General features: G+C 45.4%; 3 protein-coding genes across 3 annotated transcripts; 1 reads left to right on the top strand and 2 right to left on the bottom strand.

The window, feature by feature from the left end:
• Window positions 1–50183: 50183 nt before the first annotated feature.
• Window positions 50184–52147, bottom strand: LOC121838324. The gene has a single exon (XM_042294513.1). The coding sequence runs from the start codon at window positions 51764–51766 to the stop codon at window positions 50264–50266; it is 1503 nt and encodes a 500-aa protein (XP_042150447.1). The 5' UTR covers window positions 51767–52147; the 3' UTR covers window positions 50184–50263.
• Window positions 52148–52165: 18 nt separating this feature from the next.
• Window positions 52166–54187, bottom strand: LOC121838483. The gene is made up of 2 exons (XM_042294761.1): window positions 53687–54187; window positions 52166–52396 (listed from the first exon to the last, which is right to left on the bottom strand). The coding sequence occupies exons 1-2, from the start codon at window positions 54044–54046 to the stop codon at window positions 52166–52168; spliced, it is 591 nt and encodes a 196-aa protein (XP_042150695.1). The 5' UTR covers window positions 54047–54187.
• A 277-nt stretch (window positions 54188–54464) lies between these two features.
• LOC115324422 lies at window positions 54465–67792 on the top strand. The gene is made up of 6 exons (XM_042294615.1): window positions 54465–54720; window positions 59221–59297; window positions 59960–60089; window positions 62885–62994; window positions 64321–64540; window positions 67698–67792. Exons 1-6 carry the CDS (start codon window positions 54528–54530, stop codon window positions 67775–67777), a joined length of 810 nt encoding a protein of 269 aa, XP_042150549.1. The 5' UTR covers window positions 54465–54527; the 3' UTR covers window positions 67778–67792.
• Window positions 67793–71839: the final 4047 nt, after the last annotated feature.

The following is a 71839-nucleotide window of genomic DNA, read 5'->3' as shown; positions in this document are numbered from 1 at the left end:
AGAGGCGTCTCCGAACAGTAGTGTCGCTGATATCCCTGGCAGCGCGGAAAGGGTCGCCGAACGCTGCCTCGAGGATGTGACTGTCCTCTGTTGCTCTAGTTGCGCGGGGACGGCGACGGTGGGAGGCATCGTCCAAGCGTTCATCGTCATCCCGAGATGCTGCAATAATCCTTAGGACGGTTTTGACGGGCCTTCTAACTGCGCGACATTTCCCGCTGTGAAAGTCCTTCCTGAGCAAGGATAGCAATCTCGACGCGCTCATCCCTTGGAACTCGAGGCGGCGTTTCTGCTGAAGCGCTCGTAGACGAACAGTGAACTGAAAAATAAAGGTTTAACAGGCGAACTTTTGCCAAACAAAATAACTAAAGAAAGATCGTCGAGGCAGCAGAAAAGCAGGCGGCGATTCGGTGGTGTAATGGAGAGCGAGAGCGAGACTGACTCGACAAGGTCGCAGGCAGCTGCTTATCTGCAGTGCGTCACTTTCTCGAAAGTTTGGCAAAGAAAGTTCGAGCTTTTTGCGCTCGGAGTGAGGATGACCTCGCACTTTCAAGAACAAAAGAGCAGGGGGAAAGTTGCGTCTCGTGCGAGAATTAACGCGAATCTTCTAAAACCCCGTGACTGAGCGTTGCTTGCTCGGCCCAGCGAGCAGCAATATTTATCGCTCAATCACAGCCCATTTCACATTTGTTGCAGTTATTAGCGATCACTCATGAATGAAGAAAGCGGTTGAGTCACGTATAAACCATGCCAAACAGCGTCCGCTCTAGTTCACGTCCAATGTGCAGAATCATTTGCCGGCAATGACGTGGGCCTGGCGACCACAAAAAGCGATGCCGAAATTGATACCCACATCCACGCTTTCAGCAGGAAGTATAGCAGCAGAGCTGAGGACAGCGCTCGATCCAGGCACTTAATCTCGGTGAAGCGCGCGATAAGAAAGCGAGCCGCCGCGGCAGCCGCGTCATGGCGCTGATAGCACGGACCGGTCGACCGGTCCGGCGTTCATATTCATATCGCCTGCGAGTGTACCATGACCTGCTTTCTAGGGTAAATGCTGAGGCAATTACAGTAGCCAAAAGAAGAAGTTTAGGCGACAAGTGACTTTTCATGTGATATTTTGAATCCATTCAAGAGCGTCATGACATCCAAAATGAGCCACGCATTAAGTCTGGAGCAAAGCGGCACTAAAGTTACACATGCGCAAACAAAATTACCGTACTTGTGAAACTATTTTTTTCTGGTCTTAAAAAATAGTGATCGTTTTTAGAAGACATGTTTTTAAACCAGTCAATGCAACACATGCAAAAAAAACGTCGCAAATTACGAGTATAAGGTCCCAATAGTTTGCGTTTGAAAACTTGTTCGTTCGATTATGAATTGGTTTCTATGCAGACTTGTACTTATTACAATGAATCAAATCACATGTAATCGATTCCTTTTGGGGTAACTTTGTAATGATTTAAGTATATTTCATAAAGTGATTGTCCGGCGAAAACCGGAAGTTCTTAAGTTTTTGTGCTGGTTATGTTGAGGGGGCCTAGATATAGACGTTCATAATTTTTTTAATGATAGCCTACCCCAGAATTAGTAAAATCTTTTGTAAGGGTTAATATAATACTACGCATCGAATTTCGCTGATATCAATGGCGGACATCCGTAGCTGATGAGTGACGTCACATAACGCACAGGATCCTCGAATGGTCGAGATAACAATATCTGGTCGATTGGTGTCCTGAATATTGTTTCGAATTGTATAGTCTGCTAGGATGGTACTCTACTTAAATACGTTTCTTGTGATGTAGTTCCCAAGCATGTGCAAAAACGTGTCGCCTTTTAGCGGGATATTGCTCAAAAACAGGCATTAGCTTCAAGCTAACGCATGCCGTTCCGCGCATACACAACTCTGACGGCCACCGATCGGACAATGAGCGCTTATAAAGAGAAGGATGCATGTAAAAATGCCTTTCGTAGCTATGAACAAGCAATCAACCGTATTTTGAAGTCCTCGTTTGTGAGTTTTTAACGTGAGTGAGCCTAAAGGCACCGTGAGCCAGAAGAAGCACTTTACAGGAAGTAGCGCCCCCTTGAAGGAGCTCTTCTGCTAAGGGAGCACACTCAAACTAAACTGATACGTTCGATAAGTAGTGGGGAAAGCAGAGCATTCGACCTCGAGTGCGTGAATTCGAGACTTGCGAGCCTTTTTTAGTGGAGAGCAAAACCAGAAGCGGGCGAAACGTGCATACCTGCCGAGCTTCCCGTGTTACCCTGGAGACTTGAAATTTCATCATTTCCTACGGTTGTACAGTTGACAGAAAAATCTCCCGAAAAATGCAAATTAACCCCCACTCGCCGCACTTAAACAATGAGTGTTTGCCGTCGCAGTAGACGGCCGCGATGATATAGCGAGGCCCAGCTGTGTCTCGCTAGCATGAACAGTGCAGTACAAATGTAATGAAGTTGTCGTCATGGGAATTCATTGTCAAATTCATTGGCCAGGCTCAATATCCTATGCTCTGATGAGTCATTTGCTAGTATAGAACGTTCAAATTGACGGTGAGACTTGCCCTAGGCCAATTTGTTTACAAACTTGTTTTGGTTTCGGTTACACCACAAACATTTTCTTTTTTGCAAACGTAATAAATAGGCTGAATTTCTCAGTATCTCGCGAGGCATGTTATTTTAAAACATAGAAATTGACCGTACAGCAGTCCCCTAGTCGTATGTGTTTCCCGAAGTAGCTATTCGAACCGATTGAACTGATTTGGGTGAGGAGTGGGTGGGGATAGTTGAATACCGTTGGCACAGCCTCACGGCTCATTTTACAGGCCTTCTGTTCGCTCAGAGCTCAGCCCGTAGCTCTTCTGTGAAATGATTGCTGCATTAGCGGGATCTCGGACTTGACGGGAACCCAGTGCTCTCTGCGGACAGCAACGATCCAATTTGCTCGTTGCTGCACGTCTCGTGGGAAAGTGTAGAATATCACGCCTTGGTCCGCAGCTGCTGCCAGGTGGTTGTGGCACCCAACCGCGCAACAAAATTCTCATACCATCTACGGAAGATGTCGAGCACGACAGCAAATATAGAGCACGTTGCGGCATTCACTCGCGGGCAAACGACGAGATGAAAATGCTCGCTTTGCGGTATTGTTACGTCAAACATTTAGTGTTGCCAGCGAAAGCTCCGTTTACGTTAGCATGCGATTGGAGCAGTTTAAAATTCAATTACTTATCCGGAGAGGCATACGAAATTCAGATATTGCTCGAGCGAAGCGTTTCGAGGCTACAGCAATGATATACAATTGTTTTTTCGAACACAAAATTTGACCGGACAATCGTTTTAAGAAGTAATCAAAAGGGCAGTATGATTACCCCTGTAGCTACTAAAATAATTACTTGGTACCCTGACTATTTTTCGCCCGCCTTTTGAATGGCACCTCTTGTTTCCACGAGTTTTGTGTCCAGGGATCATCAAACCAAGTCGTCGACGCAAGGATGATTTACAAAAATTGGTGAATTAGGAAGATAAGTCGTTTATAATTAGGTGATACTAATTCGTTATTGGACAGTAGGAAAAACCGCTTTTTCGAACCGGCGGAAAAATATGTCCTTCGAAAATCCGAAGTAATTGGAAAAAGTAATGGCCAAGTAACCGCCAGTTACTACTCTTCTCAGGTAATCAACGTATCGCATTGAATACTTTTTTAAGCAAGAGCCACTGTGATCGATTAATCTTTTCCAGTAACGTGTACTAGACTGGATAATTTCCCATATTTCGTAACTACCAGTAGTCCCCGATAATAAACCCCCTAGACAGTTGCTCTATGAAAATAGATCAAAACCTAAAAATCCCAAATTTAAGCTGCCCCTGGCAGACAAAAAAAAAGAAATCAAGTTTTATCTCTTATCTCATTTCGCTGTCTTTTCGGTACCAAAGCGTTTTCCAAATATTCCGGTCACTTGTGGACATGAAGTTGGGAAATCCCATTCTGTGTCACATTTTCTTCAACATAACCTTCAACAAATGCCGATTTTTGTATACATCACCAAAATTAAACACCCAAATACATCCAATCTTTTACGGAAGAAAAAATAAAGACGTTTCTGAGTTTGGAGAAAAATATACCCCGAGTACACAGAACCCTAATTGTGAGTTCGCAAAATGCCTCTCTCTAGGTCACGGTGCATTTAATTTCTATCAACTCTTTTCCGATAACCCTTATTGCCTTGTCATTCGATACCCTTCTTCTGTAGATGGCAATAGAAGGGCCTCAGATTTGGGCAGCACCTTTGGCGAGCAAAATCGACTATTTCTCGGTTGTGTTTCGGCTGTGAGTCGTTGCTCTTAGCGTTGCTCGCGAACGCTCAGCTGGCGGAATTTTGTTATTGGATATAACTATCTGAAAATAAAATATCAGAAAAAACGAAGCTACAACAAACATTTATATCCTCTTGATGGGACACTGAAGGCGTGAACTGCACTCTATTTTTTGTTTATTAAGGCGAAAGCCTTATATGTGTCATCGTTCAGTCGACCTTCAAAGTCACTGAGCGAAAAGATATCGGCGACACGTAAGGAGTCAAAACGTTTACGTGACCACTGACTGGATGACTGAGCGAATTCAGATGATGACTCAGCAGATAGAAAAGGATGACCCAGCACATTGAGAAGGGTTACCCAGGGCATTAAGAAGGATGACTCAGCGAAGAGGAATGACTCAGTGAGTAAATCCTGTCTGTCTTTAATGCATCGGTGCTTGGACTTAGCCTTCAAGTCTTCTTAGGGATAACATAAGGGACCCTGTGAATTTTTAAACTCTGTCTTAGTTCTTCAACTCACTGTTATAACTCATAGACAGATGCTGACACACACTAGTAAACGACTGTGGCACGAGCATGATCGAAAGCTGGAGCGTCACTTCATGCTTGAGGCCAGCATTACATGGTCGCGTCTTACTGGCGGACTTACGCCCTCTGTCCGAGAGAAAAAATTATATTGGCTATCTGCTAGAATTTAAGAAGATATCGCAGCTCCCTAGGTCTGCTGGAATTTAAGAGGATATCACAGCTCCCTATCTGTTTCCAGTGGCAACTTTTTGGCCCGACTGCTAAGCAACCACCGGCCGGATAGACTTCGGGATGGTCTTATTAAAAAGAGAATAGAACAATAATGTGTTCAGCGGTCGCGCTTCTCCCAGTTTCGGGGCTACATATTTACTACAGGAGCTGGAATTCGTTCAAACTGACTTCTTTTTCAACCTGCCATTCATGAGCAGCTCTGGAGAAGACAAAGACACTCAGATTTTCTGACAACGCGTGGCGAAAGGTAATTTATTTCTTAACATATCTCGAGCAATATATTCGTTCACATTATTTCAATAGGGAAATAGGAGGATTAAGTTTCCACTCTCCGGTGAAAGCCTGAAAATTGCTCTTCTCGATGGATTTCACTATCTGTCCCTTAGCGCCATCTGTGGACGACCTTTCATAGGGTGGGGGCAGAGCTGCGAGTAAATCACGCAGTCGTCGTTTATGCAAGCGTCGCGTGGAGGGAATGTGAAATTGGCGACTCTTTTCTTCTCTTACAACGAAGCTGTAACAACTCGGTCGGACAATTTTGTGTCAACGTCCCCACAAAAAAAAAAAAAAAAAATTCTGCTATTTAAAGGGGTAGGGAAACAAAATTTCAGCGCTCATTTTCTGGCTTTAATGTGTTGCATGTTGCACCCTAACCTCAAAAACACCAGTCTTCCGTTGAAAAGCAGAAGAAAACTAATTTTAAAGCTAAATAAACGATCTTCAATGTGCACCTGGTGGATGCATGCGGAGCCTATTTGGGAGGTAGTCTAGCAACGTTGTGGAAACTGCTACGTAGTCGTGACGTAGCAGTTTCCTTCGGAGCAGCGCCATCTTTGGTATTTCAACATTTTCCTTCTTAGCTTTCCTCCTCAACTCACAAGTCGCGCATTGTACCAAACGGTTCAAGAAGACGGAAAGGAAGGACTCCCCTCTTTCTCGGACCCTCGTTCGTGCAACCGGAAACAGCCATTCTCCCCCTAGAAGATTAGCACGTCGCTCAAAACTCGAACAAAAGTTGCTTTCCCCACCTCGTTCAGCCCTAAGCTGACAGTGTTGTGGAAGCTACGTGCTCCTTGTGCCAGCCACACGCTCGTCACCCCACGGGCACTTCGAGCGGCTCGGTTGTAACGCGCTGACGCTATTAACACCATCACAACGCTGACAACGCCACCAAGGGCAAAGCTCATAACCACGCCTGCCTTGCTACTCCACGAACGCGGGAAATCTTTTCTTTCTGTTTTTGTTTGCGCCGGATTTCCCATGACGCATCGCGCTCTTCATTCGCTTCTGTTCGAGCGCTTGCTCGAGTGCACCGTTTGGAACGAAAAATATGGCCAATCGTTCAAAATACAAACGCTCGATTATCATTTACGGTTATTATACGTCATGCTTGACTCATTTCCGAACGAAATTTGAATATTTCAATTTTTGTTTCCGTACCCCTTTAAGCGAGAAGTGCATATCACACATACAACATACAGCATAACCTTCGGTTCAATAAAGAACAAGCACAAAACTAGCATCCGAACCAGATAATTCATAATAAGGCATTCCTAATTACAATGCGAAGCCCGTAGCGCTCACCGCATACATTTCTTGGTAAAGATTACTGTTGCGCAAGCTGCCGCGGTGACGGCAGCTTGCGACGTGGGGAGTAACGTCACTAGCTTCTCATACAGGGTGTTTCGCGTAAGTCTGACGAAAATTCCTAAAATGACTGCATTTGAGGTAAAGAAGTAGTTTTCTCGGGACCGTATTACTCGTGGTGGAGGACGTCAGCAAATGCGTGATACTTAGTCATTTGTTCTCTAATTAACTAAATTTAATAATAAGCTTTTAGTTAGTGAAAATAGACATTGTTTCAATTAGAGACTCGCTGAGCGTCATCGAAAACCCCTCACTCAGTCATTTTCCCAAAGACGTGAGAAGCGTACTAATGCGCTAAAGTTACCACTCCAGGAGCTGGTACAAAGCTTGGGCTCGCATAAGAGACGGAAAAATCGCAGGGGCGTTCTACCGCAGCCGTCAACTTTGTACCTGCTCCACGAGTGGTAACTTTAGGGCACTAATACGTTTCCCATGACCTCAAAGTATTTGTCAAAATGACTGATCTGGAGCTTTTGATGACACTCAACAAGTTTCTGATTGAAACCATATGTCTATTTTCACTAATGAAAAGTTAATTATCCATTTTTAGACTAGTTAATCAGCGAACTAACTAGTAAGTATCACAAATTTTCTGACGTCCACCACCACGGATGACGCGGTTCCGAGAGAATTATTCCTTTACCTCTAATACACCCATTTTAAAAATGTTTGTTACTTTTACGTGAAAGACCTTGTACATAAAAAAACGTTATGGTACAGTGCACTTACTTTTTTTTCCTCAATCATTCGGTAGAGTGCAGTGGGCAATCGTTGCAGGTGATACCAAAGCTTCGCTGGTCAACCACCTACACAGCGTGGATTGGAGCCTCGACTTTCTTTTTTTAGCCGTTTTCTTTTTTCTTGTGTAAAGCTGCGTAATGTCTGCTGGAGTCAGTGGCGTAGCCACCTATTGTTTCGAGCGAGCTGAGGCTGATAGAGTGTTTATGAATTAGGGTGCCGAGCAAGGGGAGCTGAAGTCCCAAACAGTGATATTTATTGTAGTAGGTTAAATCGCGGATCGGAGGCTTACCTTGCTGGGACCACCAGGTAATGCATGGAGCTCTAAGGGAAGAACAAGGAAAACTGCAATTTTTTATCTTAGTAGGTTGTTATCGGCAATGGAACGTTTATGAACAAAAAGTTAAGGCGCAAACAAGCTGGTGATGGTTTAACATTTTAGACAAAACCCCGAGACGGGGGGAAAAAGAAGGAGAAGACAACACAGTCTCAAAAAAACTTTGTGTTGCGTTGTCCTTCTTTCTCCCCCAGTCTGGGGGTTTTGACTAAAATGGAATGCTTATTGTGTTTTTCGGGAATGCCAGTTAATATTCTGAGCGTAAATATTGTAAGCGGTAGAATAACAATCTTTTTAAATAAATGTTTTGCTGTTGAGGGTCGAAGGTTGCGACTTTCTTGGGCGTAAACTGTGATGCGGTTCAATAAGACAAGGGTTGCCGAGAGTCATGCTGAGTTGTTGGTGACCTCAAAGTAATAGAAGCCGGACGATACGTTAGAATGCATTTACCGGGAGCGTTAGTATCGTTTAGAGCGCATGCAAAAAGTACTTCCGGTGCAAGCTTTATTTTTGAACTGCAGTGACTGCTGCTGTGACGAACTAAAAATCGGAGCGTCCCTCTCGTTCATTGGTTGAACGTGTCATTTATTTGGCGAATTGAAGCAAGCAACGCCGGCACAGCCGGTGGTGCTCCACCATGTTTGATTTCTTTAAATAGGCGTTCAAGCGCTTGACAAATACCGATTCGATCTCGAAACAACCGATACAATGATAGCAGTACATAATAAAAGACTCACCTTCAAGTACCGCATAGAAGCTTCAATATTCCTACTTTTGTGTTTCTCCCATCGACGCGTGTATTGCCTGGTGTCAAGCAATGGCCCCCGGTGGTGCCACCAAACGTCTCCCGATCCGCGATCCAGCCTACTACAATAGACATAAGCTCTTTCCCTGGCTGCGCCACTAACTTCAGTATTTTTTTTTTTTTTTTGCGTTGTTTGCGCCGCCGTCGTTTCGTTTGCTCAGGGCTCGTGCTATTTGTTCCGAGTAGTCCCGCGATGGCGCCGCAGTGGCGGTCAGCAATGCTTTTAGCAGGGTGTCGGAACAAAACGAAAACAAAATCGAAAAAACTAAAAGTAACGATATTTTTAGGCGGAACAGAAACGTACTCGAAACGTTATTTAATACCTAAGGGGGGCTGAGGACCAGTCAAGCTGCTTGGACAGCTTTTTTCTTCAGCCCCCACCATGCTTATACATGGTAAATAAAGCTATTACTACTACTTACTACTACTATATTATGTTCGGGAGCGAAACCGTTCTTAGCAGTTTTCGGCTCAAGAGGAACATTCAGGTATTGAAAGAGAGGGTGCCCTTGAACTGTTCCTCAAGACAAAATAAAAACCTTTACAATTATCTGTGCCGCTGAATTAATGCGCGGCTCTTGACGAAAAGGAGGGCGCGGTACGGAGGGGGAGGGGGGGGGGGGAGGATGTGCCGCTCTTCCTTTCCCGCTAAATTTAGCAGCAAATGTTTGCCCTCATGACGTCACACGTAAGTCACGTGTAACGCCAGAAGTGACGTCACGACGGTAAATTTAACGGAAATATTGGCAATGTTCGATGCATGTAACGTCACGTGACGTCATACGTAGCGTGTTTCCTTTAATGACATCACACGCGACGTCACGTGTGGCGTCACAAAGGTAACCCTCGTGCCTTTCGTGAGTGTAACCCTCGTAACCCTCGTGAGGGTAACCCTCATAACCCTCACGAGGGTAACCCTCGAGAGGTCAGATGTGGCGTCATAATGAGAAACGTCCTATAATGCAACGCGCGGTTACGGCGACAGCCACGGCGAAGGCGACAGCGTTGCTGCTCAAGCCGGAAACGAGCGCAGCTGCGCTCTAAAAAGAAGTTGAGGCTGGCGCGCACCCTCATTAAAGTGTACTCTCATTTGACAAGTGAGTTTGCCAACTGCACGTAGCTCAAGCTCCTGGATAAGGAGCCACACCTCGGACAAGCCATGAATGTATAAAAATGTTGGGAAGAGCGAAAGGAACACCGATCAGAATACAATTTAGATAGAATACAATACATATTGAAAGAGATTTTTTACCGGAATCTAATTTCCAGTAAAAATTTATTTTAGTGGATTATGGAACTGTTTTCACTTCCGATATAGCCGGAATTTACCGTAAGTCCTCAGAAGTTTTACTTAATATTATTCCAAAAAAAACTATTTTACTGGATTATGGGTCTCTTTTCAGTTTCCGCAAAGCCGGAACTTACCGGAAGTCTCTGGATTTTCCTGAATTCACCAGAAAATACCGAAACACCGCCTTCGCCGTAATTCACCGAGTTACCGCGTTTTTTTTTTTTTTCTTTTTCGGACGTCAATGGAAGGATTTTATGAACAAGCTTGTAAATCGTGGGTGGTGTATATTCACCAAATGCTGGACGATTCAGTAACAATTAAAACGGTTAGTTCATATAGACCAGAAATTTCCATGTCTTTATTTCATAGGTTCGGTACAAATGGAACGATCTGCTCAACTGTAGACAAGAACAATCAGACCAAACAGAAATGACCGAGTCCTTCGTCGCAAAAAATATCTTTCAAGGTGCTCACAATTCTGCTGGGCAAATTCCTAGATGTACAGTAGTTCAACTAATAAAACCGAGCAGGTGCACCACACCGACACGCACGCACACTGTCAGCACGTTGAACGAGAACCACGAACGCGCAACAACATCTGCCGCCGTTGAGAATAAATAATGGGCACAGTCACGGTGTCGTCCCTGATGCCGTCACACAGGCGTTTCCGGCGTCTTTTTTGCTCGCTGTATGCTTCTGAAGCCGGGCGGACAAAGAGGCGTAAGAAACAGGTCACTGAAAGATATTTATTTTTATACGCACACCCAGCTGCTCTGGAAGGTACAGGTCGCACAGATGGAGCGGGAAGCCGACACTGAGCGTACGTTCGTGGCCGTTGCTGGTTAACGGACAAACAAAAAAAAAACAGTATTCTCCAAAAGACGAAAAGGGGACACGTGGCTCAGCCGCGCCTCGTAAGGGCTCCTGCTTCTAAGTCTGCTTTTGGATGACCAGGACCATCTACATTCCCCAGACCGTCACCAATGGCTTCCTAACGTCACGAGCTGTACGCTGATACCACCCAAGCGGACTTCGGAGTGACTGTCTGGACAAAATTGCCACCCATAGTTCGACCACGTCGCCAGCCATCGCTAGGCTTCGTCCCGTTAGGCATAGCCACCGAATTTCCGCCGGGGCTCCCGGCTCGCAAAGCCCAAGCCCCCACCATGCCCAACTACACTGACAACGCCATGGAGTTCGACGCCCAGAGCGGCCGGACCCTAGCACCACCCGGCCCCTGGCAGCGAATTCTACGCGAAAGTCGCTACCTCAAGAGCCCACCAGCAAACCCGCCCCGGTCCTCAGGGCCACGTCAGTCTACGAACCATCCACCTGGCACGTCAACACCCCGACTACCCGACTCCGACTACAAGGTCGTCTTTCGGCCACGAATTGGACTACGAGTAGCTGCCTGGAATGACCGCCAACTCTCACAGAGCTTACAACAGGCAAGCAAAATACCCGAACACAATTGCTACGCTCGGGTCACCGTGCAAATTCAAGCCTTGCAAAATTTAATCGTTGCGGGCCCGCCCGAAGAGAACTGCGCGCTCGTGTTGAGCGAAATTTCCACGATCCAACTGGGGGCAGCGAGCCCTGTAGTTCTACCTTACCTCAAACCGCTCCCAGGGACAACGCGTGGAGTGATCCACGGTCTGGACCCGGGAACCACGACTGACCAACTCCCTTACATCCTGGCCTAAAACGGCGCGCGTATACTACATGCCCGCATGCTTGGCAACTCCACATCTGCAGTGCTCACGTTTAAGGGAATCCGTGTACCATTCTACTTCAAAGCGTACGGACGTTTCACTCGCTGGCGACTATACCGGCAAAGAGTGCATGCTGCTCCCTCTGTGGGGAGCTCGGACACAGGCAGGACGTCTGCCCAAATCCCGACACGACAATGTGCGCTCAGTGCCACACAAGGAATCCCACACTAGACCACGACTGCGCCCCTAAGTGCCAACTCTGCGGCCTGGCCCACCCCACGGCTAGCAGGGAGTGCCGCAAAAATCTGCGACCACCGCCTCCACCACTGCGAGTCCGGGAACGAGCTTTCATCTCACAGCGGTGGCAACAGCAACCCTCCTCGAATTCCCAGCCTCCTGAGCAACGGCAATTCCTATCGAACCAGCCGAACCAACTACAGGTGAGCTGGTCAACCATCGTTGCTCCCCCGCCTACTGCTCATGACCAATTCCCCCTACTCCCCACCCGTCCCGCCCAGACTCCCGACCCCCGCATCCAAACCGTCCAACAAGAAAACACGCTCCTCAAACAGCAGCTAGAAGCTACGAATAAACGTACAACTACCCTCGAACAACGCATCGAGCAACTTTTCATGCAAGTGGAGTTCAACGTCCTCAGGACCCGACCCCGGAGAGGGACCCCGATGCCACACCATCCTCACGCAAATGGAACTGTCAGCCCAGCACCAAATTCAACGTCTTCAAGACCCGACCCTTGATAGGGTCCTCGAGGCCACACCACTTACCTCTCGCGCCCCTACGTCTGTTCCGACAAGTATTATAGCCGCCTTGAGAGCATCATCTATATACGAGATGGACGAACGCCTCAACAACCGCTTGAACGACCTCGATCAGCGCACCTACGCCATCAAAGAAGCAAAGCGTCAGGCGCGCAAAAGGCCCAAACAGTGCACCTTACCCCGAACCTCCGGCGACAGGTCCCCTGTCCTCCGAATTGACGATGACTAACCCCCCATCGCCCAAGATCTCATCCGCGCCCCACCCCCCCTGACCGTATCGCAGTAGAACTGTCGCTCGTTTCGCAACATTCAACCATCGCTCACTCTTCTCGCCCTTCAACACTCGCCAGACCTCATCGCCCTTCAAGAAACGAATACGGACAACGTGACACTCCGGGGTTACACGACATATGCCACTGATCCAACATCCCGAACAACCATCCTTGTTCAAGCCACCCAAACGGCCCAAATGCACACTCTGCCTACCACGATAGATTATACATTCGTCGAGCTCCTACCCCGTAAAAAGACAGAAGCCAGCCTGTACGCCCTTGACATCTACAGTCCTCCAACACAGTCTCTCCCGGCGATCGACCGGGTTTTACGAATCGTCCGCCAACGTACCAGCGGTCACAAACTCGTGGTCCTCGGGGATTTCAATGCCCAGCATACGGCCTGGGGTTACCCCAGAAACAACAAAAAGCGTACAACCTTACGCAAAGCTACTTTACAATATCAACTCTACCTATGTAACTCCCTCCCCGTTCCCAGTAGAACTGGCAACAACGTCTCGCAGGATACGACCCCCGACCTGACGTTTACGTACAACATCAAACAGGCTATGCATGATGGTGAAAACAGCTCAGAAAACACGGACTACGAAGAGGGACAAACACGACAGGACAATGCTGTCCTGGCGTGATGCCAGAGATTGCCCTGCCGTGTTCGTTCCTCTTCGTAGTTCGTATTTTCTGAGTTGTTTTCCCCATCACGTACAACGTCAACCAACTGGCCCAGTTCGCCACCTTATCGAACAGGCTACATGGTCGCGCCTGGACGAAACTTTGAACAGTGACCTTTACATAATACAGCTCTAAATCCGAAACCAAAGGGCCAGCAGCCAAAAAATTGGCACAGCACGCATCACCAATTGGAAAGATTTCCGAGAAGCAACTCCCACTGGTCCCATCATAAGCCTTGAGGATTGGACTACTCAGCTCCTTGAGAAGGCACGGGAAAACACCAAAGAACTTTCCCTCACGCAGGACAATCCCGCCATCGACGCCATTCTCCTTCACCTTTTGGACGCCTGCAAGGGGCTACTCAGACAGCGGAGGAAAAACAAGACAAACCGCAAGCTGAAGACCCGCATTGCAAAACTAACGGCAAAAGCAGAAGTATACGCCCGCCAACTTAGCCAGTTAAACTGGAGCTAACTTTGAAACAAACTCCAAGGAACGCTGGGAACCCGCCGGACTTGTCACCTGCTACGCTTCCTGTTGGGGACCGGCGAGTCCAAAACTGTCACGACCCACCCAACTCTGCCGATTAATTCACAGCCACCCGGGTACTGAAACCGATTTGTTAGAAGAACTCAAACAACGTTCGGCGGCCCCATCTCACGTTCAACCCAAGCCGGCACCAGACTACTCCGGTGACCCCAACCCTGAAATGGACGAACCGTTCTCACTAGCTGAAATCGAGGCGGCGGTGTACACTCTCACCCGCAAAACCACCCCGGGTCGGGAAAAAATACCCAACAAGCTGCTCCGAAACCTCGACCCCGTTGCCAATTGGAAAATCTGCTAGACTATATCAACGACTGCCGGCTGGCGGGCTCCCTGCCTCCGCAGTGGAAACACGCGGACGTCACTCTCGTTCCAAAACCCAGCAAACCCCTGAGCCCCAAGGATCTCAGGCCCATCTCCCTCACTTCCTGAGTTGGCAAGCTGTTCGAACACATGGTCCACAACCGGCTCTCGCCTCACATTGAGGACAAAGGCTACTTTCCCGACAAAATTTACGGCTTTCGCTCGCATCTGTCCACCCAAGACATACTACTTAAGCTCATGAAGGAAGTGCTGGACAGCTTGAATAACCACAGCAAGCGGCTGATCTTGTCCCTAGACATTAATGGGGCATTTAACAACATTTCACACCAGGCCATCCTTCAAGGCGTCGCATCCACTACCTGTGGCCAGCGCACATACAAATACTTCGCCTCATTCGTTACCAACCGCACGGCAACAATGGGTATCGGACACGTCCAATCCGACACGTTCACAGCGATACCAAAAAGCACGCCACAAGGGTCGGTAGTGTCCCCCTACTGTTTAACATCGCTCTGAAGGACTTTCCACACCTACTACAAGCCATCCCGAACCTACATCACGCCATCTACGCAGACGCTCTAACATTCCGGGCCTCCACCGGATCCCCGGGGGACCAGCAAGAAGGACTTCAAGCAGCCATCCAAGAGACCCAACAATACCTGCAGCACAGGTGACTCGAGTGCGCCCCAGAAAAATCTTCCCTTCTAACGCCGTGCAAGAGAACATACGAGAAAAACACAGACCCCACACCAGACCCAGAGCTCACCATTGACAACCAAACCGTCCCCAACGTCCCACACCTACACATCCTGGGCCTCAATATACCAAAAAATGGCTCAGGCACCCAGACCATCCTCTTCCTGCAGTGCACTCTCACCCAACTCATGCACCTCATCCGTAGAGTCTCCCATCGCCACTTTGGACTGCTGGAAACGGACACTCTATGGATCATTCAAGCTATCCTCATAAGCCAATTCACGTACGGGACACCGTACTTGGCCCTGAAATCCACGGAGAAGGAGACATTCCCCCTTGCCATACACGAAGCCTACAAGGCCACCCTGGCACTACCCCCAAAGAAGGCCACACGAAAGCCCCTACAGCTCGGCGTCTGTAATACATGGGAGGAAATACAAGAAGCCAATCGAGTCTCACAATTCCCCCAACTTGAACTCACACCGGCAGGCAGAGCTAGACTCAGCCGGCTCGGCTAAACGCCTCCTGCGGAATGCGAGCAGAAGAAACGCATCCTTCTCATCATCCGACATTCCATCAATGTCGCACCTATTCCAAGAAACATGCACCCCATCTACAACAAGGCACGCCGAGAAGCCCGAATACAAGCCCTCAAAATCCAATACGAACACTCCCCGGACTCTTCTTTTACTCGCTTCACGGATGCTTCCCCGTAACCCCAACAACCAGCCCATGCCGTGAGCGTCACCGACGCCTATTGCAAAAAAACTGACGGCAGCTACAATCTCCATTACGTCTATCAAGACAGCAGAAGAGCTCGCCATTGCTTTGGCGGCCACAACTGGCGACGAGTACATCACTGTACTGACCAACTCTTAAGCCGCTTGCCGCAACTTCCTACTAGGCCGCATATGTCCAGCGGCCCCCAAAGTTCTACAAAACGTGCGCCAGCTCCCGAAATTCCATATCGTCTGGACCCCGGACACGAGTCCTTCGAGGGAAACGAAGCGGCACACGCCGCCGCCCCCGCTCATACACACCGGGCCGTTTCTCAAGAGGGCAACGACACTCAAACCCCATGCACTTTCAAACCCACTCCTCTTCAAAAATACGCGGACATTGTCGGCCATTACCGCCACGAACGACGACAGTTCCCGCCACCGCACCTATCCAGAGCCGAAGCGACCGCTTTTCGTCGGCTACAAACTAACTCGTATTCCTACGGCACTCTACTGCACGCCGTGTACCCCGCCCTCTATCTTGCTACCTGCAACTTCTGCTCCCAACCTGGCACCCTGTACCACAAGGTCTGGGAGTGTCATCAAACCCCATCCCTTGCCCCCAACCCTCACGCAACCTACGAGCAGTGGGCGGGCCAGTTGACCAGTTCCGACCTCTTAGCCTAGCGTAGCCTGGTGAAGAGGGCCCGGGCAGCCAACGCGGACCAGGGCTTCCTGGACTACAGGAAGCCCCCCACCGGGCGGGCAACCAACCATCAGCGCTTTAAGTTCCATTTATTAAAAGTTTATTCCTCCTCCTTCTCCTCCAAAAGAGAAGGAGAAAGACCCCCTCACATTTTCCCCACAAGCCCAATGCGAGGGAGAGGGGGTGCGTGGGGACTCGTCCTTGGTGCGTTCTAGGCACCACAACTACACACCCAGTCCCCGGCTCCTCTCGGCTACCGCCTTTCCTCGCGTTGGCTTCCTGTGAAGTTCGGTAAACGGGAAAACGAGTCACTCTTTTCCGGTACGATTTATAGCAAAATCGGGTCGTCCGGTAAACGAAAGTAGCTGCCGCTAAAATTCCAGCGAAATCTGTTAACCCGCTGCCGGTAGAATTCCAGCGAAATTTGGTTGCCGCTTAATATTGCAGCAAAGACTGGAAAACTACGCTGGTTTCGGATGAAAACAGGTGAAACGGTTTTTGTCAGATTTTTCAGTAGGGCGGTGCTTCTACAGAACCGGCTGCCAGGATCGCTCCGGCCCACACCATGACTCACAATGTTTGGTGACATACTTTGTTGCCACTTCGGCGATGCCTCAATGCATGTATGGTACCGGACGCCAAGCAGAGTGGACGAATACAAGATTCGGGCACCATTGATCCGTATACGCCAACACCGCCAGGGCAAATCTTGCCGCACGCTGTGGCGTATAAAAGCTAGAGCCAGAAAGCTATCCGGGACAAACCATCCGAAAATTGCATGACACTCTGAACATTTAGGAAAACATTCTACGAAAATAAATGAAAAGAGAGAATATGCAACAGGTAAATAGGAAACACGGTCTGTTAAAAACGAATTTTTTATTGAAAGCACGCGCGAATGTCAGATCGCCGTGCTTTGATTAGAAGGACTATACCTGTTTTCACCTCAAGAAAAAAGCAAGTTTTACGCATTGTTCATACGCGGCGCGAAGTAGTTCTTACGAGATTTGGTAGTCAGGTGAAAAAGCGATGTTTTTAGCGTTCGAAACGCTTACGTCTTGGTAAGATAGCATATACGTAATCTAAAATTCACCTGCATATATCTTAATTATCAAGATAAAGATGGAAATCAGTAATGCTCCGCGTGGAGCCGGACTTTTTTTACTACGGTTCTTGAGGTGAAAACAGGTATAGAGGGTACACGCCACAGCTGGTTTGTTCTCGTCTCTCCGCGTTGTCTCCCTCCAATCAGAATGAACAAGCGAGCCTTCTGCTGCCGGTGCAGTGTCTCGCGTTCGAACGCGTTAAAACAGTCCACAAAAGAAGCAACCCTTAACGAACCCCAGACAGACTTTCACTGAAGGAAAAATCATTGGACAGAAGTTTACCGGACAAAAGCTCACAGAATTTTTTTACTCACCCGGACAAAAGCTCACCGCTCTTACTCGTGAACTTGGACAAAAGCTCAATCGGATCAAACTATATTTTTCTACATGAGCTCATATAAAATGTAAAGTGAAGCGGCGCAATTTCTATGAAAATGTATTACTCGCGCATGGCATGAGTCTTGTTTAAGAAAGGGATGTTTATTGTTCATTGAAGGGGGAATGCAGCCTCCCTCTTTTTCCAGTGGTTTTGGCGCGTCTCTGTGAAGCGGAAAGTCCACGCACCGCTTCCTCAGCCAGTTATGAAGACGCTTCGTTGACTTTCGAACCCTTTTCATCGGAGGTTCACCATGGCGTACTTGCATAAAAACTATCAGCATCAGTGCTTGATCCTCTTGAAGACTTTGGATCATCTTACAGACACTTAGATTGCCCTGTCCCACAAGCTTCCAGAACCCGATGTCGTACTCTTCGTTTCAGTTATTAGGGAGTTTTCGCAGATCGTTTTTGCCGTCCCACAACGCCCTCCGCAACCCGCCACGAAACCCGGAACTCTACAGTCGAGGCTGTCGGCATGCAGGCACAGTAGCAACTCCTTCGTTGTGGAGGGCTTAGCGGAAAGGGGAACGCGGTCTACAAAAGCTCCCTATTTCTCCCGTCCTCGTCCTTAAGCGTGGCCTCGTGCACATTCCACAGTTCAGGGAAAGAATTTCGGTCGTCGTTGCACGGTCATTATACGTGGGCTACTCGTAGGAAATATCCCAGTGTCCTTAGTTTTTAGTTTACCGGGCACGACGTTTATATCTTCTAGAAGGCTATTGACTTGATCCCGTTTAGCTAACAGTTCAACAGTTCTACCTAACTCATTTTGCCCCTAAAAAACTTTTGTCCGGCCTATAAAAAAAGTGAACTTCCGTTTATGTCTGCCAAAACAAAATGGGATAGCTTCTGCCCGGGTCCGCCAAAATATACGTGAGCTTTTGTCCGGTGAGCCATTCTCCGGTGAGCTTCTGTTCGGTTATCAGCCTTTGCGTCCTTCGAATCAAAGTTCGACGTTCTGACGTCACCGCGTACCCTCATTTCTTCTCCTCCCTCAGTTTCTTTCAGCCTAACTTGCATCAAAATGAACTTTTACGAAATTCGCGTTGCCACAAGGCGTAACACTAAGTACGCTGCGGTTATATAAATGACTTTATGAGGAGAGTGAAGCGACCTGTAGGAAGCATCAAATCCTCCGTTTTCAGAAAGGGCCGATGCCGGAGGTATTGGTATAAACATACTTCTAGCAAGTACCGGTACTCTCTAGAGCGAGTAAGTTAGTTCGATCATATGAGCCGAGGAATTGAGGTAGAGGAGAAGAGAGAGAGCGCGAGGAGACGAAAAAACGCCACGGGCTCTGGTTCGTATGATTAGTGGCTAGACCTAAAGCTAGAGGCTTTCCTCTCTATTGCGCTCTTTACAACACGGAGCGCCGGCGATCAGCCTTTGGCTCTCGCATTCGGACGCGTTCAACGAGTAGTGGAGACAAAAGCCGCTAGCTTTAGCCCTACCCACCAATCAGGCACGTAGCCAGGGGTGTGGCCCATGGGGCCCGGGCCCCCCCTCCCGAAATCTTCCATTTTGCTGGGACCTCCTCTCCCCCCTCCCCCTCATACAGCATTTTGTCAAATACTTTTGATTTTGTCATGGGCGGGCCCTCCCCGAAACAAAATCCTGGCTACGTGCCTGCCACCAATCCTTCCAATCATAGATGGTTCCCGCGCGCTCTCCTCAACTCCTATTCCTATCTTTCTCGGCGCGCTGGCTTCGTCGAGCTTATTTGCAGATTAAAAAAAAAACGAAAAATAACTTTATCCTGCAAACCCCTTCGTTGTTTCCACTTGAGCAGAACGAACGCTGTAGTGCTGGCAATAGGAGAAACTCGCCTCCTCTACAGCCTTCGCTCTTCTAAAGTGGAAACAGCGGAGAGGTTTCTGGGCGGAGCCTGTCCTGCTTTCTTAACCTCCAGCAAACTATAGATTGTCCTCTCCCACCGCCCCATTTGTGCCTATGGTAAATTATCTTTAGCCCCCAAGTCCGTAAAAAAAAAAAGCTTCTTCCTTCTCCTCTCTGCTCGCACTCATTGTTTTAGTTCGGGAAGCCTCGGACCTAGTTTCCCAACAGCTGGAGCTAGTGTATCCGAAAGTACAAGTGAAAGCACTTGGATCATTCATCAATGCATTCATTAGGCTTTCGAAGTAGCTTGCTCCTCTTCGAGTTTTTTTGTTGTTTTTTTCGGAAAGCGGGGGAGCGGCTCTTTATATCCGAACCCTCAGCCTGCGTGAACAACAAAGGGCAGGGGTCCCCGCTTACGTCACAGCGGGAAGGACATCGACAACAACGGGAGATTTAGGTCAGCTTGGGGTCATCACACTCGGAACGAGCGAGCACGAGCAGCAAAGACCACAGTAGCAAAAACAAAACGGCTACAACGAACGGGTAAACTAAACAGAGCGCCAGACTCCGAAGGGAACAGCCGGCGTCGCGGAGCCGCACATCGTTTACAATCTCCCGAAAGGCGAGAGCTGGGAAGGCTTCCAAGAAGATAAAACACAAGTAAGCGCAGTGAAAAGGGAAACAGCGGGAGGCTCTTTTAGGAAGGGAGCGTTCGTCTCACTCCATTTGGCTTAGTTCGGAAGAGATCCGATATTGTTCCGGGTTCCGGGAGTTTGACCGTTTGACCGTTGTCCGTGGTTACGAAGCGGTGGATATCGAGGGCCGGACTGTATAGTTGGCGTTGTACAGTGGAGCAAAAGAATGAATGGATTACAAAATCTGCAGCTAATAACAGCGATGGCTGTTATGGGTTCTTTCCATTATTGGAAATGACGTCCGTTTTTTTCAATTCAATTCAATTCGTTTTTATTTACTCCCATAATACAAAATGGGCGATGGAGGCAGGAGAAAAAGCTGCAGAAATGCAGCTTGACGAAGCCCCGGCCCCCTACAGGCAGATCGGACAGCGGGATACAATTGCATTATTTGAAACAAGAAAAAAGAACTTTTATGCACTACACCGAAAAATATGTTATTAGGAAAATAATATTTCACGCAATCTATTCTTGTTTACATTTTCAATGAAGACACCTTTTTCTTTGAAAAAATTCAATACTGTTGGAAGTATGTGCTGAATCATCTGTAGACCGTAATTAGTTCTTGGACGTGGTACTCTCAAGGTTCCGGCGCTGCGCTTATCGTATTCAATATTTCTGCTAGTCAATTTGGAAATTTGCCGTAATGGATGATTTGGAAATTTAAGTGATGCCATGTACATAGTTGCTAGCTTATATTTAAAATATTCTTTGATTTGCATTACTTTATGTTTAGAAAAAAGAGGTTCAGTAGTTGCGCAATAAGACGCATTAATTACGATGCGAATTGCTTTTTTGTGCAGCAAAAACAATTTATTAACGTTTGTACTTGTCGTAGTTCCCCAAACTAAATGACAGTACGATATACGAGGATTAAATAATGCATTGTAAATTAAACGTTTTACACGAGATGGTAATATAAAGCGATTCTTGTATAGAATACCTATGATGCTTGAAAGTTTTAGAGTAAGATTTTGAACATGCGAGTCCCATAACATATGTTCGTGAAAAATCACGCCTAATGTTTTAACAGTAGTTACAAACTTAACCTCCGAGGAATCCATCATTAATTTTGTGGTGGCCTTACACACTGTACCTTTCGGTTTGAAGATAATTGCATTTGTTTTACTTTCATTAATTTTCAGAGAATTGGAGACAGTCCACCAACTAAATTTTTCAAGGCATATATTTGCATCGGTAATTGAACTATCAATGTCTTTTCCTGAAAAAATATACTAATGTCATCTGCATAAATGACAAATGAAGCTTTTCTTGTGATAGTAACTATATCATTTATAAATAGGTTAAACAGCAATGGCCCCAAGACACTTCATTGAGGTACTCCTGTCCGAACTGCTTTCAGCATTGAGGAATATCCGTTTATTTCAACAGCTTGATGCCGGAAACTCAAGTAGCTTTCTATAAGAGCCAGGGAATGCCCTCGAATTCCATAAGAATATAGTTTTTCTAACAGAACTTTATGACTCAGCCGGTCAAAGGCTTTAGAAAAATCAATAAATATTCCTAAAGTTAGAGACTTATTTTCAAAATTGTTTAAGATAATTTCTTTTTGCTGTAAAAGAGCCAGTTCAGTAGAGCGACCTTTCCGAAAACCATACTGAGAATCTGTAAGTAGCATATTTTTTTCACAAAAATTATTTAGCCTAACATGAATAACTTTCTCTAAACCCTTGGAAAAAACAGGCAATATTGAGATCGGTCTGTAGTTGGACATATTATTTTTGTCTCCGGTCTTGTATAAGACAGACACCTTAGCTATCGGCATACCTTTAGGAAAAACACCAGTCGAGAGCGACAAATTAAACGTATGTGTAAGACAAGGCGAGATAATGTCAAGCACGCATTTTATTGGCTGCACCTGCATTCCATTAAAATCGGTACATTTACTGTTTTTGAGGTTCAGAAATGCCGAGCTTACCTCGCTCTCGTCGGTAGGAAACAAAAAACAGTTTTGTGAAATTCCTTGAGTTGAACACGGGGAACCGCTTGTTTGCGCAGGGGAGAACAAATTCGTGAAATAATCATTAAATTTATTTGCTAGTTCAACTCCCCTCAACTTATTACCTTACCACTCAACTTATTACTTTTATGTTGATGTTGTAGTTGTCGATGCGGGGCGTCGGTCGTCGATGTTGCAAAATCTTCGAAAATAGATCGCCCACCACTCGCGGTAATCGAACCTGGGTCCATTGCGTGCGAACGGGAGGTTAACACCAAGCCACGCCAAAGATGTTGTTTTCTGATTTATAGCACAGCGTCAACCCATTGCCTACTTTTCTTTTCTTTTGTTTTCCTTCAAGTAACACACAGCAAAATGTTATGTAAAACAGGAAATTTTATTCAGAGAAAACAAAAATGTTTCCTCGACTTACGAAATATACAAAATATACGGTGTCACGTCTTGCTCTAAATCAGGACCTCTGGTCTGAGTCCCTCTGGCCTGCAGACGCCGAAGTTGATAGAATGCTTGCAAGATTCACATAGTTTTTTTTTTCACTCTTGTCACTGGCCACCAAACTGTCGTATGATTCGAAAAATCGAAAAGGACGACGGTTTCGTCGTCACATATGTCTCAACACAAGTCCCACGTAAAAAAGAAGGTTTTGTGTCTCTTTGTCGGCTAAAGTGGACCTTCGCGCCAAAGCCCTGTTTTTTTAACGTAAATGCTAAAAAGCGATAGCTTTCTTTTTTTCTTGGTTAAGTAGGGCGTTTTTGTTTGTTTGTTTGTTTTTTTTTTCTGTCAAACAGCAAAACGAACTGCCCACGGCAAATGGAGCAACCGGGGTAGTTTTTCCATCTGCCGGAGAGCGCGTTAAACAAGCGCCGGAACCGAAACGCGAGTTGTAGTCGGGCTTTATGGTCCGGAGTGCTTCGGCACGACTGACATTCGTTATCAGTAGGCAAGGAATCAACAACCCGCTCTATGCGGAGAGCAAGTCGTCTGCTTCTTTTGCAGGGGCTGCGGTGACGTCAGAACGACGCTGAGCTCTGATTGGCTTGGAGTCTAGGATAGTGGGTAGACCTGATATCAAGCTGCCTTCAGGTCTACCCACTATCCTTCGATCCGAGCGAATCAGCGCTCCGCACTCTGACGCCACCACAAGCCCTGCCAAAGAAGCGGACGAACTTGCGTTCCCCATACTTTGGGTTCTCGTAGTACCCGGGACACACTGCACGCGCTGTCTGGAATGGGAAATATACGATAAGAAGTCGTCGTAGCACCTTCAATGTCAATAAGGAGTACTCACTGGACGCCATATTTGTGGGTGCTGTTTAGAGCGCATGCGCAGAACGAACTCACATTAAGAGGTTACTAAGACCGGCAATCTTGATGGTGTGGAATGCACGTTGCAAAAGAATTGTGGAAGTTCGACATCAGCGCGCGCTCAGCAGTCGCGCACACGGATATGGCCGCCAGTGAATACTCCCTATAGCTTGTGTAGGTGTGGACGCGCGTTCACGTACTCCGGAACAAAAAAAAAAAAAAAAACAAAGAACAAGGGCGTTCGGAACAGAAGGCGTCAGATAGCTAATATTTACTCACATCATGCGGGCCGAACGCGACGGCGAGGCCCAATGATTTCACCCAGACGTGACGCTGCCATCGCTTCGACCGTATGCGGTGAATTAACCCAAGGCTGATCAATCGTTTTTGGGGCGAGTACGGTCTGAGAGTATTTCTTATCAGGGGTTTTCTCAGAACTACTTGCACGCAAAAAGAGGTAGCATAATCATCCATGTCATATCAGAAGAACGATATTTAACATTAAAGGGATACTGAAGCGAAACTTGAAATACACCTATTATGGTCAGAAATAGGTTCAATATGATCAATGATATTCATAAATCATAATCGCGCGTTTGTATTTCGAACGGATGGCTATATTTTGCACCCTAATGGGTCCGATTGGGCGCGCGCTCAAAAATCGGCCATCGGAGAGCACGATGCGTCTTGGGATTTTGGGCGCATTCGTGACGTCACTTGTGCCAGTCGGGAAAGGCTACGGCGTGAATGTTGGGGTTACGAGCGTTGCCACTTGGTGGCGCGTCGACGATTTACGACCTGTGACAACGTGGCCGTTTGAGATGTGCAAGGGTTAAGGGCTGCACGCACGCTGCACCACGGGACCACGGCAAGTCGGCAACCACGGCAGCACTGACAAAACCACCTCTGAGGCCGGAGTCTCAAAGCGAATTCACGACGAAAAAAGGGCGTACGACAAATTTGAGAGAAAACCCGTGCTCTCGAAACGAAATTGTCGTAACCTTTGCGCAGGTTACGACAGAATCCTACGACAGCTCCGAAGCTGTCTTACGCACTTTTTACGATCAAATCAACAAGGCCGACAGCGTCGCTAAGTTACTTGGTATCGGCCACCAACGGACATTTATTTTTCTTCGTGCTCTTCTCGTGCGTCCCGACTTCAACCAGCAAGAAAAAAAGGAAGGAGTACTTAAAACAGACCACGACGATCAAGAACGCAGGATCCACAAACACACGAGATGAGCTACAACAGCCACGATTCTGCCGACCGAGCGAGCTCGGCAGAATATAGTAGGCCTAGCAGCAACATCGACTCGGCGCACCGTTGCTCCGGCGGTCCTTGGCCAAGACCGTCTGTCCATGACCGGCTGGCCTGCTGAATGGAATATGCCCGCGCGACCCTTGTGGACCCTTACCGGATGAGTAGTTTGATCCCTGAACTAAATTTCAGAGGTCAATATTTTCCCCTTGTCATCTCGATCTCCTTGTTTTCCGAGACAGCGGTGACGAACGCTGTCGTCGAAAAGGGACTCTAATTGATTCTATCTCCTTGTTTCGTGTGATATAGAGCTCAAATAAACGCCATACGGATTACCTTGGCAACTCGGTATGTACACTCTGTTATTAGTATGCCATTTTTATTCTGACTCGACGCTAGGTCAGTGTCGAGCTATAGCAGTTCGTGGGAGCTACGCGATGTCGGTCTAACCTTTCTTTGCTTCTTTGCCGAGTGTCATGTCAGTATCGAGTTGCGATCGTAAAAGATCGGTCCAGAAGCGCTTACCGAAACGCGGTCTAACAGAGCGAATCCAGCACTTCGATCAAACGCGCGTGTCCGCTTTGAGTGTGAACAGGTATTTGGCATTTGCGTGGCTCTTGCTGACACCCTCGTAGTTCAAACATATCCTTTTTAACGTCGGCTTGCAGCTCGCGACTCGCAGCAACTAATACCGGCCGTGCCAGAAGCATGCTCGGGCCGTGTCGTGCAAAGAGCCGCAACGAGAACGAGCTTACTGTGGCCAACTACGCTTTGGCTTTCTCCGCCAAGGCTTTGCAAACGCGTTCAGGCCTAGGCGAATTCTGCCGGCACGCCGTATTGCCGCAGAACGGCGCTGCTATTTTGGCACAAGTGATGTCACGAGAACATCCCCCCATCCACCAGATGAGAATTTGAAATCGTTTAACTATGTTTAAAATTAGTTCTCCTGTGTTTTACAGCGCAAAATTTATATTTCCGAGGTGGTGCCTGTCCCTAGCCCATATTTATGCAACAAGATCGGCGCTAAAATTTTGTTTCACTACCCCTTTAAGGGCTGACAGGACGAGCCAGAGAGCGCCAAAAGCGCAGCGTCACAGCGGTCATCTAGGGGGTAACCTCGAACGCTCTTGGGGCGTAAAAGAAAAAAAAATTACGATAAATAACGTAATAAAAGAAGTGCAATTCTTTTTTTCTGTGTGCGTTTTTTGGGCATTAAATGTACAATACTCAAACTTTATGAGTGTAACTCTCAAGAAAACGAAATAAGCCGAATAAACTCATTTTATTTTTCATGCACAGGGAGGAAAACGGCAAAACCTTGGAGCTAACGCTGCTAACGGCAAAGCTTCTCCAAGATGAATACTCGAAAGCAGATCCCACAGATTCCAAGCGTATGTGGCACCATCTGTGAGCGGCAGCGGTGTCAATTAAAAGATTCTTGCAGTTTTCCTCCTTGTGCGTTCGAAAAAAAAATGAAGGGGGGAAGGCGGGTCTTTCCTACACATCTTTTTTTTTTTTTTTGAAGGGTAAATGCACTCATAAGGTTTCAGTTTTATAAATTCACCTCTTGAATACTTGTTCCTGTCCGTGTCGTTGCGTTGTTTTAATTTTTAATCATGGACATACCTCTTTTCCCAATCTGTGATTCTTTTCATGAAGTTTTTTTAGCGCTTCCTCATTGTTGTCGGACATGTGCAGGAGCGATTTTGCCATACCGTCTACCGGTTTACTTAAGGTTTAAAAGGGGTGAAAAAGTTTCAGTACACTCGGTTTATTTGTATATTCGTGCGAATTTCTCTACGACCGAGTAGCGCTCGAGAATACCTCGTATATCGACATTGTAAACTTCATAAAGAGAAAAAAGGGGGGGGGGGGGGGGGGGGAGGGCGAAGCGAGCTTCGAGCATATTTTGATCACTGTATCGCCAATGGGATCGGTGTGCTGGTTAATAAGCACGCTTACAAAAAACAAACAAAAAAAAAAGAATCACGAAGTGCAAGACAAAGGAGAAGGATAAGACAGGCCCAGCATTTCTTGAGTTTTCTGTCGCTATCAGCCTACAGAAACACTGGGCGTGACTTATGTTCGTGCTTTGCTTTTTTGTGATTCGTTCCTCGGCGTTGTTACCCACTGATGATGCCATCTGATCGAGTGCGGAACGATGATAATATGCCCGAGGAACACGACACGCCCCGCGTTTTTTAAGTTATCGCGGAATATAACGAACCACGTGCAGCGAATGTTCCAGGACCTTGCGCATTTAATGTGTATCCCGGTGTTGTTTTTTTTTTTTATTTATTACAAACTGCAGAGCGTGGTTCGATCCAAGCAGGAGGGCGAAAAAAGTACGCGGGAATCCAATGAAAACAAGAGATAAACACAGTTAACACACGGGAATTGTGTGTCTCTTTTATCCTTTCACTGGCGCTCTCTGACTTATCTGGTGGAACTCAATATGACTGAAGATGTTTCTTTATGTGGTGCGCGAATGCATTCGTGTGTAACAAGCATACACTGTTTCCCGTCAAGTTCAGACACAGCCGACGCTACGAACCGATGCTATCAACCTGACAGAGTCAAAGGGCACCATCGAGGTGTTCGTCGTGTTTATATGCGTGTTCCATCATCGCTGAACCGATCATAAACAAAAAAAAGGTCCATTGACTTGCGCTTTTCAAGCTCCTTGATGGGTTTCGTTAGCTCGTGGCGTGGGCGGCGTCTGCACTTAACCTGAAACGAAATACGAGCGAATTTTGTTTATTAGAATTTTAACACGGTCCCAGAAGCCCTAATCTCGTCAAACGCAAAGTTGCGGCTCGCGCGTCATCGTCGCGCGAGTCCATCACGCGACGATGACGCGCGGCTTTTGTCACTCAAGTCCAATAGGCGAGCTCCGCGGACTTTTTGCTTCAACTTTGTATTGGACCAGTTCGTGAGTTTTTGGAAGCACCAGGATTTCAAAAACTCAAAACAAAATCATTGAAAGAAATGTTGAACTGCGTGCCAAGACAATTTTGTCAAAAGGAAGCATGCTAATATCAACGAGAAAATTACTTCATTGCAGAACGGCGTGAGGAAATTGATCGGAAGCACTACGCAAACAGATGCTCACCGAGACATTCTAAAGTTCACCAGAACTCAAACAGTATTAACAGATATCGAATTTTATGATGGAATTGCTTTTTTATATGCATATATAAACACATATGTCACGTGACTTAAAGTAAAGTGACAATAATTTCCTCGTCACATTCAGCGGACAAAGTGGATTGACGTATGGGTCAAGTGACATCAATTTCCTCGTCACATTCAGCGGACAAAGTGGATTGGCGTATGGGTCAAGTGACATCAATTTCCACGCTAAATTTAGCGGCAAATGCACGTATGGACCGACGGACAAAAGTTCGGGATCGCGGCTGAGTTCCATTGAAATGCATTTCATGCTTAAAAGCATACGCGTGCGTCTTAACCCTACGGATGATGTGAAAAGACGGAGAACATGAAGTGGTGGTGTTTCGAAACGCGTACGACGAATTACGCGGTGACACCCTATACGTCACGGTGCCACGTTACCACCGTCTCAACGGTTGGCGTCACGCGACTCCCCTAATTCACTATTACCACACTCCATATACTCACCGACAGCTCAAATATACGCATGGGCGTGGCTCACACTCCCCCGTTCACACGTCTCGCTCGGTGATTCGTTCGGCAACTTCGTGATTGGCTACTGCCGCACCATCTTATGGGCTGCGGAACTTGCGATTCGTAACGCACTGCAGTTGTTAAGCTGTAGCTGACGATGTGGAGATTTAGACGCTTTTGCTGTTTAGAAACATAAACTGTCGCTTGCGTCCCAAGCGACAACCGATCGCACCGTTTTTGCAAGCATGTCGAGCCTGCTGATGTCACCAGTGCTTGAAACCATAAATGCTACACGCACAACAAAGCTTGAGTTTTAACGAGGGCCTTCGTCCGTACAGTATTACGTCTTAGAGGAGGCGAGTTGGTTTAAAAGAATGTTAGGAACATTTTGACAGATCTCGCATTCCTTCGTTCATTTGACGTTCACTTAGAGAATTTGTAGGTTACACGTTTCCATCTACATTTCAACCAGCGGTGTTGGGGTGGCGTTTGTTCATTATTTTTATGAACCGGAAGTTCTCTGGGACGTCAAAGACTGGAGCACCACCTGGTGGCATTTGCAATGAAAGAAGCGTACAAGAGTGTAAAAATGTACACGAGAGGCAGAGCGCTATAATTAAAACATGTTTTTTCTCGTTTTATTTTTCCAGTGTGTGTTCGGGCTTGTCCTCTTTGTCTTGTCTGAAGACACAAGTGTTTCGCCGTCCTACGAGCGCATTTTTTCTTTCGTGTTTTCTTCCACCCGAAGACACGTGGCGTCCGCGCTAGGACTAAAAATAGGGCTCGTAGATTATACCTTGCGCTCCAACGTAAGTGTCCAATTTGTGTCAAGAGCATTGTGCGCCGTTCGTGCACACGTGGCGGTAAGAAAACTCAAGACCACGTGACGTTGGTGACCAGAAAGAGGGGCGCTCCAAATTGGACGAGACGCGTGGCGCGCAGAAACTCTCTCGGACACGAACAAATTTAATCACACGTTTGTATCTTTCTTTTTCTAGCACATCGAAGCCTCTACACCTACCCTTTCGCGGAAAAAAACAAATAAAAAGATTTAAAAAAAGTCCACGCCTCCTCAAGCTCTCGAGTTTGCGAGTGCTTCATATCTGAGATAAACTAAATGTTTCACATCTTGAGTGCCGTCAAGGCAGTAATTGTATACCTAATCGATTGTTTTTCTTTTTTTTTTAATTTCTGCAACGTGTCCAAGACTACTTATGTGTGTCGCTCCCATTTTCGTAATTTCGATGAATAAGTCGTTTTTTGTTTACTACAAACTTTTTGTCGGTGATCTTTATACTTAGGGGGTCTCAGGTCTTAGCTACATCTTACATATGCAGGGTGTTTTACGAAAGCTGGACAAATTCGGTATTGCGAAAACTACGCATCGCACCAAAAAAAAGGCTTGTGTCGTTTTGGTCCTAGGCCAAGGGCCTATTTAGGAAAATTACTAGAGCTCCGGATATTTATGCTGTTAATTATTTTTGCGTTAATATTTTTTAATGTGTAGTTTAAGGGCATGGTTTCATTTGGAAACTTGCTAAACCTCATTGGAAAACATGAAATTAAAAAAAAAATTGGAGTGCGATAGAAGGTACACGCTGCATGTTACAGCTTTTTAAAAAACAGTACAACTTCGACGGGTTTCTAAGTTTAGGTTTGCTATCGGAGCGCTTCTCGGCATCGAAGGCACCACGCCCCGCGGAGAAAATAATAGTGCAAGCAACATCTGCTTCGCTGTCTTCGACGCTGTCTTCCCGCAACGCAGCAGGGGCAGGTTGCACTATTTCTCCATGGGGCGCTGTTCTGTTGGTGCCGAGAAGCGCTCCGAGTGCAAACCGAAACTTAAAAACCCGTCGAAGTTGTCCGATTTTTCAGAAAGCTGTAAAATGCGGCGCGTACCTTCCAATGCAATTCAAATTCTCATTTGGTGTTTTTCGATGATGCTCTGCAAGTTTCCAAATAAAACCGTGCCCTACACGCAATATTTAAACAAGTTGATTCCGCAAAATAATTAACAACCAAATTATACCGAACTTTGATCATTTTCCTAAATAGGCATCTTGTCAAACACAAAACGACACAATACTTTTTTTTTTTTTTTGGTACGATGCGAAGTTTTTTCAATATCGAATTTGTCCACCTTTCGTGAAACACCCGGTATATATGAACCTTAACTGCGGGAATGTGCCGCAGAGGTTATATTTGTTCTCGTGAAAATAAAGCTTGATGGAAAAGTGACGGTGTTAGAGGGATTACAAAAATTAGATAGACAGAACGACACATATGTTGTCCTGTCCTCGTCACTTATGTAATTCTCCTCTAACATTTAGTATATTGTACGCAGCGCACAAGAAACGAAGACTAAATAGAAGCGTGTACACAGGACAAGCGCTTACTCTCAACTGAAGTTTTTTTTCAAAACTAAACGCCGAAGTACACAACAGCATTCCATGCCATCATGGTCAACTCAGACGGTGACCAGATAACACATCTCTCTGCTATGTAGAAGGATCGATGTTTGGCTTACATGTTGCCCAGTACCTTCTTTATTGATCGTTTACACTCTAACATTTCTCTAGTCATCTGGTCTCCCCTCCAGCAATCCTGAGGTGACGAAAGGTTTTTCCAACTATGCAGAGGACCTGTTTTACCCTTTCACCCATTGATTCATGTTTGTTTCGGTGCGTGAGTGAATAAAAGACAATGGTACGAAGCTCCTCAAGAACGCTTGTGGCGTTTCTCTTGGTGGGTTTTTGGAGCTGTTGAAGTTTTACCTCGAATCGACTCTTATCATGTATGACGGTAGCCTTTACGTGCAAAAAGAAGGCATCTGTATTGGGTCTCGCGTGACTCCCGTGATATGTGACATTTTCTCAGCCAAATGCGACTTGGCCATCTGCGACTAACTAGATGGGGAACCAATATACAAAGTCTTTCGACATGTAGACGACTACCTGGTTGTTATAAGAGGGTCTAAGTGAGTTTCAGGGGAAAGACTTGTCACGGCAGTTTTGGATGTTTTCGCACGGACCTCCAGGAGCTTAGATTCACGCACGAAATTCTGGATGATTGCTTTTTACAATTTCTAGACCTCATATTAGAATTCGCAGGCGGCCATGTGTGTTGGTTGTAGAACCCACGATCCCAGAAGGGACTCCTCCCCTTCGACTCCTCGTATTCTAAACTTGCGAAAAAAAACATTGCTTTAACTTGCCTATATACGGTTTTGGAGGATTCATGCCACCGTCTAGTGCATGCCAGTTTCGGCCGGCAGGTAAAGCGACTGGTTGCGGCCGGATATCCCACATCGCTTTTAGTACCTGTTGCAGAGTCGCGGCCGAAGAAATTAAGGGACGGGTTACAGTGTAAAATTGATAGGTCATGCAAGAGACCCAAAGTCATTCCCCAAGTGCATCAAATACCCCACAATCTCAAAATAGTTGCGCAGAGATACGACCTGCCTATGGTACTTCCTGCACCTAACAAACTAGCGCAATGGTGTCCAAGAGTTGCCAACAAAAGTGGATCAATGGGCATTTTCTCAGTCCTTCTTAGGAACAAATACCCATGTAGAATGTACGATGGGCGTGGGATTCCGCCGACCTGGGGAGTTTTAGACCTACACGATGGAAAAAAAAGGAACTGGCAATGCGTAAGCCAAATGTCGGCCCTTCTACAAGGCAAAGAGATCTTTTATCTGGACACGTGCTGAATTGGCCATGAGGGTATGGAATGCTGTTGTTTACTTGTGTGTTTATATTCAATAAATACTTCCGTTGAGAGTAAGCGCTTGTCCTTTGTTCATCCCCTACATCGGCTTCGTTTGTAGTGCGCTGTGTCGAATCTACTAAGCCTGAACCAACTTGCCCGCATCACCCTCCTCTACCACCGGAGGTTATATTTCCCGCTTGATTCATTGTCAAGGATATTGAAACTTGCCTTCGCCAGCGCATATGGGGAGCATATTACACATATGCTGGCTTTTCAATACAGTTTCGCCGCATCAACTATACAAATATATAGGTGCAAGTTATACAATAGTACGACTTATGGTAGTTCCCTTGGTGGATTTGGAGCGATCCAAAAGCGCTACATACTCACGGAAAATGCTACCACGTCCTTGCTCGCAGAAGACGCCAGCAACAAAGCGCTCCAGGACCGCTCCAAGTCCACCAAGGAAATTCCCCAATTTACTCCAACTTTCTTTCTGCAAGCAGCCCTTTATAGGGCGTACGAAAAAAAAACTAAAGACGTTTACAATTCCCTGTAATCACGAATTAGAGCGCAGCTCATCAGGAGGAGGAGGGGACTGGACGGTATGCCCCTGTGACGTCACGAACGTGGCTTCACTCGTGACCCTCGTGACGTCACTGGTGACCCTCGTTACGTCAATCGTGGCCCTCGGGACGTCACATCACACGTGACCCTCGTGACGTCACTCTTAACCTCACTGGTGACTTGCGAGACGTCACTCGTGACCCCGCTGGGGACCCCCGTGAGGCCACTGGTGACCCCTGGTGACGTCACTGGTTACCCTCTTGACATCATTCGTGGCTCTCTTGACGCCACTGGTGACCCTCGCGATTTCACTCGTCGCCCTTGTGACATCACTCGTGACGCTCGTGACGTCACACGTGACCCTCGTGACGTCACTGGTGACCCTCGTGACGTAATTTGCAGCTCTCGTGAATTCATTCGGGGCCATCGTGACGTCACTCTTGACCCTCGCGACGTCACTCGTCGCCCTCGTGACGCTCGTGACGTCACGCATGACCCTCGTGAGGTCGCTGGTGACGTCATTCGGGATGTCACAGGTCGCCCTCGTGATGTCGCTGGAGACCCTCCTGTCGTCATTGGTTGCCCTCGTGACGTCACATGTGGCGTCACTGGTGACCCTTGTGACGTCACTCGTGACGCTCGGGACGTCACACGTGACCCTTGTGACGTCATTCGCAGCCCTCGTGACGTCATTCGTGGCCCTTGTGACGTAACGTGACCGTCGTGATGTCACCCGTTACCCTTGTGACGTAACCTGTGGCCATCGCGACGTCACATGTGACGTCACGGGTTTACGCCGACGCCGACGGCGACGCCGCTCAACCCGGAAATGGGCGCCTAAGAGCTGGGCTCTAAAATGAAAGACGTTTACAATCCCTGTAACAGCGAATGAGAGCGCAACTCAGAAGGAGGAGGAGGGGAAGGTACAGAGAGAAGGGTATGGCCCTCCTCCTCATCCGTACCCTCCAATCCTCCTCTCCTGCTGCCCTCCCATTTAGCCGAAAATTTTCCCTAAATTTCCCGCTAAATTTAGCGGGAATTTTTTTTGTTAAGTTTAGCCGTGAATTTTTTCCGCTAAACTTAGCGGGCAATTGTTTGCGCTACATTTAGCAGCGATTGCTTTCCGCTAATTTTAGCGGGGATATTTTCCCGCTAAATATAACGAGGAATTTTTCCCGCTAAATAGCGGGGAACTTTTTCCGCTAAATTAAGCGGTAAACTTTTTAGCTAAATTTTGAGGGGAAATTTTTCCGCTAGATAGTGGGAAAATTTTTCCGCTAACTGTAGCGGGAAAAGTTTTTCCGCTAAGTATAGCGGGACACGTTTTCCACTAAATTTAGCGGGGAACTTTACCCATAATGCAACGCACGGTGACGTCACGAGTGACGTCGCTTGTGACCCTCGTGACGTCATTATGCGAAACGTTCCATAATGCAACACGCAGTTACGCCGACGGCGACGGCGACGCCGCTCAAGCCAGGAATGGGCGCCTAAGAGCTGCGCTCTAAAAAAGCCTGTTTTAAGGTTTGATAAAAAAAAGTCCTTTATAGGGCGTGCGACTTATAAATTGTAAAATGCGGAAATTTTTCCCGAGCTGGCCGAATGGGGAGAGGAGAGGGGGCACTCACTCAATTGAGAAGAGATCATTTCGCCTCTGTTTACATTTAGAATAAGGTCTCTCTGAGCTAATCATGGTGGCTTCTAGGGCCATTAAATGAGCTACGCCTAGAGTATCGGCACCCTGCTCCCCAATATTGTCGTGGGCGCCGCCATCTTGGTGCTTGTTCAGCGCAAACGCAACTGCCGATCGTCATAATTCAAAAGTGCGACTTCTTAAGCACAAGATTCGGTGTTAGGAAGCTAATTTAAAATTGCTTTTCTGTGTCCCGAACTCTCTAAACATGTGTGGCGACAGAAAATTGTCCTGTAATTTCAGATAAAGCTTCAGAAAACTGGCAACCATGATTTTACGCCGCAGGGTGAGTGTGCGTTGTTACTCTGAAGCGCAGCTTATTTAGTGGCTCTATACTGACTTCGTGTGCGTTGCTTGCGTGTGACGTCATCGCACCGTGCTAGCGGTCATTCCTGCTTGCTGATAACTACAAAACATATTCGGTAGTGCCAAACGTGTGCCGCAGAAGATGAACACTCAGTAACAAAGCCATCGCTAGAGCCGATAAGTAAATTGGAAGAAGGATACTTCAGCCACCTTGGCGCCAGAAATAATCATTGCCAGTTATCTCAACCTGCATCTCAAATCACATGAAACTGTTTTTCGTTGCTCAGAAATGTTAGTACAGTCCGCGACAGAGACGATATCGCAATAGCTTCCTCGCGGCGTGTCTAAAGATCAGGATGTCACAATGTAGAATTGTCGCGATCGCAAGTTGCGCCTGCTCTGCACTCAGCACCAAGATGATGGCGCCCACAAGAAAATCAAGGAACGGAGCAGTAGCGCCTGTACTCCAAGTCTAGCTTTAGTCATCACAATGGCGGTTGATATTTGACGTCGGTGCGAGCCCTCTATGTAGAAAAAATAGGTTATGCCTCTAACTGAGACGGCAAAAAAGGGTTAAAGGGGTACTCCGGCGTCTTCGTGCATGGTCCCTGATTTGCCGGAAAAATGTTTAAACACGCCAACAAACATCGCTGAAATCTTATACCAAATATTAGGCCAATACAGTACTTCTTTGTGAAGTTATTGAATGTACAATTTTTGTCCTCATCATATATTTCAAACCGAAAGTCTCTACTGGCAATAATGAAAACGTGACACCAGCGGAAGGCAAGGCTTCACTTTTTGAGCTTTAGACTTTCTTCCCAACTGATTACAGCAGTTTAATGGTGTCAAATGAATGATTTGTAAGCTCGCTTCAGCACCCCGCACAGCAGTACGAAACAAATATTCGGCAGATTCCAGCTTTAGACCACCTCCTCTACTATCACTCCTACCCGCCACTTGCGTCACGGCATGAAAAGAGCGTGGTATTTGAATGTTAATTCGGCATAATTTTCATTGGCCGATCTCACGATAACTATCCTGAATTTCTCGATGCTAAATGTTATACGGAAATGGTAAAAACCGGGAATTAAAGACATGTAGTTAGTCGGGGTAGCTAAAAAAATCGCGCAATGTACCTTGTAAGATGAATCAGGCGCTTCGTAAGTCACCAATTTATTTTTGCAAACATAGCGTTTGAAAGAGGAAATTAGCTCGGTGAACTGTGAACTGAATATTGGTGGACATTTTATATCCGGAAAGTCATTATTCTGATCGTTTTCCCGCCAAGGTAACAAAGTAATTTCCTTGACCCTTCGAGTGCATTCTACTTCGTACACAAAATTCATTTCAGCTCCGGGGCGGGCAGTATTTTACCTTGCAGCAGCTTAAAGGCCTGTAAAATTAGAACTGGTTTAGACATCCTTCCAGCGTTAATTAATGGCGCTGTTGAATAGAAGGCTTGTGGTTCCCTAGTACGTTATTTCCTCGTTAAAGACTGCATATTTCTAACGCTTATACGAACACGCAAGTCTTTGTTTCAGCGCGTAAGGCATACGCCTTTGCAATGCGGAGTCAGACTACACCCAATTGCCGCCAAATGCGCGCGTAATTAGAGTGTCCGAACAACGCAGTTCAATTACCGGCGATCTAATTTCATATTAGAGTTGATGGTGCGCGTGAGCCCCTACTCAGAGTTCGGCCGCGTGTGAACCCGCGAGCGAGATTACCTAACACCTAGACACTGCGTAATTTTGACCCATAAATGGTTCCACGCTTTTCGGTTAGAAACCAACACCTCCCAAAGCTATACGCCTGCAATAAGTAGATAGGCAGGAAAGTGGCGGTGCGTTGACCCTAGGTTCATTGAGCCAGATCGTTGGCACGTCATGCCTTCTTGATTGGAAATCGTCAGCACTTAAAAAAAAAAACGGTCGCTTAGTTGTAAGCGTATATAATGTCAATTATGCTAATAAGGGATGCTTCATTTGCCGCCGAAAGCAAAGCCCAGATCATTTTTATGGGCGCCGGAGAGGCGCAGATTTGCCTGAATCACCTGTTTTGTTTTTCTGTTTTTTTGTCTCTGCGGACGTTTTAGTGTGGCCGAGGGAAGTTTATTTGGAGAATAATAAAAGACGTTGCCCATGGGGCAATTACACGCTTCGAGACGTTATGAACTGCGTTAAGCAACTTTCGTCATTTTTGCGCAGCCTTTGCGTGTGCCTGCTTCTTAAGATAAAAAGATTAAAAAAAGGGGGATTAATACTGAGTACAACTCGAATTTGGTTACAAATTGCACTGCAGCTACACTCAATAGAAAGGCGTGAAGTCAGCAAATTATTGTTCAATTAATATACTAATAAGTACGCTTTAAATAAAATGCTTGCAGTTGTAATCGATTACACTCCGATTCGCTTTAGGTCCGTTTGCGGAAGCCGGCGCTCCGCTCTGATGAAACCAATATGAAATATCCGTCAAAAGAGAATTGTCACGGCGCCCATCACCCTTGTCATAGCCTCCCCTATAGTCACAAAGCCTGGCAGTTCGTCGACGGAGCCATAGAGTGCCCGGTCGCAGATTTGAGGCGCGAGGATCTGATAGCGCAGAACATCAAAGAGCCATTTCACGGGAAACCTGGACGTCAGCGCACAGCTTTCGCAGTGGCGAAGACCCGAAACACACTTGTTCGTTCGGGACAAGTGTGTTTCGGCGTCTCGCCGCAGTGGGGCGCCAGTAACGTGGCTCTCCTCTCAACCGTTGTCTGCCGCTCTTCCTTTTTCATTTCGGCGGCCGCTTCTCGTGGCGATCTGCCAGGCTTTGTCACTAAATAGAAGGCTATGCCCTTGTGCGTTTGCCATATAACTCACTAAACCCAACCACGCACAAAGAATGCGCCGCTATCCTGCGCCTTTTACTCTTTGCGTGATTGATCCAGCCGGTGACAGCGAACATACAAACTGAAGATGCACTTTTTTTACGTCTGCTTCGTTACGAATGCTGCAGAGACCACATTAACTGTAACTTAACGACGTCGCAAAACGGCTATGCCCCGTTTCCAAGTCTTAGCGTCCCATGAAGACAAGCACGGAACAAAAGTGCATCGTCACGCCTTCGTTGTTTTTTGTGGGTTTTTTTTCGTTCATTCGTGCCCACTCTTTTGAAGTGCGAAAGTTGGGTTCGGCATTAAAACCAAAGCGAGATTCACTTCTCTCTTCACCTCTTGCGCCTTCCTCCCCCCACCTGTTTTATATATATATATATATTGCATTGTTACGTGTAAGTCCACCTGTTGCTTCGTCTTTGTTCCGATACTTGTTTTTTTTCTGTTCTATGTTTTAAATTCAAGTGGGTTAGGGTTACAAGAAGCTAGCGGATTCCCGCCCGTTTCCTTTGGCTTTAGTCTCTGCATACCTTCTTTCCCCTTGCGATGGACCGCTGCGGACGCTACGAGTCACCTAAGGCAATCCAGCACTGCGCGCGGGGCTACACACACGGCAGGTTGCTGCGCCCCGAAGTCACGCAACACTCAATCACGTGACCCTTGAAAGTCGCTTTTAGCAGCGTGTAGCCGTGTTGCTGTGCAGGTATTTGAAGAATACAGTAAAATAGCTTATTCCTGCGCCACGCACCATCTAAATATTTTTATGGTCTTATCAAACAAACACGCTGGCCGCGTAGATCCTAAAAGTGAAATGCGAAAAAGTTTGCAAAAAGGAAGACCAGCGGAGTTGTACTCGATACACTGTGTGCTTCTTGTTCGTCGTCGTCTGTTTTTGCGCTGTTTCCTACGATGAATTCCCACCAACGCGCCCAACTATCCATTCTTATAGCTGGAAAGGTTGCCGTCATCTACGAGCGACAGCGGAAACCATACTGGTTGTGTGCGTGCAGCCATCGCTTATAGATGGCGGTAGCTGTCCAGGTAGGTTTGCGTCGACATACACGGAAACAATCCTGGGGAACCTAGCCCTTAACAGCTCCGCTGCAAAAAAAACTAGTGATTGCATTTACGTTTTGCTCTTTTTTGCGAGCCCTCTGGTCGCGAGACCGATATCTTAAAGAAGCATCGACATATCAATGGGCTTTCTCGATGTTTGCAATACAATGGAAACAAAAACGTTGTGCCACTAGCGCTGCGCTTAGCAAAAACAATGCTTTTTTAAGTCACTTCGTTTTTTTTTTTTGCAATTATCTTTGCGTTTGATAGTGTCAGCTTTATGCTGCTTATACCGGTCACACAAAGGAGCTGTCAACTGATAATTTTTGCGTTTAGGAATTAGATTAATGGAATGGAACGATTCAGCCATTCCAGGAGTGGAAATGGGCCTAGTGTCCCTAATTTTAGGAGTTGAAAGGAATTGAATTGTAGAAAACACTAATTTCCCGGAATGGAATTGGAATAGAATGGGGGTGCCCATTCCGCAACACTGGTTTGTTGGTAGGATTTCGTGTTTTCGGAGACGTTATTGTTTGTTAAAGTCGGAGAGTGTTCTTTTAGTTTATTTTTCACTAAAATTCGGTGTTGGTCTGAGTTTCTTATTGTTCGATTCACAATTTTCGGAAATTCGGAGCTTAAGTGTGCTCTGTTTTTATTTTTTATATATATAAAAATAATCAACTAACAAAAACGTACGTTAAATTAAAAAAACACACACACATATATATATATATATATATACATATATATATATATATATTATATATATATATATAGATATATATATATATATATATATATATATATATATATATATATATATATATATATATATATAAGCCGATTTCAAAATATATTCTTGCAGCTGCATATGGCATTGGCGCCGTTATGACTGGCACTACAAACTGCCCCACGATCAAACTTAAAAACAAGTGTTAAAAAAAAGGCGGTTCTTTAAGATAGCCATACCTCTGGTCGTATAATAATAATAATAATAAATATTTATATTCAAGTGCCCAAAAACAACCAACAGGTCTTTTCTTTGGTACACATATCAAATGAGGAATTAAAAGAACAGAGACATGGCAAAAATACACAAACGTTACAAATTGGCAACAAGTACTACTTTCATTTTCATCGCGAACACCCGAGAGTCGCTAAATATATCCACTTCAGCATTGCTGATGCGGTTAAAAAGCAGTTGACAGCGTGATAAAGGCGAGAGATCACAGACAGTATTAATGTAAAAAGCACAATGATTTCTAGTGGGTCGGGAGGGAACATGCAAATTAACATCACTTAAAAGCGAGACACAATCAGATACACCGTTAACTAACTTATGAAAAAAGACTAAGTCACATTCTGCTCTTCTATCGGACAACCTTGTCAACGAAACTTTTTTAAGAAGAAATTCATAATCAAAATAGAAGCGACGATGAGAGTATCGATCATACACAATGCGTATTAACCTCTTCTGTACATTTTCAATGTTCAATGCCTGAGTTTTATTTAACGCATTCCAAGCTACTGAAGCAAATTCAAGTCTAGACCTGACTAGGGCAGAAAATAACCGAACCAAGGAAGCCGGGTTATTAAAGTGCTTCGTAATACGAGATATAACACCAAGCATTCTTGTTGCACTGCCAACGACAAGTGACACACGGGCAGTAAACGTTAGAACATTATCAAGGTATACGCCAAGGTCTTTTATAACAGAAAGACGTTTGATAGGCATCCCCTCTAAAACATAATCGCAGTCTATTATGGTGTGACGCCTTGAGAAAGATACGACTTTTGTTTTCAATGGATTCAGAGATAAGTTATTCGCTGTACACCAAATAGCAATCTGTGAAACATCATGCTGTTGAGCAGGGGTGGCCAGGCTGACCCGGCCTAAGAGCCGCAAACAAAACCACTAAACTTCCAAGAGCCGCGGGGGGGGGGGGGGGGGGGGGTGCAAACATTTGTCCAGAGGAATAACCGAAACTTGAACTACTTTCAATCTATCAGAGTCAAGAGCAGTACGACTGTACGTAAGGTAGCGGTAGCACAAGACTAAGAAACAACAACCTGTCTTTCGATTTAAAACGCGTTCCATTTCTTTTTTTTGGGGAAGTGCTCGTGTGACCGGGAGGGAGGCGGGGGAGTGTGTGTGTATGTGCGGGGGGGCAGGGGGGATAGGGGTAGGGGAGGTAGCCGCGAGCCGCACTTTAACACGCGTAGAGCCGCATGCGGCTCGCGAGCCGCAGCTTGGCCACCCCTGCTGTAGAGCGTTGCAGTTGATAGAAGAGTGAATATTCATAAAAAGCTTCATGTCATCGGCAGACAAGAAAATTTGAGCGTTATCAACATATGACGGCAAGTCGTTGATGAATATCCATAAACAACAACGGGCCAAGGATGGAGCCTTGAGGGACACCAGATGTGGAAAAGAAGTGGTCGGAATGACTGTTATCTACACGAACTGTGTTCCGTCGAGATGATAAGTAACTACGGAACCAGTTACGTAGCTCTGGGCAACAACCATATGACGATGATTTGTGTAACAGCAATTCATGGTTTACTTTATCGAAGGCTTTATACATGTCAAAAAAGATACAATCAACTTGTCCTCTGTTTGTAACAACAGGGGCAAAGTAATTTAAAAAAAGAGCAAAGATTTGTTTCAACCGAACGTCCCTTCAAAAAACCATGCTGACATTCTACAAATTTATGCCGAAAATAAAAAAAGAATCCGGGAATACATAACACGTTCAAAAACTCTAGAATATCCAGATAGCAAAGATATTGGGCGATAGTTGCTTTTCACAGAGCTGTCACCTTTTTTCAAAACTGGTACAACAACCGCTTTTTTCCAAAGGGAGGGAAAACACCAGGAATAAGAGAGAGGTTGAAGATGTGCAACAAAATAGGCATAAATAATTCGCTACATCCCTTAATAATAAAGGATAAAATAGAGTCAGCTCCTATAGACAGCTTCGGTTTTAATTCTTTTATTGCTTCCGCAATTTCAACGGCATCTACTCTAATACTAGACAAGAAATCATGGCAGTTGGTTTCTATTTCTTGCGGCTGAGTGCTTTGCTGACAGGTTGATTAACAACTGCTGAAGTAATCAGCAAAAATATTGGCAACTTCTGTAGGTGAAGATACATAGTTAGCGTTGTTATCTGTGCGCAGACAAAGACCTTGGTTTAAGTTGCGCGTATGTTTCTTGGCATAGCGCCAAAGGTTTCCAGGACACCGGTTCAGGCTACACTCCACTTGTTCAAGGTGCGAGCGTTTGTCCCTAGCGTACAGCTTTTTAACTAGAGCCCTGTAAATGCTAAACTCAGTATAAAATAGAGACAAACCAGTACGTTTGAAGAGTCTATGAAAATGGTCTTTTTGCAAAGGTAGATTTTCAACTCTTTGGAGAACCATTCAGGGTGAATTGAAGGCTAGGAAATGTGCCGTGGTACAAATGCATCAATTGCGTTTTTAACTGTGACGAAAACGTCTCGGTCACCAGCTCAACATCATTTATGACAAGAAGTTCACTCCAGTCAACGTTTTGGAAGTATTTGTACATGTTCAGCCTTTATGATAGCAGTACGTAGTGTAGGGATTTGAAACTGGCTTCTTACGAGAAAGAAAGAGCCCAACTGTGAAAGGTGTGTGAAACAGATCCATTTGTAACATTGGACTCAAAGAAGGAGTTACACAGTCAACAGACACGTTAGATAAAACAAGATCAAGGGTATTTCCAGCGGTGTTCTCAGTTGTGTTCAGTTGATTCAACCCACAAAAGTTCATAAACTCCAACAAGCGTGTGGACTTATAGCGTGTTATCAGGTTGTTGCTCTTTACATGACCAAGTGTCCAGTCTGCTCCTGGAAGGTTGAAATCGCCATAAATCTGTACTCTATACTTGCTGAAATCTATATTAATCTTAAGTGCCTCCAGATGCTCAACGAAGACCATTTCATCAAAGAGTGGTAAGAAATAGTAGTTACCAACTAGATAGTTAAACCATCACAAGATTTTATTTCTAACCATACACACTCAGAATAGGATTCCAAGTCGAAACGACGATGAGAACAAAGAGATGCCTCGGCAGCAATTAAAACACCACCACCAAGTTTTTGACCAGTGGTTTGATAATCTCGGTCCTTTCGAAACACTTTGTAATTAGGTGTAAAATAGTTTGAGGTAGGTATCCCATCGCGCAGCCATGTTTCTGTAATGCAGACAATATCAAGCTTAGTTGTTATCAAGTTAGAGATAAACTCGTCGGCCTTTGTACGAAAGCCCCTCTCGTTTTGGTAGAAAACGCTAAGCGTTGACGCCATTATCAGGTGCTACTGTTTCCACGTTATGAACACGCGTACTGTCAAGTCGGCCAAAAAACTGGTGGAAGATGCTACACTCCGGCCAGACTTCGGGTTTGTTTAGCGCTGCGAAAACTGCCTCGTCACAAGCCAAGTGAAAAGAAGAGCATAAAGGAAATCTAGTTTTCATCTTTGAACAGACAGGTGTTCGTCCCTCCAGAAAAGGCTCTATCAGAGCTTCAATATCATTCACAGACGTTTCTGGGTCGAGCCTAGATACAAATAACGCCATATGGCGTACGGGCGGTGTCGCAGCATTTACCTTATCAGGTTTAGCGGTGCCCGACGAAGGTTTCACATGACGCCGAGACTTGACAGGGACGAAACCGTCATCCACCGTATTCGCTGATTGTAGTCCATTCAAACCAAAGTTCCGCGTTGGGAAATCACGTTCAACAGCACTCACTTCGTCTGGATGTGAAGTCCTTTGGCCAGGGTGCTTTTCTTGACGGAGGGTGGACGAGGGTTGGTGTTGCGCATTCTGGGAGAGCCATGCTGACCGAGAAGGGCTGTTGGGTACAGGTGTAGGCGTAGCTGGCGGCAGTCCAGTGACAGTAGCGTATAGCGGCCGCGATAAAGGAATTAGAGGGATTCTGTCCAAGACGTTCTTGCGGAGTTGCACAACTTCAGAACGAGGACTTCTGTTCTCAGCGCGGAGGCACTGGAATTTCGCCGTCAGTATGTACAGTTTGCCGCTCAAAGTTTCCAAGACACGCATGAAACTTGCAGGAAAACGTAGGCTCTTTTACGCAGAGGCCGATTCACCGTCCATGACGTTCAAGTTTTCGTTGTTGACGGACGTTGAAGCACGAGCAGCTTTTGGTGACAAGCTGCGACGCCGAGTGCAGCCAGAGTACTTGAAAGTGCTTGTCCCGGTTTCCATATACGTGTTGTACTCTACGAGTCCCACGTTGAGGCACTTACAGTAGAATTTTCGGCTGCAGCCTGCCGAACACACGAGGAATTGCTGCTTCGAGTAGAAGCGTGCAGCACAAGAGCCACACACGTCCTTCGGCAGAGCTCCGCTGGACACGTCATCCTTCGGCGGCATTATTCGCCAGAAAAAGAAAAGGTATAAAACCTTCAACTTTAATTTCCATCCTATGAAATCTACAGGTTCACAACTTGTACTGTTATAAAAACAGAACCCCTCATCACACTAAAAAACACCAATTGTATTGTTCAAACTGGAAACCGGAACAGTATAGGTTTCATCGAGGTTCAAAACAATCTTTTGTGTTTCTTTCCCTGTCGTTTTGCAATCACCTGGGCGCGTACACTTTTTTAATGGTTTCCTTGATGTTTTAAATGGGTTTATGAAGTTAGATATGAAGCGGGCGCATTAAGTTGTTAAAGGTGCACCTTTGAATGCGGTGCATCTGTGTTTCCTTCGCGTTCAGTGAGTGTAGGAAGAGGTGTAACAGTGCATAATTCAGTGGGAGTTCCTATCTTCTCGTTGAAGGCAAGTAAATGTAGAAAGGGGTGTAATGGTACACTATTGAGGCGGGGTGCATTTGTGTCGCCTTTAAGTGAGGCGGGTGTATGAAGCGGTGCAATTGCACCTTTTCGAATGGGTGCATCCCTGTTCCCTTATATCTTATTGGGTGTTGAAAGAGGTGTAGCCGTACATCATTGAATGGGGGCACCTGTGCTTCCTTCGAGTGAGATTTGTGTGGAAAAAGGTGTACATGTGCACTACACCAACGGGTCTACACTTACTCGCATTTTGGGCTGTACGAATATTCCCTCAAAGTATATATGTGACAAGCACTTACAACCCCTATGGGTGTACACCACGAGACTCTTTCTTTAGAGTGTGTTCCTCATCTATACTCGGTGACAGCTTTTCTTGGCAATACAGTGGAGGGTACAGGCACATCTTCGCTCTCCCTTCTGAGCGCTGAATAAAACTGTGCGCACGCTCTCCTCCTCTCCACTGCATGGCCAAGAGAAGTTGTCGCCGAGTATAGTTTGTCGTGGATGGCCAAGTCGCATTTGGCTAGTAAAATGTCACATATCACGGGAGCCACACAAGACCTAATACAGATGCCTTCTTTTTGCACGTAAAGGCTACCGTCATACATGATAAGAGTTGACTCCGAGGCAAAACGTTAACAGCTTCAAAAACCCACCAAGAAAAACGCAACAAGCGTTCTGGAGGGCTATCTTGCCATTAGTTCGGGGTAATTAAGTTGTTAAACTTGTTTGCCCAATTATTTATGTTTTTTTTTTTAATATTGAGTTGTAAGGCACGGTTTCATTTGGAAACTTGCTCAGCATCATCGAAAAACACCAAATAAAAATGTCAGTTCGATAGAAGACACACACTGCACTTTACAACTTTCTAAAAAACAACACTTCGACGGGTTTTTAAGTTCCAGTTTGCAATCGGAGTGCTTCTCGGCACCGACGGCACCGCGCCCTCCCTTACAAAAACAGGTCTCAACATTCTTTTTAATTTCTTTAGACTTCTTATTGACTTTTCGGGATCCTATTGACTTTCTTTATAAACGCACTTTCTTTTGATTATTGTCAAAAAACTTTCAAAAGAAAAAATAACGACTTTTTTTTGTAGACTTATTTATACAAAAATTAAAAAGAAATCCTAATGACGTTTTTCTATAGGTTATTTTCTAAAAAAATTCAAAAGGAAAATATAATGAAATTTTTTTGTAGACTTATTTATACAAAAATTAAAAAGAAATTGTAATGACGTTTTTCTATAGGTTATTTTCTAAAAAAATTCAAAAGGAAAATATAATGAAATTTTTTGTAGACTTATTCATAAAAAAAATTAAAAGAAGTTGTAATGACGTTTTTCTATAGGTTATTTTCTAAAAAAATTCAAAAGGAAAATATAATGACATTTTTTTGTAGACTTATTTATAAAAAAAATTAAAAGAAGTTGTAATGACGTTTTTCTGTAGGTTATTTTTCAAAAAAATTCAAAAGGAAAAAATAATGTCATTTTTTTGTAGAACAATTTAAAAAAAATTAAAAAGTTGTAATTGCTTTTTGAAAGTTATTTTCAAAAAAAGTTTAAAAAAATTATCAACATTATTTTTTTATTTTATAAGAGAAAAAAAATTTAATCTTTTACTATTCTATTAAAAAATATTGAGGACATTTTTTTATTTGGGAGAAATTTTTGAAGAATAACAGGTCACATTTTTTGAAAATATTGAAAGGGAAAATACATTTTCTATAGGTTTTTCTCTGTTGGCATATTTGTAAGAGTTCTAAAAATGATAGTAAGTTGTTTTGCACTTTTTCGTTTAATCTAGGATTTTTTTTTTAGAATCAGACAAAGGCAAATGACCTTTTTCATTCCCTTTCCTGTTTCTATTTAATAAAACATTCCGCAAGCACAACCCTCTTAACATATGTTGAAAAATGGCTTCAACTTGACATCTGTACATAGTAAAATTCTTATTTTTATGGCAGTGCATTTTTGTTACGTCAGACATAACAAAAATAATATTAAAGTTACGTCCGACATAACATAAAAGTTTGCTGTGCCTAGCGTTAAGTCGGGACGGATACTTGCAAATGCATCTCACAGCTATGTTTCATCCTGTGCGGCTTGAATATATGCATGTGCCAGAATTATATAGATTGATGACATACTAGAGTAGTTTCGTGAGAATTCAGAAAGCATCACACACTCTGCATGCTATTCGGAGTTTGAAATGGAACACTGGTGACACAATCTGCATAGAGGTGTACACGTTTTGTTCCTAGATTTGTCTTCAGTGTGTATGTGGGAATATATGTATATAAAAGTGCCAATGATTTATACTTACTGTAATTAGCAGAAGTGAAATTTCGCAGCGGCTTTAATTAACCTTCCTACAAACTCTATTCTGTGTGTGCACAGTTATACAAAACTATGAAATATAAAACCTAACTTCTCGGTTTTATCAACAGGTACTATTAAAAAAATGTACCATGATACAATGCAACAAAAGTCAAGAAGAACAAATAGTGATCCTTTATTCACAGGGCAAAGCTTGCTCAGGATAATGCCGCATTACTCTATGGTGAAACACAAAATACAACATAGTATGAAAATTGCTTTACTAGTTGCATGCACATGGAGAAACGACAGAACAATATTGCAATGGACATTCCATCTTTTAAGTAACAATATCAATCACGCTTGGCAGCCACAAGAAACTTGTCAACCTTTATGTGAAGATGAATTAGTGTTTCTATGCAGGAGCTGTCTCTTGATAGTCACCATGCAATCCAATAATAATAAAACATTCCTCTATATACACCAAATCATTGTTTATAAACACGTATGCATTTGCCCAGAGGAGCTGTGGGCACTGCACTTGTGCAAGAACTTGTTTTTTAAAGAGTGAAAGATCCTGTACATGCTCCAACAGTCCGTGCACCTGCCTTGACATGATGCCAGATACAAGTTAGTCTATAAAACAGCAGAACTGTCACATGTCAATTTGCACTGTAAGCTTCCTAATGCCATCTAACAATCTCTCAAAAGAAGGAAAATGGTGTAAATATCTAAGCCACAACATGCATTGTGACTTGTGGCAAGACAGAAAATGAATGCTCTTTGGAATCATTTATAAACATGATACACAAATATACTCTCAATCCAACACTCCTGTGCATTCATACTATCCAATAAAAGTCACGTTGGCTCTCTTCGTAGCAAATACTATAAACCAATGGTTGTAAACCGACATATGAACATCTCCAGTTTACCGAGATGGTTGGTGGCCTACTCACACTTCCACACGACTTAAGACGAGATTAGCCTACCCAAAACCCAGATTGGAAATAGGTGCATACTCTCATCACTGCCTCAAGAAAATATCATTTCACACAAAGTGCATAAGCTGCACAAAGTAGTTTTTACAAGGTATGGGTGTCAGAGAAAAAAAAGTTTTTTTTTTCATTTAAAATGTGTTCCATTTTGATACAATCTAAATCCTAACTCATTGTAAATGCATATAACCATACGGTCACTATGTAAAAGAAAAAAAATAGGTAATGGCAAGGAGCCACTTTTTTTATATGGTTCTTGAGGTGACTACGAATCCAGAAAGACCGACATTGCATGTGGCACCATCGTGAGAAGGGAAAGAACCAGAACAAAAAGAAACAAAAGAACACTAATGGCTATATTCATGCGCAACAACAAAACAATGACTCTGTGGGAAGTTCGACTGAGTGGTCAAAAAAAAAGAGGGCACAAAGCTAGTAAGTGTTTCCAGGGCCATGGATAATCAATACCATAGCTGCCTAGGTAGAGCCCGGGTCAGTTGGTCATAGAAGATCAGGGATGGCCATACTCACACTGCCCAAGAGCGGCAAGCAAAATTGTTAATTTGTAAAGGGGAGGAGGTAATTTTGTCACAAAGGGCAGGCGAAGATTCGGCAAAGATCACTAAAGAACTGATAGCTCAATAGTTTAATGTGGAGAACTTGTGCCAGAAACAAATAAAAAACGGAGCGTCGGGAAAGCAGAAAAGAGCAAGCATCAAGGTGCCCACGGGACGGCAGGCTCGAGTGAGACTGACTCGGCAAGGCTGACCGTTTCCCTACTGCGACGAGCAACATGCTTGAACATGTTTTTTTAACTATGCTTTCACTCACGAGCATGCACACAGAGCCGAATTGCTCAAAGTGTTGCACTCGCATCCTGCAGCTGCTGACATAAAAGGCCTAGAGTCGCAACCGCGATTCACTTGCCATATTTATCATTAATAGCCCAAAACAGTGTCGCCGTACAATGCTTCGCTGAGAGGTATACACTGCGTCCTAACTTGCTTTGCTTTGCTCGCCTATGTGGTGAAAAGAAGTTACACTGCAGCATTTACTAGCCAAAGCAACAAACGAAAGCCTGGAATTAGAGAGGATTTAACCGGTGCAACTACGCTGCACGAACCATGGCACCCATGAACCATGAACCAGGTGGTTCATGGGCGCCATAATGCGGCTGCTGTGGGCCAGCTACGTCAGAATTGTGACAATGTTGCCTGGTCTCCAAATGCAAATGAGTAACATTAAAAAATTAATTTCTTGAAATAGTAAAGCTCTAAAAATTCTGAAAGTTGGTATGTATATTGAGCAACCTATCAGGGTTTCATATCAAGAGTCACCCGACTTAACTAATTTTCATGTAATGGCCCCTTTAAAGGGATACTTCAACGAAATTTGAAATATTCTCGTCGTGTTTAAAAATAGGTTGAATATGATCCACAATATCCGTAAATGACAATCGCACGTTTGTATTTTGAGCCTGGTGGCTGTATTTTTGATATAAACGGCCCACTCTGGCAAGCGCTCGGAGAAGGCCCAGCGGAGACCACGTGACATCCAACGCAATCGTGACGTAGGTCGTCCCAAGACGAGCAAAGCTACGGCTAGGCTGACGTCGAGAGGATGGCCTAGTCGTTCCAGCCACCGAAGCGGCTGCTTTTGTATGAATTTTGAGTGACGGGTTAATCTTCTGTAATCTTGTAGGGGGACAATAGCGACTTCTGCGACATACAAAAAGCATTCCCGGGGAGAGGGGAGTTCCTGCTGCCCCACTTCTCTCGTGGCCGGAGGCGAGACAACCTCCGTCAATAGCTGTCAAGGTTCCTAGACGGGCATTACAAGCGAGGCGTTAGCGACATCCACCAGGTGCTCTTTGCTAATCGTTTAATTCGTTTTAAAATTCCTTTTCGTGACTTTTTTAACAAGATATTGGTGTGTTCGATGTGATGCTGCTCCTTTGAGCACATATAGACCAAAAAATGAGCGCCGAAATTTCGTTGTAGTATCCCTTTAAGAACAGGACAGGTGCATCGGCAATGAGATCACACCTTAAGGAAGGAGCATTAAAAGGGAAGTTTTAATGCAAAAGCATTAACTGCCTCATGGAAAGAGCCGACGTCTTCAGTTTGAAGCGCGAAAACGGCACATTAAATTCTTTCTTTCATTAAATCTTATGTCCGCGAGGCAGCGGCTCCACCGCTCCACGCCCAAGGTCAGCGCGCTGTACGCTGGAGACCAAAGAAAGGAACGAAGAGCGGCATACGTGCTTTCGCATTCACAACTCATAAGAAGTACTTAGGTGCACCTCGAGGCTTTTGTTTTTATGCTCCTTCCTCACTGCAAGCTTTCAGACAGACTCAAGCACATAGGTATCATTCACAACGCATAGACAGGTGCGAGAAGAATTGCAAAGAACTATGCACTTCTGAACAGATGCAGCGTCCTTTTCGATTATTGCATTAGTGTGTTGCACTTCAACAAACTGTACTAGAGAAAGAGCTCCAAAAGAGCTGAGAACAAAGTCCTTTACTTTCAGTTGTTCTAAACGCAGGGTCACATTTTTGACACAGCTACATGACGTGTGCCCCCGCTTGCACCAAGCAACAATGGCAACTAGCTGCCCGAATATGCCCCCTACAAACACGTAGGAATTCTTCCTACGGGACTTGTCCAGTGCTTTGACACAGTACGTGAAGGCACCAATTCTAACCTTCTTGAAAAGGACTTTGTCTCCTTCGGGTTGACCCTTTCCTTGGAAGATTACGGCACCATTCTTTACCACATGCTTCCTCAAGTTGTAGCCTTTCATCAGTGACCTGAGCAGTACCGCGATCTGGTCATCAGCACTGCGGTTGGAGGCGACTGCCCACAGTTTCGGAAGACTTCGGATTATTGAAAACTTATCAATAATCTGACATTGAACATATCTTGTCCCATTTACAAGTCGTACAAGTTTCCCATTCATTGACTCAAAGGGATATGCGGAGTACCCCCAGAGGGGTCCCCACAGTCTCACACTATCTATCAAGTGGAGGAGTAAGTGCGTGTTGTAAGTCATGTTGACTTGGCCATAGAGTTCCTCGAACTCTTTGAGGAATGCGGTCATTGCTCTTTTCACCTGTGGAAGGCTGTCAAGTGGAACTGAGCGACTCAACAAGAAGTGCATGATACGCACAAACTTCAGCCAGTTGTCGAAGTACTTTTTCGGGAGGAACCCCTTCAGGACCACAGGAGAATAAAAAAGCATCCAGCTGCGCCATTCCGACGACTTCCAGAACTTCATGTCCTTCAGAGATCTGGGAAGTCGGGAGATCTCCCAGATTGGCTGCAGCGCTTTTAGTTTCATGTCTATTTCAGACATGAAACTACCCAGGTGGTAGTGCTGCCCACTCCGACCTTTGAACCACATAAAGGCCGTGGATCTCACGAACCCGGAGCACACAGCGTGCATGTAATCAACAACGAAACCTGAGGCAAAGTTGAAAAATGCCAATCCGAAAAGAATGCTTGCACCCTTAACACCATGGCTTGGTGCACCTTGCTTCTCCGCCTTCTCAGAATGATGGAGAAACGACTCATGAGACCGTGTTGTGCCAACGACCGCAGGGTACACTCTTACATGGCCTCGACCTTTCTCCACGACCTCTCCTTCGGCCTCACACCAGCCGCACCCAAAAGCCCCATTAAACTGAGTCATGTTCATGAGCATACAGCGTGCAACAGTATCTACTGTACATGGCCCTGGAAACACTCTAGATACTTTTTGTGTGCCAGAAGCATCAGTCCAAGGAACACCCACAGAAGACAGTTCATTCATAACCTCCACAAATGGCTCCAAAAAACAGTTCATGTCTGGCTTTTTAGGGCCAAACCACAAACCTGCTAGCAGCAGGTTCTGCACGCGTTCGTGAAATGGCAGCTCATTCACTTGCAGAAGCAAAGGCCAAATGCTGTAATTCGAAGACTCGAAAAGCGGAACACCATCGGTATTCCACGTTACGCTGAGATCCCCCTCTTTCAGCGGAAGGCTGTGGTAGGCAGAGCTTTGTGTGATGTCCTGCACATCATACTCCAACGTTCCTGGAGTGCTCAGGCTCCCACTCAACAAAATGTCCCGAACCTGGGACTTAAGGTCCAAAAAAACAAAATAAGCACCCTTCGACACAAGATCATCTGCTCTATAAACAGTACTACAGACTGAGCAGGATACTTCTAAGAGAGATGCAGTCACTTTCCCCAGATTACATACTCATTGGGGGCAGTATAAATACATTGCCTTACTGGCTTCGTCCCCAGCAAAATGCTTAAAAAATAAAAACTTCGACCTGGGAAAAACTGTTCCCTCCGGAAGATGGGAGTCCACAAGCTTCAGAAGGCTCTCGGTTGATTCCTTCGAAGAGTCGTACCGCAGGCTGTGGCTCATCACCATTATCAGGCTTTCCGCTCTCGTCAGCTTGGCCCCTTGATACAGTGGTTCATCCTGTGAATTGTGTAGATGAATTAGAAAGACATCAATCTACAAAAATTGTGTACTTCTGAGTTTAGGGCTGAAAACAAAAGCAAGTTCTTTGCAGGACCAAGAACACTGTAATGTTGTTCATTTCGAGTTAAAGGGATGCTGAACTGAAATCTGAATTCCACAAAACACGGCGGCAAAAGCGTGCAACAGGATGCTACAAACACCAAAACATCACTCATTCAGCGATATCTCAAATGGATGACTGTATTTTTTAAGAAAAAAGGAGGTGCACTTGACAGATATGTTTACGTCTTGTTTCTACGAGAAGGAGACGGAACGGCCTCGCGTCTTCTTCGCCTCGCCGCCTTGAGGGGGCGAAGCGAAGAGAGGAGGAAACGAGATATCTTGATGTCACGCAGTTTATCGGCCTCGCTCAATCGCGACCTCTTTTTCCAAAAATACGGCCGTCCATTCGAGATATAGCCTTATGAGTAGTGTTGTAGGGATTGTAGTGTCCCGCCTACATTTCCTGCATTTTTAAATCCAAATTCCAGGTTTTGCCCCTCATGTTATGGTTTGAGACCTGAAGCATGGCTACATTTCACATCAAGATTTCTGTACACACAGTTAAGGCTGCACGACATAGTTCGTATAGCATTACCCAACGTGAAAAGAGTAAAGCTATACGCACTACATAGTGCACCTCGACCAGAAATGGTTATACTCACTACGCGAAGAGCTCACGCCATTTGGGTCACTCTTTCCAGGCGGCGCGTGTATCAACGGGAGACGTGTTACGCCAGCCCCCTGCCTGTGTTCACGCCGCTTTGCGGCGAGTGTGCGGCTGCTAATTACAAAACTATTAACCCACATGCCCCTTCCCCCCATACACGACACTGCGCGGCGTTCAGCCAGCAACCCGAGCCCCACTGTCCCCAATCGTACCTCCCGAAAGGGAGTCCCATACCATTTAATTCAGCAAAATTTCCTCAACGTTTCCTTTTTTTTTTTTCAGTGTTAATTGTAAAAAAGAAATGTCGTAAATATTGCCAATTGCTTAACAAACATAAACGTCCTAGAAGAAAAGAAAAACAAAAAAGAGGAAGTTTACACAGGGGTTCGAACCCCATCGAATAGGGCACCGCTGCTTACAAAACAGACGCCTTACCACTAAGCCACACCACCGCGTCGATAGTTAGTTGTAACCATTCTTGTTATACGAGTTTCGGGTAGTCCGTATAGCACTTTCCAGCCGGGGTGCACGACGTAATGCGTACAGCTCTACTCAATGTGAAAAGCGAGGTATATTACCGTTTCCCTTTTGGCCCCTGCCTCTTCTGAACTCGGGGGGTCGTCTTCGCCTTCGGACGAGGGCGACTCCGACACCGGATCTTCCGTGAAACGTTCATTTGCTACGCTTCTTTGACCAGACGTTGAGGCTACACTTGCATTTTCTTCGTCCAGAACGGTCATCGATGCGCTCCCGGGACTGTCCACTTGTGGAATGCCAGGACTCAGCTCCGAGTCGGAGAGTTCGCTGTCACTGGATGTGAGCACAAGCGCTTCCCGTTTTCTTTTTTCTGCTTCTTTTCGAAGTCGATGCTTCGTGCGGGTCGGCACTTCGGAAGAAGGGTCCCACAGGTACTGCTTATACGGCCGTCTTTTCCCCATGCTGCGCTCAACCTCATACAGAGGCGTCCACGATCAAAAACAGAAGATAGGGATGTGACAGTGATGTACCAACACTACGCCACTACGCTATAGTCAAAACGATCAAACCCGATTATCGAGCGGTATCCCACACGAACACCAAACCGCCGTGAACCACTAAACCGACCGAACCGGATCGAAGCGCACGCAATAGCGGTCAGGGACTGGATTGGATATAAACTACCTACTCACTGGCTTGCACAATAATTGGTAAACTTTATAGTTCGACATATTTAATTACTTACAATTCTTTCATGCTTAATAATGTAAAACTTATTTTAATAAACCGAAACATTTATGTAAATGTAATTCCCCATCGTGTAAAACAGCGAATGTCTATGCCTCTGCTGGCAACAATGTGTTCTGTTTTCAAGTCAACACGTTGTTCGTAGTCTCGTCGTCTCGTCGTCTCGTAGTGCAGGCGTGCAGGCTTGGAGAGAACATGTCACATATTTTAGTCCGATGGCTGTCGGAGGAGAAATGGGATGTGTACCCTACACGTGTCCTTGTGGACACAGAGCTAGGGCTACGTCTGATGGCGGAGCCCAGCGCCATCAAGGACCTGCGGGGTTCTGTTGTCTTGGTGAGATGGAGCGCGGAAGAGCCGCCTGCAGAGGCGATGTTGATTGAAGCAGGTAAGTGAATGAACATGCACGTGGTTTTCCTCTGACGTCGCTAATGTCTCTAATATTTTGTGCACCGCCTAATGTTATTTTATCCCAAAACTGAATTACCTGTCGCCGGTGTTGAATGACACGAACACCATTGCTCGGAGAACCTTCGTTTCGAAGTCCGCGGCAAGAAAGTTCGACAAGGGTTGTCCCTCGCCATCAATAACATTTCTCCAAGGTCGCGTTGTCATTTCCTGCTTTCAAATCATACAAGTGACGGGAACCGAACGTTTAGGTACGCTGTCTTTCTGGCGCCGCAGGTTTCGGTGCGTGGCTATTCTGGGCTCCGCTGACCTTGCTTCTACAAAGTCATGTGGTGTTTCTGTACCCTAATCTGGATGACTTGGTATAAGCCCTTTGTGCATGCTGCCCAGTGATCTCTATGACAATTGCTGGATCGCGCTTCCCCGCTTCAGAGCCCTGTATAGAGAGTTTCGTCAATGGGAGGCGCGGGGAGTCAGGGCGTGTGCCAGACGTAGAAAGTGGGCTTGACATGCTCTCTTGGCCAACCAGAAGCCTAAAAGAATCCCCTGGCTGGCTAGCGAGAAACTGTTTAATCAAAGGTTCGTATATAGTTTTAATAAGCGCGTAAGAGTGAAATTTAGTAACTCTTCATGGTTGAAAATAGGGTGCACGTGATGTTTCGATCATGATCATTCAGAAAGATGTAAGAAATGAATGTGCCGCTCAACTCTGTTTTGCTCAGACAGTGTGACCACTCGGATGGCAGATTCCCGGCCCTCGGCGCCTGACGTACGGATTATGTTGATCGTTCCGCTAGTCACGCTCTTCCACCATAATTTTCGAAGACCGTAATTGAAACACCTCATGCGCCATATTTTCGTCGCCAAGAGTTACTCCGATGCACTTATTAAGTTAGTTTCTTGCTACCACTGCCAGGGTTTTTTTCCGACTTCTGGTTGGCCACAATCGACTTTGTGAAGACGTCCTGGAACACGCCCAGCCCTCTTTCGGCCAATGGCACCTCCTCGTTTTGTCTTTTACACTTCTCAACGAATGGCCAAACTCTCTGCATATACGCCTCTGCCCCACTTGGTCGCTGCAGCGCGAGTGAAGCCACCGGACCACCATCTTGCTCATAGGCAAATTGCGGTTTTGCTAGCGTTGCAGAGGCTGGCGGGAGCGTGCTAAAGACACGTTTTCTGCTCGTTCGTCGTCATTCGCCGAAGAACTTTTTAAGGCCCTGTGTAAGCGTTGAGACTTGCAGTTGAGGACACGTGGAAATATTTACGAAAGTGCAGTGCCGCAGGAAAAAGGCTCAACTCGTCGAAAGCAAGTTTTGCTGGTCTCGCAGCATCATCAAAGCTTCCTTTGCACGCAGAAGTGCTGCGTCTCTGTGCCTTCGCTCGCTTGGATACCAATCAAGAATCGACGCCGTGTGGATGTGTTTTGGGAGTTCAATGTGCGTGGAGCTGTATGTGCCTTGGAAGCAGCGTTTTACTTTACTCTGGCAACTGTATTTCTAGCTTACGGCACTCGCGGTCGAGAAATGAGCTTGATCCAGTGTCCAGTGGCGACGGAAAAGGGGGGGAGGGGGGGTATGGTACGTCTTTTTTTAAGTCGTTAGGCGGTTTACAGAATACCGTGCACACAGCTCCTCATCACTGATCAGTGGTCTGGGGCTCATTATCAACAATTGCTTGGGACATCAACTTTGAGCACGGCTCACCTAAATGTGATTGGTTAACCGATTACCTAGCCTCAAAGATTTTCAGTCTCGTCGTCTTGTACTTTTGCCATCGAAAACCATTCTTGCTCCACAGCATTGCTCTATTTGTGCCGCCATGTGATCCATTAGAGTAGATTTGGAACATAGCCATGGTTAATAGTGCATAAGAGCAGCCATACAGATTGTTTTCCCCCCTTTATTGATAACAAATTGCCGGAACAGCTGGACGATCAAGAACTCTACGGCTGATATATGATACAAAGACATTTACGTGCGACGCATTTTCAGAACTTTGCCACGGCACTGATTCTTGATTGGTATCCAAGCGTGTGAAGGCACAGAGATGCAGTGTTTCGGCGTGCCAAGGAAGCTCTAATCTTGCCGCAAAGCCGGTGAAACATGCTTTCTACAAGTTCTGCCGTTTTCCTGCGGCACTGCGCTTTCGTAAAATTTTTCACATGTTCTCAACGGCAAGTCTTAATGCATACGCAGGGTCTTAAAAACCTTCTTCGGCGAAACATGATGAACAAGTAGACGTGTCTTCAGCACGCTGCCGCCAGCTTCTGCAACACAATTTGTCTACGAGCAAGATGGCCGTTCGGTGGCTTCACTCGCGGGAGCGGGAAGCACAATCCAGCAATTGTCATAGAGATCAGTGACTCTGCTTCATAAGGGTATATAGGTTTTAAACTTAATCTTGGTTAGCATTGATAGGTTGCAGACGAGCTGGTAATGAATCGACACCTTGTAGACCCTGAGATGGGGAAATATAAAAAACGGACGAAGGAAAACTTTTGTTTTACAAAGTGAGCTATCCTTTGTCTTTTGTTTAGTCATGATATATGTTTTACCTTTTTGTTGTGATGTTTTGATTCTTTTAAATTTTGACTGTCAGTCCTTTCTATACATGGCTTGCATGTACATCAGTTGGCCAGACACAATGAGGAAAAGGGCTCGTGAGAGCATAGCCTCTACCGTGTTAATCTTGCCATCAGAAAGGAGGGCCTTGGGGTACTCAGGGGGGGGGGGGGGGGAAGGGAAGGGAAGGGAAGGGAGGGAGGGTGCATGAGAGCATAGCTTCCTCTGCGCTAACGAGGCACATTTCACCACCAGAAAGGAGGGGTGGATTGACGTCACGTGCAAGCCATGTATAGTTGTTAAAAGCCTACGCGTAAAACTTGAACAAGTAGAGATACAGTCATGGTAAAAATAAATAGGGACAAGGGAGCTGCAACTGAACTACCGAAGGTTCTACCTTTACAGTCTATTTTAATATGAGGGTGAACAGGCTACAATCTTTGATTGCCATTACCTGAGCGTGAGTCGCGCCAATGGGAATGAAGGCGAGAAAGTGCGCATGCGCAGAGAAAAGAAACTCATGGCCTTTATTTCTGTTGTCGTGACTTGTACAAGCTTGTAATAGATATAAAAGAAGCTAGCTTGTCCACCCTCATATTGGAGGCCATTGTTAGTTTGAAGCGACAAGTTTGTTGTTTGTTTGAAGCGACATCTGCTGCTGTTAGAGCTGCAAATTTTATTGTTAAATTTTGCCAGGTCACTCGATTGACTTCATCCTAATTCCATCTAGAAAGGGGCATCATCATGTATTAATCCGCTGCTACTGCAGCTTGCATGGTACGAATCAAAATAACACTATCTTCAGTTATGCAGTCAGATCTTAATACAGCGACCACATGCTAGCATAGGGCACATTGTACTGCGAATTACAATAGTATTTTGTGCTTCTTTTCCCACACAATCATTAGAAACATGGCTGCTTTTGTTTATGAGGAACAAAAATTATGGAGTCTCACCATCTACCAAGGAGGTAAATGTAGCATTGCCCAGATTAAACCAGAGGCGGGGTTCATAACATGGCACAAAGCACCGATTGTCTTGCTGAAGCTGCTAGAAATGCTGCTAGAAGGTCCTGGAGGTTCCAGACAGCAGGCACTCTGTACGTTCCTATTTCTTTTAGCCATGACTACAGTCACCGGCCATACAAGCTCTAGCAGCAGAATGACAACTGGAGCAGTAAAACTGTCGCATGCAGCGAGTCAAGCGTGGTTGTGCTTTGGGAGCTGGGCTATTGGAACCGACCCGTTTTGCAATCGGTGTGGAAGCGGAGCTTTTATCTGCACTCCCAGCTTTTTAAAGTGGAATCTACAGGATGGCCGATTAAATTTCTGCCTTCGGGTGTTGGTACAAAGTATAAATTCACCATTTGTCGAACTGCACAATATTGAACCAACAGCGCACTGGGATGTCCTAGCCCCTCAAGGATGGGGTTGGTTCCCTGTAGAGCATGTGTAGTAGATATGTGAAAGCTCGCTTCGTGGTGGAACCATTTCCCGCCACTTTATTAACTGGGGATAATGACAAAAGGAAGACATTTGTAGCAGTGCAGGCAACTCCTTTACAGTAAGCATAAAATTGTGCTGAAAACAGGAGACTGTTCGCATTTTGGTCACTGACATGTCTTTGTGTATACATACTCTAAACGACTAAAGTTTCGTGAGGACCTACTTTTTGCCAATTTCATGACTTGAGCAATATTGCAACAAATGGGAGATGGGAATATGTCGCCCTTTAGATACCAATACATTGCATATCATTCTCATTTGTGGAATTTTGTGCTCAATAAATATTCCTGGATCCGGCAGTTTGCCAGATTCACCAAAAATTGAGCCCATGAAAACAAAGTCGCTTGCAGTAATCATTTTACATGCCAAATTGGTGCAAGATTAATTTCAGTCATCCTTTTTACCCCGTAGGGCAGCACAGTTCTCTTGAAAAAAAGAGGACTCGGCTTGCTGACCAGGCCGACACTGCATCGTCCCAGCGGACGCCTGTGAGTTCCATTCTATTGGGGCATTGCCCTGCTTTCTTATGTTGTGCAACTAAATAAGAAGTTGCGACAGGGTGGTTTTAGAAAATATCTGAATTCCCTGTAAGCAGTTGGCGACCATCCTCGTAAACCTTTACTGCCATTTACACTGTTTATTTGCATCTGAGTAATCCTTCATTAGTGCAGCTTTTGGTGTCAATATTGCTTCTGAGCACGTCTCCAACTGGTGTGTTTTCCACATTCTTATTTGTGGTCTCCTGTTTTCCTCTTAATGACATTATCAATGGCGCATTAGTAGCCAGCCGCAATCCTGGCGGTGTTGCAGGAGCAGAGGTGGTGCTGGCTGGTGCTTGTTCTACTGTAGCTATCTCTGCAGTCAGTGGACCCCACAGCACTCACAAGTTGAGATACTGCAGCAGCAGCAATAATGGCGTCTGCTCGCTTTCTCACCAGCATCTCTTAAACCAACCGCCACGGCCGAAATGTCCAACTAAATGTCCTGCAGTCTTTCGTGACATGATTTGTTGCAACTTCGGGACCACTTGATGCGCAGGCAATGTAGGACAGTAAACACACCAGTCAGAAATGGTATTCAGGCACCATGGCAGGTAGTTTTAGAATAAGGTATGCAAATCCAAAGAAATAGCATCGTCGCCACTGTGCAGATGGAGGAGCTCCAGGCAGACAACGCTGCCCTCAAGAAGGGAAACTCAACCCTCGAGGAGGAAAATGCTGCCCTCCGGGTGGAAAACGAGAGACTTCAGCTTGCTGTCCGAGAGCTTGAAGCAGTAATTGGTATGTATAGTACGAACCTCTGTTAGAGGAACATGCAAACAAGTAGCCAGCGTGTGGCCAGCACTCCGTGCAGCGCCGGCTGCCAGACCCCACAGCTGCTCAGCGCAGACGCAGTGAGTGCCAGGGGCGCTGCGTGCGGCCTGTTGCCTGCTACTGGAGCTTGTTGTGCCTGCACCAGGCTGCCCCTCGCCTCAGCAACCATCATGGCGTGGAGTGTCAGCCATGCTGTCGTGTATTCCCTCCAAAAGTGGGCCGCTCTGTACAGTGCTGTCCACTGTTGAGGGGAAGGGGAACACTGACACAAGGCATTGCATGCCATTATGCTTGCTGGGTTGAGGGGACCTTAGCACAGGTGCAGTAAGCTCCAGTAGCAGACAACGGGCCACACACAGCATCTTTGGTGCTCACTACGTCTGTGCTAATCCAGCTGAGCAAACGTAGGGAGCACTGTAGCATACTACGACTGATACGCACTATCTCTGCACCAAACACCCAGTTCCTTAATTTTTTATAGCACAGCTCCTAGGTGCCCATTCTTGCATATAGCGGTGTCGGTGTTGGCATCACTACCGCCACCAAATAACGCCCCCACCGTACCCTCAACCTCCTCTCTTGTCCACCCTCAAAAAGAGTGGTCTATATTTGTAAACATATATATTTCTCTCTCGAATCCTTTGCCATGGTATATTGCAAAATCAAAAGACCCCAAAAGCTCGCTCTAATTTCGCATTACAGAGAAGCATAACTGTCTTTCATTTTTATTTTCTTTTATCTAATTATAGCCACTGAAAGTTCTCGGGGCACTAAAATCCCTAGGTCCGCTTCAGATCCTTCTCTTGGCACTGGATTCAGTGACTGCAATATGGTGGCCTGGTGCGAGCGGCGAGCGATGGGAGCCCTCTAACGTCACTAGAGCTTCGTGCTCAGTTGTTGCACGAGCCGCAGAATTTATGGAATGAGCCTTTGACGAGCCTCAAAGTAACGAAAGTGTCTCGTGTGGCTATCTGCGGAAGTGTCTCATGTGGCTATCTGGTGGAGCCTGGCAGAGCCTAGTCACACTCAGTGCTTAGCCAACCGCTTTTAGGGCTCACATTGCCCTGACGGTGCGCACCACAAATTAGTTTCTACAACGCCTACACAAACATAAATTAGTTAATACTGCAGGTTAAGCTAGTTGGTAAAACATGATTCACATACCAGTCACTCAAAAAAATCAAGCATACGAAAAAAAGTAATTTTTTCGTATGCTTGAATTTTTTTAGTGATTGATTACCTGTGCGTGAATCATGCCGCAAATTGTCTGGCTCAGCTACAGAGTAGAAGCTTTGCAACTGAACATGAAGTGCTTCTGATGACATTAGATTTGTCCTTCATCCGAGTTGTATGTGCTCTCCACAGGCATTCAGGGGAACAGTGGCTGAGAGGGCTAGTGCATCTCAGTTTGGAGCATGTGGAGCAAAAGCTCGTGATGCAGAACCCAGGGATCCTGGGTTCGATCCCCACTCCTGCCTGTTTGGATCTGGATGAGCATCGTACCGGCACGCGTTCGTGTAATCAGTACTGCGTGATGCATGTTAAAGACCCTAGGCTAGCAGTTGTACCGCACTGGCTAAATTGCTCATTTACAGTGTTCAACAATGTTGCCAAACCCAGGCAGACTAAACTTACGCTGTATAAACAACATTGACCAATTACTTTACACGGGCATTCGTCACCGCTTTGAATGTGCTCTTTGTGCACATCAAAGTTCATTTTGAGTGGTTGCATGACCAAGATCTCACTCGTTCGCTTTCCTTGGCTGTAGGACAACCAAGGCCCGGCTTGGCCTTCTTTTCTAGGCCTAGTGTCTGGAGCATGACAAAACCAGGAAGGTGGAGGATGTGGAAATTCCCCTTTCACTAACGATAGGCTATGGGGTACTTACTCACTGTAAAATACTCCTGAAAACGATCAACACGTCTGTCACCTTCTGGCCAGCCCTAGACCACTGGCTGTCTAGGGCTTTTATGCTTTTTTTTTTCTTTTTGCTTTGTTGGTGTATTGGGTTAGCTGTACAGAGAGCTCAAATTTTAGCTCTAGGGAATGCTTTGGAATGTAGTCCTCTGGGAAAATTCAATTGCACGGTCTCGTGTAATTGAAGTGTTGCTACTGTTTCTTTAAAATAAGATGCAGTGGTGATAATAATTGCACTTTAACAAATGAGGATAACATATACTTTAACAAGTTGTGCTCTGAGTACCTTATTCTTCTTAGATCTTTATTAGGTTTTGAGAGCTTCACAATCCCAGGAGTAAAGGATACCACACATTGTATACAGGTTAGCTCTTTCTGTACCTTGTGCGTTACACCCAATGTGCTGAAATGCTGTTAGTTACCCCCTTGCACTCCCTACCGTCTCTATTAATGACGGCAAGCAAATCTTTTCTGGCTCTTCATCACGGGGGTTCCCTGCACATCCTTTATGTTGCTTGCTGATTGACGTTTATTTTTTTTTTTTTTCTGTGCTCATGACATTCTTATGTGTGCCAGAGGACACATTTTGGTACACTTGCACACTGTATACATATTACTTCCACAGTCTTGCAGTGTATTCACAATGTGATGCGGATAGACATGCAAAGTCTGCTGCACATGAAGGCATCATAAAGGTGACATGGAAGTGAAAAAAATGTGTTTCTTGCAAACATTACCCGCGTAACAAAATCCTGCACCACGGCCCATAAGATTGGTGCATTATGTCTAGGATTTATGAACTAAAGAATGTCCTATTCCAGTCATGTCTGATATCATTTCAGATGCCACGGGGATGGTAAAGCGGCTTCATCGCATGCTGCGGGCACAAGAAGCCGACCAGGTGCGGCAAGCTGGTCAGGCAGCTGCAGCAGCTCTAGTACCGGCAGCCATGGTAAGCTTTAGTCTCTCGTAACTTTGCAGTATGAGTGTTAATTACTGCATTGCTACATTCTTCATGCCAGGATATCCTGTTTGTTCCATCTTCATAGTTGTCTTGTTGATGTAAAGGGCTCCACCGAACAAAAATTCCCCTGCAATTGGAGCCGGTGCAATTGTGCTTATATGTGGCTTACACACAACACACTTCTGTCTTACATGGTGGTGTCGAAAGCCTGCCATTTATGCAGCGGAAGCTACGCTCGTCTCCTGGCCAATGCTCCTTTCCTGTTTGTAGAACTAATACAGTAAAGGCTACAACAGAAAGGGTCCCAAGTTACAACCTATTGGTGAGGAGATTGAACTATACGCCCGTCCGTCAAAACAAACGGTGGCTGTGTAGCAAATATCTCCGCTCCGTGTTATGCTGCGTCGCTCTTGCGCTAGCTTAAATTTGCTTGCACTACTGCGCATTTTACTGGCCAATTCCACAGGTAACGTGTGGGGTTGGGAAGAAGCTTATATCACTAGCTTGTTCACAAAAAGAAAACCGCGTTTTGAGTGCATGAATAAAGGTCCGGAAAATCTTGACGCTTCATGACACTGAGTATAGTCGCAGAGTCCAGCGTGACTTTTGCGGTAGGTTACAAAATAGAGAATTTGCGACAGATACAAGCCATGTTTGCACATTACGGTTCGCAATGGCTGGCTTTTGTAACTCAACATGGTTAATTCAGAATAATTTTAAGAAGCTTCCAAAGGAATCGTGTGATCGATTCAATAAGTTGTGAAAACTAGAGGACTTAATATAGGCATATTGTCTTTCGACGATCTAGTATTAATCATAGACTCTAATAACCTATTTTCTTAAAGATTGTTTGTACTCTAATATATCTTATTTTCTAATGTCGTAAAGGGCAAAGCCCACAATGCCCTTCTGCTAGTTTCCAAATATTCAAATGTAACTGAAAGCCTTGTCTCTTTTTTTTTTAACTTGTTCCAGGTAGTGTGCTGCTTTAACCTTTCGCAATCTATCACCAGCACTAGCGTGAGATTCACACAGGCTTTCAGCTTTCTGCAGTGTGTAGTTTATTTATGCGGGTCAGTAGAGTCTGTTCTGCTGACCTTACCCGTTTTCCAAAAAATGAATATAGTAGAAAACACGCAAGACAGTGTCCGAAATGAAATAGACGAATAAAGCGTCGACATTTGTTGACACTATAAAGTATGTCGGATGGCATTCAGAAATTTTTATGGGTCATGTGCGTGAAAAGCTTGCGCACCTTTGTCATCCTAGGCTGATGTGTTACTTTAATAATTTCCTTTTTCTCTTCTTCACCAGACCGACATCGGATGTGGTGTACTGGTGGAGTCGTCGACGCTACAAGTGCTCCGCAAGGCCGCCAAGTCTTCTGGCTGTAAATTCGCTCGAAGCCTTGTAAAGGTACTTTTTCCAAATGACTCATGGAAGGAAAAGTCCCTCCATGGGCGTAGAAGTAATGCGCACAAGGACATTGATGCAAAAGAAGCCCTGGACCCGACCATCGTAAAGGCCATACTAGGTATGTTCTGTTTCCATCTTGTCGTGAATTTTTATTTTGTGAGGATTGTCCGCTAACCTGCTAGTATATGTACCGTATTTACTCGAAAATAAGTCCAGCATGAATAAAGGGCAAGCTCCTAAAAATTGAATTTGACAAGAATAGCAAATAACAAACAAACTTTTAAGAGAAGAGCAGAGGAAACATTGAACACAGCACACCATTATTAGCCGCATGCTCGGCTAAATCTCAATACTCTGTGCCATAAGCTCCATCATAATCGGAACATTCAGAAAATTACTCTTCCTTCAATGGTTCGCTGGTGTGTTTGGGTCGGGGTTCGCAATAGGTAAAATGGCGTCCCACTGGTTCTGCCATGCTCTAATCAGCTTCTTACTGTTGTCAAACCCTCAGCAAACAGTATCACGCGAAGCTCAATGTCTACAGTCTAACTCATCCAGTCCAGCGTCGTCGTAACTCGACAGCAAAGGCAAAACGCCGCTGAGAAATAGCGCCAGCTGCCGAAGAAGGAAGCAAAACAAATGAATGAAACGGTGCGGCAGCAGATAGTTTTGTATGTGACCTCTCTTCCTAGCGGAGAGGTGGCACTACTCTGCATCGCATTGACACTCCCAAGGCACCTAGTCGAGCCGCTCTGGATCTTGATTATAAGTCTACCCATATTTTTGGGTAGCATTTCCCGGAAAAAGAAAGTCTACCTACAGGGTGATTTAAGGAGACGCCAGGCCCTTTAAATCGACCGCAAAATTCGGTTTATTAACCTATCATGCTACAACTTTGTGCAGCATTGCCCACAGATGGTGCATTTTTTTTGTAAAATTTGCAAAGAACGAACTTACCTGAGGAAAAAGTAAAGAAAGAAAAAGGCTTAGCTCCTTTGGAAACGCAGGAACGCCACCGGTCTTCAAACAACACGGCGCCGTTTTACACGGGAGCCAAGAGATGGCGCAACAAACGAGCATACGGCGCCGAGAGCTGTCGTCTTTAGCAGACAATCTTTTCGACTCAAAAGCGGCGCCCGTTCTGCAGGCGGCGACAGTCACAAAAACAGGCGCGTTAACAACAAGGAACTGCAGTTCCTTGTCTCCTAAAGACGCCGGCTCTCGGCGTCGTATGCTCGTTCGTTGGCGGCAGTTGGCGTCGCGACCGCTTGTGCCATCTCTTGTCTCCCGTGCGAAACAGTGCCGTGTTGTTTGAAGACCGGTGGCGTCGCTGCGTTTCCATAGGAGCTAAGCCTTTTTCTTTCTTTACTCTTTCCTCAGATAAGTTCGCTCTTTGCAAATTTCACACAAAAAAAAATGCACCATCTGTGGGCAATGCCGAACAAAGTCGTAGCGCGATAGGTTAAGGAACCGAATTTTGCGGTCGATTTTAAGAGCCTGGCGTCTCCTTGATTCACCCTGTATGTTCAAATAAATATGGTATGTATATATCAATGGTTACTTCATGTCTTTTAATCTTGTGCAACACAGCATGACTTCAGCTATGAGGAAGCAACCTCATAATGCCTGCTAGTGCTCTCTACTGGTGCTATTAACTTCTGACAGTGAAATTGGGGATTGAACTTGAATAGTATGTCAAATTTCTGAGCTCATTGAACTGATTCTGACATTTCCGCACTGCCAGTGACTACTCAGGGCGCACCAGTACGATGCGGCAAAGCTTCAGCCCCTGGCACAGGGGACGCTACTACAAATGCTTGTCATTAGTAGAGGAGCTGTATCTCTATACGGCGAGGAAGTCGTCTGCTTATGCGGAGAGTGTAGAGGTGTCAAGGAGTGACATCACGACGCCACACCTGATATGAGGATGCTAACATGGGTTAACATCGCTCTGTTGTCTGCTGGTCGTAGCAGTGGCTGCTCTGCCTTGGCTGTCAGAGGTCCACCAATTCTGTATGAACCAGGACTCGCCCTTCATCAAACAGAAGAAATAGCTCAAAGGTTAAGTTAAGCACGGGTAAGTTGTCACTCCTTTGTTTTTAGCTGCATATTACTCCGGGAATCCCCACACGTCAAATGAGTTGCTTAAAGAGAAGCAGTAAAAGACTGGGGACTGGAGATATGGCGGCTGGAAACAATTCGACCCTTTGATCGGTGCCACTTTTCTGTGCAGATCAATGCTCCTACTGCTCTGTCGCTGCTTCTTCATACGTTTGCACTGCATGTACACATTGAGTAGGCTAACTGTTTTTTCGAGTGTCCCTTAGCCGGATAGAGAAACATGATTGAACAAGAGGCGACTGAGTGTAGGCCTCGCTTCGACCTGCAACACAAGCTGCAATATTCACACTGCCATGTTGTTTCCAGCCACCACACCTCCAGTTCTCCGCCGTTTGCTGCTTCTCTTTGCACAACTCATTTAATGTGGTGGGATTCACGAAGCTAATATGCAGATGAAATCATAGGGACAGCTTACCCACACCGAGGGAGAGAGCTGCCGTAGCCTGCCCCACTTTGGGTGTTGTTGACACAGCTGTGCCGAAGACCATCTTGGAACCCCCTGCGAGGGCGTGTAAAGGGCAATCCCCTTTGGTTGGACCAAAGTAACCTTGGAGCTATTTCCTCTCCCATTTTACTAAGGGCGAGTCCTAGTTCATACAGAATAGGTGGATCTTGGACAGCCAAGGCAGGGCAGCCACTACTACTGCCAGCAGACAACAGAGCTATGTTTCCCCAGGTTAGCATCCTCATATCAGCGCGGCGGCGTGACGTCACTGTTGACATCTCCTGTACCCTCTCTGCGAGAAGCAGACGGCTTGGTCGCCGTATACTCTATCTTAGCATTTCTCTCCTCGGACTGCACCCTATTTCCTCTTTGTTCTTTCAGTTCTGTATGGATTGTTCACTCTAGTAGTCTGCCTTTGTGTTCTTCAAGGGGCAGCAGACACATCTTGTGCATTGATGCTGTTATCTCCGCATGTCAAAACTCATCTGGGGTTCGATTTTGCTCATTGGTGTCGACTGTAGTTGAACGGTTGGACAATATTTAACCGAGGCTTTTTCACCTATAGCCAGATGGTAAGAATTGCGCCTGCTTGTTCCAAGCGCTCATTTGTTCATCGGTCACCGTCAGTTTGTATGACTGCAAAGTAGATTGAAAGCTGCTAATGAAGCTGATGTTATGTCTTAAGTAATGCATATTCCTTTCTTTTCAGGGTACACCTGCATGGAATTTGATGTGCAATTGACTGCACTCACAAACAGCCTCTCCTCAATGCTGGCGCGGGGCGTGTGAAAGTGTGTGAAATAAAGTCATTTGGGTCATTTCATTTACTGTTTAGTGCCTTAGCAACCCCAATGCTGCACAAAGCAAGATAGCTTTAGCTAGCACAGCTAGCTTTTCAACTGTCTAAAGCCTAATTAATTTGCAACTAAAATAGTTTGTTTCAGATTATCAAAATATATGTCAAAAAAAGTTCTAAAAATACTTTTAAGAATTTTTTGAAAATTTATAAAATAATTAAAAATAAGTTTATACTGCGAACGAAACAAAAATTACGTTAAAAAAGAATTCAACAGAAATTTTGTTAAAATATTTCAACAGAAGTTCCGTCAAAAAGAATTCAACAGAAGTTCTGTCAAAAAGAATTCAACAGAAATTCCGTCAAAAGGAATTCAACAGAAATTCCGTCAAAAAGAATTCAACAGAAATTCTGTTGAAATAATTCAACAGAAGTTCAGTCAAAAGGAATTCAACAGAAATTCTGTTGAAATAATTCAACAGAAGTTCAGTCAAAAGGAATTCAACAAAATTTATGTAAGAAGGAATTCTAAAAAATTTAAGTGGCCAATTTTAACTAGGAATTCAATAAGATGTCAAAATAAACTCTGAAAAAATTAAAAAGAGTTTAAAAAGAAATTCAATAGGATTCCAGAAATTTTTCAACAGAAATTCAAAAGAATTTAACTACAGATTTTTGTAAGGGCTATGAAGAAATAGTGCAGCCTGCATCTGCTGCGTTGCGCGAGGACAGCAGGGCAGACGTTGGGGGTTGCGCTATCTCTCCACGGGGCGCGGTACTGTGGATGCCGAGAAGTGCTCCGATTTCAAACCGAAATTTAAAAACCCGTCAAAGTGTTGTTGTTTTTTAGAAGGCTGTAAAATGCAGCGCATGCGCTCTATCGCACTCCGATTCTTTTTATTTACTGTTTTTCGGTGATGCTCAGCAAGTTTCCATAAAAAACCATGCCCTTAAACTTAAAGAGGCCCTGCAATCAAAATTAAGCGTCTATCTTTTTTGGGAGTTTCCACGTCTCTCGGGGTTCGGGCATGCGAGCGGGCACGGAGAGAGTAACTAAATATCAGTGCGCCATATTTTAACCAGACGATGCGGAAACCTTCTCCACCGACGAGGGCGACCCGCGGTACCGAAAGCGCGCAAAATGTGACGTCTTTGGTCCTGGGCTTACTACTCGTGAGAGCCGCTGAAAGCTTTTTTCTAGTCGAAATACAAAATAAAAGTAGCGCGAACCGTTTCAATTATTTATAAAAGTAGTTTTTGTTCAGTATTTTAGATAGGAAAAAACGAATGCAGTTCATAAAGTACGGAAAAAAGAAATGACCCGCCGACATACCCTCCACCAAGCGGTGGAAAAGGCACCGCATACTAGAAAGCAGTAGTGGGATCAGGCGCCGACATGGAAAGGTCCCGGATGTACCCGGCGGCGCTGCGGTCGTATGGACAGGAGGATCCGACCGGCTCCGAGCGTTCCGAAGGCCTTCGGCGAAAAGCTTCGTCTTGCGGTTTGGCCGTTTTGCGGTATGGCGGTGCGAAGTGGCTCCCATTCTGAACTGATCTTTACCCCGTGTTTGCTGTAGTTTGTGGCCAATGCAGTGTCATGCCGAATTAGAGTTTAATCGCGCAGAAAATGCAGTGAGAGCAGCTCTGGCCGCCCCCTGCATACAGCCTATCCAGAACATGCTTTAGTGGCGCCCTCTCGCGCCGTCAACACGAAGTGAGGCAGCAGTGAGCGCTCGATGACCTCACTACGCCTTTTCTATACTCCACGACAACTTTTCTTGGCAATGCAGTGGAAGGTCAGGCACGCGTTCCCTCTCTCATTTTGAGTGCAGCAAAGCTGTGCGCGGGCTCTCCTCCTCTTTCCATTTCCGGGGAGAGGAGGAGAGCCCGCGCGCTCAAAATGGGAGAGAGAACGCAGGCCTGTACCTTCCACTGCAAGCAACCAAGGACGTCATGAGGGAGGTTATTTTTTGCTTGTTTTTGTAATTTTAATTTGCCTATAACTTTTAAAATAGAGCGAATTTCGAGAAAAGAAGAGTTTTATTAAGTTACTACGTTCAGTGCGCTCAGGTTCGGTGCAAATTAAAAAGCAGTAAAAAAGTCCTTGCAGGGCCCCTTTAATATTAAGAAACTTAATTACGCGAAAATAACTAACAACTTAATTATCCCGAAATTTAATAATTTTCCTAAATAGGTCTCTGGCTTTTTTTTTTTTTTTTTTTTGTGCGATGCGTAGTTTTCGCAATATCGAATCTGTCCACTTTCCGTGAGACACCCTGTATATATTATATACAAGGTGTTTTTTTATACTTTCAGATTCATTAAAAAAAAAAAGCCGAGAACGCTACACTTAAGTGGTTTGTGCAGGTGAGTTTCACGGCCAGGGGAACACAGTATAGGGAGATAGTCGCAACTATTAGTTGGCTAATTAAGTAAAATTTGTTAATTAACTTTTTAATTATTGCAAATAGACATATAGTTCCAATTAGAAGCTTGCTTAGCACAAACGAAAAACACTAGATGAACTCTTTTCAGAAGGATATAACTCCGGGGCAGCATTTTACGGCATTCTGTAAAAACGCTCCATTTGAACGCGTTTCTAGATTTCGGGTACTTATGGGAGCACGTCTTTGCGCCCGTGGTCCTGCTCCCCGGTGTCGCGGCGCGAAGCCACCTCCTCGCCTCCTTCGTAGAATGGAGGAAAGTAGAGCGCACGTGTGCTGCGCGTCTCAGCCACTGGGGAGCAGGACCGCGGTCCCGTAGATGCGCGCCGATAAAACACTAAAACCCAGAAACGCGTTCAAATGTAGCGTTTTCACAGAACACAGTAAAATGCTGCCGCGGCGTTATATCATTCTAAAAAGCGTAGACTTAGTGGTTTTCGATGATGCTCAGCAAGCTTCTATTTGGAACTATATGTCGATTTGCATATAATTAAAAAGTTAATTAAACATTTTTATTTAATTAGCCGACTGATAGTTGCGACTATCTTCCTGTAATACGTCCCCCTGGCCGTACAACTCACCTGCACAAACCGCGTAAGTGTAGCTTTCACGGTTTTTTTTAAACAAATCTGAAAGAGTAAAAAAAAAAAAACTAAATAAACGCAGCTCAGACCCACTGTATATAAGGTGCGGCGACAAAAAGTTTGAAAAAAAAGGCGATTTATTCATCGGAATTACGAAAATGGGAGCGACACACATAATCTTGGAAACGTTGCAGAAATAAAAAAAAAAAAAATTATTACATATACAATTACTGCCTCGAAGGCACTCAAGATCTGACACATTTAGTTTATCTGAGATATGAAGCACTCGGAAAGTAGAGAGCTTGAGGAGGCGTGGGCTTGTTTATAGCTTTCTCATTTTTTTTTTTTTTTTTTTTGTGGTTTTGTTTTTCGCGAAAGAGTAGGTGTAGCGGATTCAATTTGCTAAAAGAATAAAGATGAAAGCGTGCGATTAAATTTGTTCACGTTGAAAAGAGTCTTTTCACTCCACGCGTCTCGTTTAATTTAGCTCGCCCTTGTCTCTGATCGCCCACCTCACAAGGTCTTGTGTCTTCTTACCGCCAGGTAAGCACGAACGACGGGCAATACTCTTGACATAAATTGAACACTACTTACTTTTGAGCGCAAGAGATAATTTACGAGCCCTATTTTTAGTCCTAGCGAGGACACCACGTGTCTTCGGGTGGAAGAGAACACAAAAGAAAACCTGTTCTCGTAGGACGGCGAAATACTCGTGTCTTACTAAAAAGCAAAAAGGAAAAGCCCGAACGCACACACAAAAAAGAAAACAAGAAAAAATCATGGTTTAATTATAGCGCTCTTCCTCTCGCGGACATTTTCACAGTGTTGTATACCGTTTTCATGGCGAATGCTACCAGGTGGTGCTCCAGTGTTTGACGACCCAGAGAACTTCCGGTTTATAAAAAGATTGGACAGAAGCCACCTTAGCACCGCTGCTTGAAATGTAGATGAAAAGTTTAATAACCAATTCTCCAGGTCAACGCCAAAGGAACGGAGCGCGAGATCTGTTAAAATGTTCCGAGTATTC

The sequence above is a fragment of the Ixodes scapularis genome, unplaced genomic scaffold (assembly GCF_016920785.2).
Source record: "Ixodes scapularis isolate PalLabHiFi unplaced genomic scaffold, ASM1692078v2 PGA_scaffold6__148_contigs__length_123643588, whole genome shotgun sequence".
In the NCBI taxonomy this organism is placed as follows: Eukaryota; Metazoa; Arthropoda; class Arachnida; order Ixodida; family Ixodidae; genus Ixodes; species Ixodes scapularis.
This window is presented reverse-complemented; position numbering and strand designations above follow the sequence as displayed.

What these genes read in the sequence shown, in the direction of transcription:
- LOC121838324 (XM_042294513.1), bottom strand. Translation starts at nt 51,766, where the DNA reads ATGAACTGTTTTTTGGAGCCATTTGTGGAGGTTATGAATGAACTGTCT.
- LOC121838483 (XM_042294761.1), bottom strand. Translation starts at nt 54,046, where the DNA reads ATGGGGAAAAGACGGCCGTATAAGCAGTACCTGTGGGACCCTTCTTCC. An exon ending in CAGGGGCCAAAAGGGAAACG is followed by an intron (nt 52,397 to 53,686) that starts GTAATATACCTC and finishes CACAATTCACAG; the next exon opens with GATGAACCACTGTATCAAGG.
- LOC115324422 (XM_042294615.1), top strand. Translation starts at nt 54,528, where the DNA reads ATGTCACATATTTTAGTCCGATGGCTGTCGGAGGAGAAATGGGATGTG. An exon ending in CATCGTCCCAGCGGACGCCT is followed by an intron (nt 59,298 to 59,959) that starts GTGAGTTCCATT and finishes GCCACTGTGCAG; the next exon opens with ATGGAGGAGCTCCAGGCAGA. An exon ending in CATCGTAAAGGCCATACTAG is followed by an intron (nt 64,541 to 67,697) that starts GTATGTTCTGTT and finishes CTTTCTTTTCAG; the next exon opens with GGTACACCTGCATGGAATTT.